At 44.0% G+C, this 72,089-nt stretch overlaps 2 protein-coding genes across 2 annotated transcripts; one reads left to right on the forward strand and one right to left on the reverse strand.

Moving 5' to 3' along the window:
- The first annotated feature begins 370 nt into the window (after window positions 1–370).
- Window positions 371–14,209, forward strand: hhla2b.2 (HERV-H LTR-associating 2b, tandem duplicate 2). Its single transcript, XM_060899713.1, has 5 exons — window positions 371–451; window positions 8,994–9,302; window positions 10,284–10,556; window positions 12,593–12,892; window positions 13,018–14,209. Exons 1-5 carry the CDS (start codon window positions 388–390, stop codon window positions 13,185–13,187), a joined length of 1,116 nt encoding a protein of 371 aa, XP_060755696.1. The 5' UTR covers window positions 371–387; the 3' UTR covers window positions 13,188–14,209.
- An 8,851-nt stretch (window positions 14,210–23,060) lies between these two features.
- LOC132867028 (protein CIP2A homolog) lies at window positions 23,061–42,188 on the reverse strand. The gene is made up of 4 exons (XM_060899714.1): window positions 42,174–42,188; window positions 24,274–24,356; window positions 23,855–23,973; window positions 23,061–23,217 (listed from the first exon to the last, which is right to left on the reverse strand). Exons 2-4 carry the CDS (start codon window positions 24,311–24,313, stop codon window positions 23,065–23,067), a joined length of 312 nt encoding a protein of 103 aa, XP_060755697.1. The 5' UTR covers window positions 24,314–24,356; window positions 42,174–42,188; the 3' UTR covers window positions 23,061–23,064.
- Window positions 42,189–72,089: the final 29,901 nt, after the last annotated feature.

A 72,089-nucleotide genomic window follows, 5' to 3' on the forward strand; every position in this document is an offset into this window, starting at 1 on the left:
GCCCCCGTTGGCCACTGGGCTCAAACCCAGAACCTTCTTGCTGTGAGGCAACAGTGCTAACCACTACACCACCGTGTCAGCCCCAGGTTTGAATAGAGTAGGCTAAGCCACAGAAGGTCATTGCTGTAAAGGCTGGCTGGAAAAGGTGCACAAGAAACCGTGGTGACCACAGCCTTGAGAGGATTGTCAAAGTTGATTCAAGAACTTGGGAGAGAGTCACAAGAAGATAATCAATACATGCCTGGTTAATCAGTACACATACCTGAACTTTGTCTCCGTCTCAGAGTGGAATGCTGTGTCAAACCTGTTAAACAAGGAATCATTCTTTTATCTGACAGAAAAAGAAAGTAACCTCAGACTTTCAGAGGAACCAGTACCACAGAACACATGATGAAGCAGGACATTTGGACTTTCGTGTTGTTTTGGTTAATACCACTGACCACCGGACAAGGTAAGAAGAAACTTAGTTTATTATACTTTATTATGGTGGACTGAACAGCTGTTCAAAAAGTAACCAGCTGTTTCTGTGTCAGGGTCTGAGCAGCAGTTTCAAAGCTCATAAACTGAGATTAGTAATAAATCTAAACTAAAGGAAACACAGACTTGGACATTGTAATTATGTTGATAAACAGCTGTGATGAGAGAAAAAAATGACATCTGTGCTGGAGAATAACTGAATGTCAACAGCTGAACAGAACATCTGGTTGAATTTGGATTAAAATTGCAAGATTACATATGAATTATTTCGATGTTAGAATTTTTTAAAAGAAAATTAATTTAAAATGTTTATTTAAAGAAACAGTTTTGCTAACAAGTTTATACCAGAGTTTAAAAAAAAGACCTTTGAGCTCAGTGAACAGATGATTAAACAGAGGCTCAGATTCAGTAAAAAAAAAAAGTCTGGTTTATTCAGAAATACTGTGAAAAGCTCAGTATGAACGTAAACACCAACAAAGCTGACAACAAACATAGCTGTGATTTTAAATGTTTTAAAGTGTAATTGCCAAGGCCTTACTGTGGTATGTGACTTTGCTGCATAGCTTGAATTTCTGCGTTATACATGCTGGAATGCAGAAATTGCCTACACTTTGACCAGACTCAAACTTCCAGACTTCATGGCACATTTTTCAGACCACATTTGACACCACAGTACAAATAACTAGATGTTTATTATTTAAATAAATGATTTTAAAATCCAACTGTTAATATGTATGTTATATTGCGAATATGTAAGCTAATATGTTGCCAAATAATTGCTAGAATCGAGCAAGTAATTGCTGATATTATTATATTCTTTCATCGGGCCCAAAATTTCTAGTGGCTTCCTGTGGCAAAGTACTGTAGCTCATACACATCACTTCAAACCAAACCCAGATGAGTTCAATGCACAGCATTTTATTCAAACTGCAGTACTAAAAAAGGCACTGGTATTCTGTTTCTGCCAAGTACATTTAAAAAGCTAAACTGATCTCTTCTATCAGTCGTTTTCCGTTTCTGGTTGAGAGTACGCCATGCTTTTTGGCTGCCGCTTCTGACTGGAGCTTTTCATTTTTCTTTTTTTCCTTTTGTTTTTCTTTGTGTTTGCATAGTTTTATGTTTGTTTTTTTTGTTTGCGTGTTTTGTCCACCATTTGTGTCATAGCTCCAGACCCAGTTTTGGGTGTCTGTTTCCTTCAGGCCTTGGTCCACCGTAGATGATGCCTGTGCTCCTCGCTATGGACTGCAGTGAGGTCGTTGCTCTTTTTAACATCATGGCTGTCCAGTGCTTGTTATTCTGCCTGGCTTATCGTGTTCTCGACCCTCGTTATTGTCTCGTTCTCGTTACTTTTTAGTCTAGCCCTTATTACCCTGTCTGCCAATCGACCAACCCCTGCCTGCCCCTCGACTTCAATTTCGTCTAGTGTTTTTTGGATTTGTTTGCCAGTCTGTGTTCCCCGCTTTCCCCTGCACATACATCCGTAAGTGCCTGCATCCTGACACACTGACTCTGCTTCATTAAATATTAGATGGAGTAAAACTGTGTAGGTACAATACAGCCCGTCTCTTTAAGAAACTACATTTCCCATCAGCCCACTTCCGCGTTGACCTGCGTCACGCCGGGGCGGGATCACCAACGTCACATCCTCCATGAAAGCATAAGAAACCCGGAAACTCCTAGCTCCTCCTCTTTTGGCACCGTGATTTCAACACGGACACAAGGAGGATCGCTTGCTCCGCCAAGCACCCGAAATAAGACGTCTTTTTCTTTCTTGCAAGATCCACGAGTTAACGCGATTTCTTTGTTTACCTTTGGCCATGGTAGACTCTAAGATCGCGCGATTTTAAACTCAACTTGAGTTACAACCGGTTTTTCATTTGTTCCTTATAAGTACGTAATACTGCAGCCCAGGCAGTTATTTTAAAGTTAAGAAGCGACTGGATCCTTTTTAACTCAAAAGCTGTGCACAGTATTTAATCAGAGACTTTTCTTTTCATCACGAGCGACCACGCGTCGGACCAAGAAATTCTCTGCGCCTCACGGAAGCGACTCATGTGCTCCACAACGGCGAAACTCCAAAAGTCTCGGAACATCTCTTCATAATCTTGCTAGAGGCAAGATACTGAGTAAGACTTGGCATTTGGGCAAAACCTAGTCTTAGGAATTAGCTTTTATTGAAGTAGTGTGAATTTAAACTCAGGTTTATTTGTTACACTGTAGAAACGCAGCGTGTCGAATTGAATTGATCTGTTTTGTTTTAATCTCTCAATTGTTTTAGTAGATAGGCTGTGCATGCTTCTCTCTATTCCTTACTAACATGCTCAATTCTCTTATTATGCATCTTGACCGCATCAAGATTTCAGTGGATTCAGTATTGTTATAAGCTAGTGAAATTAGCCTACGACTAATCCTTTTGTCCCATTAGCCTCCAGGGCTAAGGGTATTGTCTCAAGGGAACACGTGGCAGTCCTTCCCCCACACTCACATACACACCTTTTGTTTTAACTCCACGAGGTAGGGCCCTTGGGCCTTAGCTAGCCACATGGCTAATTCCTTTGTCTCGTTAGCAAGCTAGGCTAACCTTTTGCTTAAGCCACAAGGCCTACACCATGTGGGGACACACACGAACATACCTAGCTAGCATCCCACACTAGCCTTCTGCTCAGACCATAGGGCCTTTCACACACACAAGCACACATTAGTAACACGTGGTCAACTCCCCCACGTGGCCACACTCACAAACACACCTTAGTTAGCAACAGAGCTAATCTTTTGTTCTACTTAGATAACACCCCTTTGTCTTAGCTAGCAACACAAGGCTAATCTAGGCCTCCACCACGTGGCCACACACACAAACACACCTTTAGCTAGCAACCAGAGCTAAATCCTTTGTGCTCAAACCCCACGTGGTAACACACCCTCCTTAGCTAGCCACATAAAGCAAATTCTTTTGTCTTAGCAACCAAAGCTAATTCTTTTGTGAAGGCCTCTCGCGCACACACACCATATCATATTTGTATATAATTATTCCATCTGCTATTATCCATTTTTATCTTTGTATAATAAATTCCATTATTATTGAAACTGTGTGTTTATTTGTGTTCCGATATTTATGAAGTTACCCAATCTCCAAGAATTCATAGGTGCATATGATTTATGTAATATGATAAGTGATCATAATAATTTGGAATATACCATAATTTAGCTGTTTGGTAATTTATTATTAAGCACAAATTAATGGTATTAATTAATGAGACTGATTCCATGAGTGATTTAATGATATGAGACTGATTCAATGAAAACGATTTAATGAGACTGATTTAATGAGATTGATCACTTAATAATTACCAAATGCACCTACAACTGTTTACTGTAAACAGTGTTTAACACACTGTTCAACAAAGAACTGTAAATAGTCAAGTACTAATCAACAATCATACATTAAAAGTCAAGTCAACTTTATTGTCATGCTCAACATACAGCACAGATGAAATTTCAGTCCTCTCTGACCCACAGTGCAAACAGGCAATGCAATAAATAAAAATAGAATAAATGAAATAAACAATATAAACAGTATAAACACTCTAGATAAGAACTAGACATAGACTAAACACTCATATATAAATTGGAGCAAATAAACAGTCAAGGGCACTTGAGGTACAGCAGGTAAACATGAAATAAGCAGTATAAACAATAAACTAATAGCTGTTAAAGTGAGGTAGTCCAGAATAGTGCAAATGAGCGAGGTAAAGTGAAATGTGCAGTCCCTGAGTTCAGTGTGCGAATGAACATTGTGTGTGTGTTGGGGGAGGGGAACTGTGAGGGTGACATGTCAGATGCTGAAGGGGGGGCAGGGGAGTGTGCGGGCAGAATCTGTGGCAGGGGGCAGAGGGGGGAGGAGGAGCAGAACAGGGAGGGAGTTGAGCCTCCTGACTGCCTGGTGAAAGAAACTGTCCTTGAGCCTGCTGGTTTTGGCCCGGAGACTCCGCAGTCTCCTCCCCGACGGCAGCAGACTGAAGAGGCTGTGAGATGGGTGGGTGGGGTCACCTGCAATCCTGATGGCTTTGCAGGTGAGGCGGGAGTTATAGATATCCATAAGAGAAGGGAGAGAGATACCAATGATCCTCTCAGCTGCTCTCACGATGCGCTGTAGAGTCTTGCAGCAGGACACGGTGCAGGCGCCGTACCACATGGTGATGCAGCTGGTCAGGATGTTCTCGATGGTGCCTCTGTAGAATGTGTGCATGATGGGGGGCTGGGGCTCTTGCTCTCCTCAGTTTGTGGAGGAAGTACAGACGCTGTTGGGCTTTTTTGGCCAGTGATGTGGTGTTGTTGCTCCAGGACAGGTCTTCAGAGATGTGCACACCCAGAAACTTGGTGCTGCTCGCCCTCTCCACTGCAGCACTGTCAATAGTTAGTGGAGCATGCTGGGCGTGCGCTCTCCTGAAGTCCACAACAATCTCCTTCATCTTCTCCATGTTCAGGCGGAGATTGTTGTCCTTGCACCACATGGCCAGGCGGCTCACCTCACTCCTGTAGATTGACTCATCACCATTGTTGATGAGACCCACCACAGTCGTGTCGTCCGCAAACTTAATGAAGAGGTTGGAGCTGGATGTTGGTGTGCAGTCATGGGTCAGCAGAGTGAAGAGGAGGGGGCTCAGCACACATCCTTGGGGGGCCCCCATGTTCAATGTGATGGTGCTGGAGGAGTTGCTGCCGACCCGTACAGCCTGTGGTCTCCCCATCAGGAAGTCCAGCAGCCAGTTGCACAGGGAGGTGTTGAGTCCCAGCTGGTCCAGTTTATGAATGAGCTGCTGAGGAATGATTGTGTTGAATGCTCAGCTGAACTCTATGAACAGCATTCTGACATACGAGTCTTTTGTCTCCAGGTGGGTGAGGGCTAAGTGGAGGGCAGTGGAGATGGTGTCATCGGTCAAATGGTTGGACTGATATGCAAACTGGAAAGTGTACAGGGCAGGGGGGAGGGCAGACTTGATATGCCGCATAACTAGCCGCTCGAAGCACTTCATGAGGATGGGAGTGAGTGCAACAGGGTGGTAGTCATTGAAGCAGAAGGGAGACGGCTTCTTCAGGACCGGGATGATGGTGGTGGCTTTGAGGCACATGGGGACAACAGCCTGGCTCAACGAGATGTTGAAGATGTCTGTAAAGACATCTGTGAGCTCCTCGGCACAGTTTCTCAGGACACGACCAGGAATGTTATCAGGACCCAGGGCTTTCCGTGCATTTATCATCCTGAGAGTTCTCCTCACGCTGTCTGGGGACAGTGTCAACACCTGGTCACTGGGAGGTGGTGAGGTCTTCTGTGCCGTGGAGCTGTTGTCTGCCTCAAAGTGAGCGAAGAAATCATTCAACTGATTCAGTAAAGAGGTGGAGTTGTCACAGGTCTGCAGCGACAGCTTGTAGTCTGTGATGGTCTGAATCCCCTGCCACAGGTTCCTGGTGTCTCTGCTGTCATTGAAGTAGTCAGCAATGTTCCTAGAATACTGTCTCTTGGCCACCCTGATGCTTTGTGACAGGTTGGCCCTAGCTGTCCTCAGGCCCACCTCGTCCCCAGCTCTGAAGGCAGCGTTCCAAGCCCTCAGGAGCCTGTGGACTTCCCCTGTCAGCCATGGCTTCTGATTGGCCCGAATGGAGATGGTTCTGGTGACTGTAACGTCATCCATGCACTTCCTCATGTAGGCAGTGACGGTCTCCATGTACTCCTGGAGATCTGTGGTGTTGTTGGAGGTGGCTGCCTGTCTGAACATGCTCCAGTCAGTGGTGGAAAAACAGTCCTGGAGTGCCTCTGAGGACCCCTCTGGCCACACACGTATCTGCTTTGTAGCTGGTTTGGTGACTTTAAGCAGCGGTCTGTATGCTGGCATTAGCATAACAGTGGAGTGATCTGAGGCCCCAAGGTGGGGGAGGGCTTTGTAGGCATCTTTATGCATGGTGTAAACATTGTCCAGAGTATTGTTTCCACATGTGGGAAAGTTGATATGTCCATAGAGTTTTGGAAACACGCTCTTGGGGTTTGCATGGTTGAAATCCCCAGCCAGGATGAGGAAAGCATCTGGGTGGGTTGTCTGCTGCTCACTGATGTGCTGATAGAGTTCATTCAGTGCTTCACTCCTGTTGTTATTGGAGCCGGGAGGGATGTATATTGCTACCAGCAATATGGCTGTAAATTCCCTCAGCAGGTAGAATGGTCGGCACTTAACAATTATAAACTCCACCAGTTGTGAGCAGTGTTTGCAGACCACAGTAGCATCGCGGCACCAGGCGTCACTGATGTAAACACAGAGTCCTCCGCCGCGAGTCCCCCCCCCCCCCCCCCCCCGACTAGCTAACATGTCGGTAGCATGTTAGCCGGGCTAGCTGAATGGCACAGTCCGGGACGCTGTCATTAAGCCATGTTTCCACAAACACAAGGACACAACACTCACTCACAGACTTAGAAGATGAGCGGAGCAGGCGGACATAATCCAGCTTGTTGTCCAGCGAGCGTAAGTTGGCCAAAGTGATAGCTGCCCGGTGAGGGCTAGCCTAGCCTGGATACCTCCGCGCTTGCCCCTCTTCTGCTTCCGCATGTTCTGCCTGTGGCGCCTCCACTGTGGGCTGGATGCAGGAGTGGGGGTCGGTGGTTGAGCAGGCCTCCGGAGCAAACCATAGTCGCATAGCACTTCCGCGTCCGCTGAATTTATATCTGTGAATATAGTTCTGCGGATGTCGAGCAGAAACTCACAGGAGTATGTGCGCCTTAAGACTGATGGACGCGACAAAGACGAACAGATACACGCTGTTTTAAAACACAAACACGAAAACCTTTTTTTTTTTTTAAAGAATGCATTTTGAAAACCTAACAGAACTGAGAGTAAAATGTAAAGTCATTGGTCACAAAAGGTTTAGAACACTCTTTCCCTTCATCTTTTTATGTCTCTCCTGTCATAAGCACAAACTCACCATCACTCAAATGCATGCAACCCCCCCCCCCCCCCCCACACACACACACACACTAAGCAAAGGAAACACAGAGAAAACTGGTTGCATCCTGTTGCAAATACTGGTTGAGTGATGTGGCAGTAAGACAGGCAAAGAGATCTTGTGTGAGTGAGCTACACACAAATAAGTAAGGGCAACTATGTTCTCACACACATCTGTTCTCACACATACCGTACACACAGAAATTCACAAACGCACAGAGACACAAATGCAGTGTCCTGCAGATGCACAAATACACACACACACACGCGCACGCACACACTTGCCATCATTCACTCCTGGGGGCGGCCCCACAACACCGGCAAAACTTGCCACTACAATTAACCATTTTTACATTTGTAGTGTTGCAGGGTGTGTTTGCACAATTTTTTTTTAAAGTTCTGCAGTGGTACGTCAGAGCCCAACATGCTAACATCAGATAGTTCACTGTTGGTAGATGCCACAGAAATCACTTCAGAGATATCGCACACGTCTTGCCTCGCTTAAATTCAAAGACATCTGACTCACACTGGCTTGAACATTTTGGCTTAATATTATATTTTAGAAAAGAAAGTAGGGGCAATAGTCTGGAAACAGAAATGTTTTTCCATACTTATCCAGACCTGGAAATTACTAAAATCAAATTCCATAATTTTCTATACTGCATAGGAATCCTGTTGTTAGCAGTGTTGTCGTCGACTCACTAAACCTCGAGTCCGAGTCCAGTCTCAAGTCCCCAGTGTTTAAGTCCAAGTCAAGTCCAAGTCACTAAAGAAAATTTCAAGTCGAGTCCACTACTGATCCGAGTCGAGTCCAAGACTCCAACTGTACCATTTGACAGTGGCTGTTTTAGAGTCATTAACATTAGTTTGTTCCTGAACATGATGTATGAACAGGTGAATGTGCTTCTCTTTATCGGGGAGTGTGAAGTATTCTGTCAGAGATGGTTGGGAGACACATGCAAGTGCAGAAAGCGTGTTTATTAATACAAGTGAAGACAGGTAAACAATCCAGAACGGCAGGCAAAATCATAAACAGTGAAACAGGCAATTGTAGACTCGGCAGGATCAAAAACGAGAAACAGGAGATCAAGGATCAGGAACCCAAACAAGGAAATAAGGCTCAGTAATGTGTCAGCAACCCAACTCAATACTTCGCAAAGTAAGTGTGTTTTCACAGTTTTTATATAAAGGTGCGACACTCTTGCACGAAAATTAGTACAAAAATTAATGCACCGTAGATATAAATATCTTATGGCAAATTATTATGGCACGTTACAAAAAATAAAGAAAAAATCAGAGTCCTCGTCTCCAAATTACGAGTCTGAATGCAGTTAATGTCCGAGTCCAAGTAAGAGTAATCAGTGCTCAAGTCCAAGCCGAATCACAAGGACTTCAAATTAGGGCACGAGTCAGACTCGAGCCCGAGTCCTGGACTTGAGTACTACAAGCCTGGTTGTTAGTCACATCCTTTGTGTAGATTAAGACTCCTTATTACACTGTTGATTAATTTGTCTCTAATTCACACAGATGTCACGGTGACCTGTGTCAATTCCAGCGACTGCATGCTGCCCTGTACATCACCTTATCGTGACATCATCCACTGGTACAAAGAGGGCAAAGAGAACTCCGTCCATACCTTCTATGATCGAGCAGATCATCTGGAATACCAGGATAAGGACTTTAAAGGACGTACATCTCTGTTCATAGATCAGATCTCTCAGGGAAATGTCTCACTGCTGCTGCGGACGAGATGGATTGAAGATGAAGGCAGATACAAGTGTTACACCGCAACAAGCACTGAGAACAAGGAACAGTTTGTCTTTCTAAAAGTCAAAGGTGAGAGACGTGGAATAAAGTCATGTGTGTGTGCTGCTGTTATAGTAAAATAATCAACAATGGGCTAAGAGTATTTCCTAGAACAGCACACCCCGAGGTGTTTTATTCCTCTTTTACCAAAGCACTTTGCCAACAATTACAACCTTAATTACTAAAAAATACCATGTTTATCCATCTCATCTCATCTCATTATCTCTAGCTGCTTTATCCTTCTACAGGGTCGCAGGCAAGCTGGAGCCTATCCCAGCTGACTACGGGCGAAAGGCGGGGTACACCCTGGACAAGTCGCCAGGTCATCACAGGGCTGACACATAGACACAGACAACCATTCACACTCACATTCACACCTACGGTCAATTTAGAGCCACCAGTTAACCTAACCTGCATGTCTTTGGACTGTGGGGGAAACCGGAGCACCCGGAGGAAACCCACGCGGACACGGGGAGAACATGCAAACTCCACACAGAAAGGCCCTCGCCGGCCCCGGGGCTCGAACCCAGGACCTTCTTGCTGTGAGGCGACAGCGCTAACCACTACACCACCGTGCCGCCCCATGTTTATCCATTTATAGTTATTTCATGTGATATCCTACAGCAGCTAAACAGTCATCTACAAACATCATTTCCTATTCGTTTATCCTTCTTTCTCCCCTTTTCCAGCTATCCATTCATTCGTACACCCATCATTTATCCTTCATCCTTTCTTTACTACTTTTCTATCAGTTAATTATCATATTTCTTTATTTCTACTTGTTTTCTTTCTTTCCTTCCTTTTCTTTTTCCTTTTTTATGTTTTCATTCCTTGATTTCTTTACCTTTCCTTCCTTCCTTTTTCTTTCTTTCCTTCCTTCCTTCACCATTTCTTTATCCATTCTGTCGTTTATCAGTGCAGTCTCAGGGTTTGCTGTGTGTCAGATATCCTGATAAAATTAGTCAAATAAGATCACAAACACCTTCCAGATCCTTGTTTATCTTTTTTCAGTGCCAGTTAAATCGGTGGATATAAAAACAACAAGTGATGGAATTTCCTGCAGCACAGAAAATGTTTACCCAAAACCCAAAGTCTCCTGGTACAGGGATGGCAAACCAGAAGATAAGTTTCATTCGAATCAACATAACGAGTCGAATCAACATAACAAGCATCTGTTCTCAGTGAGTAGTGTTCTCCCTCAGGCTGTCAAAGAAAACATCACATACGGCTGCTCTATCAGCCTCGGGGATGAGACACAGAGTTACACCGCAAGCCTGAGAAAAGGTGAATACTCTGTCAAACATCTCATACAACATTTCACCAAACACCTCAAACATATATATCTTATCCAATATCTCACCAAACACCTGATACAACATCTCACCAAACATCTCCTACATCTTATCCAACATCTCATCAAACATCTCATACAACACCTCAAACACTTCATACAACATCTCGCCTAACATCTCACCAAATATCTCGAAAGAGCATAAAAAGGAACATAACTGACAAGGATGATAACAGAACAAACGCAAGAACATTGTCATTCCCTACATTTCTGGTCTATCTGAGAAACTCAGGAGGATATTCTACAAACACAACATTCTGGTACATTTCAGACCCAGTAACACCCTGAAGCAGAAACTGGTCCACCCTAAGGACAGAATACCCAGACACAAACAGGACAACGTAGTGTATGCAATTCAGTGCAGTGAGGATTGCATGGATTCGTATATTGGAGAGACAAAACAACCACTATATAGGCGCTTGGCCCAACACAGGAGAGCCAGCTCCTCAGGCCAGGACTTGGCTGTCTACATTCATCTTAACAACAAAGGACACTCATTTCAGGATTGTAACGTACACATTTTAGCCAGAGAGGATCGTTGGTATGAGCGAGGAGTTAAAGAAGCCATTTTTGTCAACCTGGAACGGCCATCGCTGAACAGAGGTGGGGGTCTAAGACATCATTTGTCAACCATCTACAAGGCGGTCTTGGACACACTTCCCAGATGGCTGGGTGTACGCCAGGACCCAGCTGTTTTCGGTGACTCACAGGAGGACAGAGAGAGTCAGATTGCCATTGATCACCCTAACGGGCAATCCTTTGACCACCCTAATGACTCGCCGTTCACACCCAGCCTCCAGTGACCCACACCAACATGATGCCTCAATGACACCTTAGATGAGCTGGTCATCAGAATTCTGATTCTGATCCAGGAGAGGATAAATATCTGATACTCCCTATTAGTCAGACAGAACTAAGGAAGCCTTTTGGACGAGAGGTGAAACGTTTTCAAGAATCTTCAAGCAAGTCCAGTTGCCCATTTCTACCACCCACAGTTTACCATGACCTGGATGATTGAGAATCTTCACAGACACCAAATATCTCACTCAACACTTCCCTAATATCTCATCCAAAACCTCAAAACACCTCATATAACATGTCAAACATCTACCTAATGCCTCACCCAACATCTCATCCAACACTTCCCCCAACATCTCAAACATCTCATACAACATCTCACCCAACACCTCACCAAACCTCTCATCTAACGCTTCTCCTAACATCTCAAACGTCTCATACAACATCTCATACAACGCTTCCACTAACATCTCACCAAGCACTTCACACAACATGTCAAACATCTCACCCAACACTTCACCAAACATCTCATCCAAGACTTCCCTAACATCTCAAACATCTCATCAAACATCTCATACAACATCTCTTCAAACACCTCATACATCTCACCAAACACCTCATACAACACCTCACCCAATGCTTCCCCTAAAATCTCATCAAACACCTCACACGTCAAACATCTCACCCAACACCTCCCCTAACATCTTAAATATCTCACCAAACATCTCATACAACACCTCAAACAACATCTCACCCAACACTTCCCCTAACATCTCATACAACACCTGTCACCTGTCCAACACGTCAAATATCTCATACAGCACCTCACCAAACATCCCATCCGACACTTCCCAACATCTCAAACACCTCACCCAACATTGATATAATAAATAAATATGTAAGAAAGTTTATAAAATAAAATATTCATAACACCTCACCAAACACATCCTCTCACACTTTTTATTCCTTCCTTCCATTTTTTTCCTTTTCTTCCTCCTTCTACATGACTTATTCATTCCCTTCTTTCTTTGTTCTCCATCACCAAGAAAAAACTGAAACAAACAAAAGAGCTGTAACATGATTATAGCAGTAACTATAAACATTTTTTTAATTAAATGAAAAAATGTGAACCAAAAACATGTGCTAAAACAATCATGTTCTGATTCTGCAGAGAACGTTGTCATCTGTCCAGGAAAGGACGCCACTATTCACTGTACTGTTGATGAGGAAAACAATGGAAAGAGCATCATCACCCTGACATTCGGTGAGTTTTCTATCAATCTGAATTACAGCCAAATGTCCCAGCTCCATTACACCACAGAGCAGTGGAGAGGAAAAACATTACAGCTTGCACATGACGGGACCATCACAATCCACAACCTGGAGAACGAGGATGCCGGAATCTATACATGTGTGAGAGTAACTGCACAGTCCAAACAGGTGGTGCTCACCTCAGTGCAAATTAGTTCAGGTGATGCTCTTCTCCATCTCCTTTCACTAAGAATGATAAAGTATGAGAACATAAATATCTGTAAATGAGTGATAATTTCAATTTTAATGAATTCATGACATTAAATGTGGATTATTCTCCAACAGCTAACCGACATACTCTTGTGGTTGTGGTTACTATCGCTGTCATCATCGCCATAACTGTCGTCATCGCAGCTGCTATATGCTGGCAAAAATGTAGAAACCGTGACCCCCAGGAAGTGCAGGAGGAATACAACCAGCCTTTGAAAAAATTAGTAGATGGAAGAAGACAATGACAAAGACTTTGCCACATATACTGTACATTACACTGAAACTCTCTACACACATCTCAGCTTGCTAGGAATTTGGGGTCAGAGTGCAGGGTCAGCTACGCTACAGCACCCCCTGGAGCACAGAGGGTTAAAGGCCTTGTTCAAGTTTTTAACAGTGGCAGCTTTGTGGTGCATTGAACCTGCAACCTTCTGAACAGTAACCCACTGAGACACCACTACTCACTGAATGAACTGGACAAGACCTAATACAATTCCTGGAAATTTATCGGGTCAGATTTTGTGTAACAGAATCTGATACATTACCAGGAAAAGTACACTGACACCTCCTGAGACCAGATTTAATTAACTAACTAGCTATATTATTTGCAGGCGGCGCAGTGGTTAGCACTGTCGCCTCACAGGAAGAAGATTCTGGGTTTGAACCTTGTGGTTGACAGGGGTCTTTCCGTGTGGAGTTCACATGTTCTTCTCGTGGCTGTGTGAGTTTCCTCCAGGTGCTCCAGTTTCCTCCCACAGTCCAAAGATATGCAGATTTGGTAAACTGGCTCCTCTAAATCCCCCAGAGGTGTGAATGTGAGTGTGATGGTTGTTCATTTCGATAGACTGGTGACCTGCCCAGCGTGAACCCAGCCTCTCACTTGAAGTCAGCTGGGATTGGCTTCAGTTTACCCCTCAACCCTGGCTGATAAATGCGATGGATGAAGTTTAGACTATAGAACCTCAAAATACATTTAAATGTAATTAATTAAAGTGTAAAAGTTTACATCTGAATTTACACATACTGACCAAGTATGAGTTGGGTCATATAAACACCAAAGATAAACTCTATTCAGACTGAATCTGTCTAAATTCGGAGATTTTGATTTCTGTATTGCAATCGGCTTTCGCTTGAGGTAATTTTAAATACATTTTAAATACGTTTTTAAGCTCAGCTGTAATGTGCTATAATGAAGAAACTCCTCTGAAGCGGTAGAATGAAGGAGCCATATGTCTCTAATCTGAAAATATCGATCTGATTATTTTATTAAATATTCACAAATTATTTATATATATATATATATATATATATATATATATATATATATATATATATATATATAAAATCACTTTGTCTATTTTGTATTGTGACTGGAAAACTGAGAGACAATCATCTGTTTATTACAAATCTATTTTATATATATTATTTATATTTTCACTTTTTTTGAGACTCTGAATTAACAATAAATTTATGTTTATAAACTCAGTTTTTTTTCCATCTGTTGAATATATATATATTGTTTGATAATCTGCTTTCTAACTCTAATGCACCAACGGTAAAAATAAACTAGAGGCACTGTCCCAAGGGCACAATGGTATCCCATTTCCACACCTGAGGCCTTGGGACAAAGGTCAAGGTCACAGAACTGGGAGAAATGAGGCCACATGTCTGGAATCTGATTACAAAGGGAAAAGGATGTAATACTTCCATTAACTAAGTTCATATCTTTCACCAGTTTCTTGGTGCAGGCCAGTGAAAATTATGCAGATCATTGATCTGACCTGTCAAGGTCACTCCAGGGCAAAACTAATGTTCCCAAATGAAAGCCCATATATGACTTCCTATTCATGGTCAATAGTAACTATGGCCTTATCTCGCTCCGTTGTTGAGATATAGGCCATTGAAAATATGTGACCTAATATTGACCGAGGTCAAAACTATAAATATTCATTAAAACATGTTTTTCTATGGCAAAGGAGCAAGGCTCACTCAAAGACCATGAAAAATAGACAAAACTCTGACTTTTTGCTATAGAGTCACCTAATTGACAAGTTCAAGGTCACATAACTCAGTGAAAACAGGTCAAATTGCTTAACCGATGCGAATTATTTTGAAGCCCCCCCAAATAGGTTCTCCATACCCCATTTGGTGAAAATTCATGAAAAAATGAGGAAGGAGTAGTGATTTAACGCATAAGTGACCTCTGACCTAATTCTGGGGAAGGGTCAAGGTCAGAGGTCAAGTGAATGTATAAAAGTATTAAGGTAGAAGGGCCATGGAAGATGGCATGAAAGTCTAGCTTGTTCTGGTACAGTACCAGGTGGCCCCATTCATAGCCATTCCTGAAAATGTTATGACGTCATAAAATTACATCTTGTGACATCATGCATGATATGGCGATCACAGATGGTTACTACCTATATGCACACCAAGTTTCATCCAGATATCTTGAAAACTGAGTGAGAAATGACCCTTGTCTAACTACTACTACGATGTGTACACTAAACCTAAGCAATTTCAAAGATCCTATTTCCACTTCAGTCGAAATGGGATAATAATAATAATAATAATAATAGCCCTGCAATGACCTGGCGACTTGTCCAGGGTGTACCCCGCTTCTCACCCATAGTCAGCTGGGATAGGCTCCAGCTTGCCTGCGACCCTGTAGGACAGGATAAGCGGCTACAGAAAATGGATGGATGATAATAATAATAATAATAAAATGAATGGGCGGCACGGTGGTGTAGTGGTTAGCGCTGTCGCTTCACAGCAAGAAGGTCTGGGTTTGAGCCCCGTGGCCAGCGAGGGCCTTTCTGTGTTGAGTCTGCATGTTCTCCCCGTGTCCGCGTGGGTTTCCTCCGGGTGCTCCGGTTTCCCCCACAGTCCAAAGACATGCAGGTTAGGTTAACTGGTGACTCTAAATTGAGCGTAGGTGTGAATGTGAGTGTGAATGGTTGTCTGTGTCTATGTGTCAGCCCTGTGATGACCTGGTGACTTGTTCAGGGTGTACCCCGCCTTTCGCCCGTAGTCAGCTGGGATAGGCTCCAGCTTGCCTGCGATCCTGTAGAACAGGATAAAGCGGCTAGAGATAATGAGATGAGATAAAATGAATGAAAATCAGGTTGTTCAGGCTGAGCAGCAGTCTTAAGACTGACACAAGGTTCTATGGTGACAATAAGGAAGGACAGTGCTGAAGAAATAAATGAATAGAACCTCTATGGAATTTCACATGAGTCATCAGCTCATTAAATAAAACAGAAACCGCACCATCGCAGATTACTCAGTCAGTAAAACACAAACACAGCAGCCTTTACCCTTCATACAGTGTGAACACAAACTCTGGACATGATGAGTGAACAATAACACAGCAGGAAATATTTCTCATCTCATCTCATTATCTCTAGCCGCTTTATCCTTCTACAGGGTCGCAGGCAAGCTGGAGCCTATCCCAGCTGACTACGGGTGAAAGGCGGGGTACACCCTGGACAAGTCGTCAGGTCATCACAGGGCTGACACATAGACACAGACAACCATTCACACTCACGGTCAATTTAGAGTCACCAGTTAACCTAACCTGCATATCTTTGGACTGTGGGGGAAACCGGAGCACCCGGAGGAAACCCACGCGGACACGGGGAGAACATGCAAACTCCACACAGAAAGGCCCTTGCCAGCCCCGGGGCTCGAACCCAGGACCTTCTTGCTGTGAGGCGACAGCGCTAACCACTACACCACCGTGCCGCCCAGGAAATATTTATTATAAATAAATAAATTAATAAATAAATCTAGCACACTGAATGTCTTATTGCGGTTCACTGAATTTTCTTTTCTGTGTGTTAAAACTTTTGAACTCAACTGTATCCAGGACTTTTGAGTGATTTACTCACTTTACAGCTCAGGCTGTGCCGGGTCAAACTAAAACCCCCCAAAAAGTTGTTTATTATTTATCGTGAGTAACAGCGCCATCTCCTGGCTGAAAATTCAAATTGCTTTTTTTCCTCATTCAAATCAAATCAGTTGATGTAAACTTATTTAATTGATTAAATCCAAATTGGAAACGAATTGTTCTGCAATTCAGCATCAGATAAAATAACCATTATTAAAAATAATGAAATATTCATTTATTTGTTTAAAATATACAGTGGAGGAAATAATTATTTGATCCCTTGCTGATTTTGTAAGTTTGTCCACTGACAAAGAAATTAACATTATATAATTTTAATGGTAGGTTTATTTTAACTGTGAGAGACAAAACATCAAAGAAAATCCAGAAAATAACTTCATATAAAAGATATAAACTGATTTGCACTTCTTTGAGTGAAATAAGTATTTGAACCCTAGGCACCATTGAATGTGAAGGGGTCGTGTCCCCTTCACATTTCATAATTCTTCGTTTGGACCCCCCCATTTAACATAAAATATTAGTTCACCCAGCGCCGTTTCTATTGCTTCGTGAAAGAATCCATTCCACTTGATCGATAAGAGAATACACAGAGCACTGAAAACCCACTCTGGGTTTTCCGGGCGTTCCCTACAACAGCTCACCGCGCGCGAGTGAAGTGAATCTCAGCGCGAGCACAGAAATGTTGGTGCAGCTGCTGGAAAGTGGAGGAGGTGACGTCATCCCCATTGCAACCTCACAATGTCTAGCTTTTGCTAAAACCTTATTCTTTTGTTATCTGCCCTCAAAATTAACCCTAGGACACGTTAAATTAATATTCAACTAAACAGTGAAATAAGCTTAGCCTAATGGGGTATTCTTGGTTGATGATGAATTGTTTGCAGTATTTGCTCCTCCCCAGACACAGTGGACATAAGGACATTCTTTACAAAGAAGCGGAAAGTCAGTCAAAATTTCCCCACAGGACAGGTTTTTTTGTCCCAATGGAAATGTTAGTGCAGTTAGCTGGCTAGTCAATGTTAGGAGATGTATCAGCTAGCTTAACGTTAGCTATCATTTAATTCAAACCCAGTAGGCCTGCCTTACTGTAATGCCAAGAATGAGGTCAAGTCTGCTCTGATGATATTTATTGATTCCTTGTTTTGTCTGGTCTTTGGCAGTTTTCTGGAAAGTAAGATGGGAAATCAGTGTATGGGGAAGGAATAGTAGAAAGTAATGGAGAGAGATGGATGTTATTCCAGGTGGATTGTGAAGGAAAGGGGGATAAAAGTTATGAAGTGGTAGAAATTGTGGTGGCACCAATATAAGAAGGAGTTATATCTATAAATCTATTTGTTATACTAATCTGTAAATGCTACTGTAGTACCACCATTGCATGTAGGTTGACAAAACTGCACCTGTTCATTGTGTGAAGTTATTTTTTATGTCACCGTTGCTTGACACAGTGTGATTTTGTGTTATGAAGTTTGCATGATGCCATGTCATGCCTGTTCATTGTGTGAGATTATGAATATTCTTATTTTTAAACATACAGTTGAGTGTCACTATTGCTTGGCCCAGTGGCATGTTGTGTTACATCTAAAACTAAATAGAAAACACAAAATAAAAAGTAAAATGCACCCATAAAGTCATTGTTGGTGATAAATTGTGTCACATTCATCTCATTATCTTAGGCGTAGCGGTGGGTTTAAAAACAGGCTGATGAATATATGGACTAGTTGAATGAGGACTTATTGTTGAGTCTCTAAAATAGTCATTGAATTAAGTGACTTTTGTAGGTAAAATTAGGTGTTTAACAACCTGTTAAAAATACACCAGAATGCAGGAAATGGCATCTAATTAATTAAAAATTTTCTGGCGGAGGACCCCCCGCCAGTGTGTCCCCCCCACATTAAAAATGCTTCTGATGCCCCTGCCTCTAGCAAACAAGACTTAGTATTTGGTGGCAAAACCCTTGTTGGCAAGCACAGCGGTCAGACGTTTCTTGTAGTTGATGACCAGGTTTGCGCACATGTCAGGAGAAATTTTGGTCCACTCCTCTTTGCACAGTGGTTCCCAAAGTGGGGGGCGCAGAGCCATTGCAGGGGGGGCGCAGAGCCACTGTGGGGGGGCGCAGGGCGCGGATGGAATGAATTAATAAATCAATCAATAAATTACACTCCGAGCATAACATGGAGAAGTTTTTGGCGGGGGGCGCGGGGCTCCCACGTAAACGCAAATCAGAGGATGAAGCATCGCTAAATGTGTTTCCAAAGCAAGTTCATTCCAAGACAAAGACAAGAAAATATGACGACACATATCTTGTCTTTGGCTTCACCTGTACAACGGTGGGTAATGAGGAGAGACCGCAGTGTGTTGTCGGTCTTAAAGTGCTAGCTTGTGACAGCTTGAAGCCGAACAAGCTAAGACGCCACTTGGAGACAAAACATCCAGAGCACAAAGACAAGCCAGTTGAGTTTTTCAGACAAAAACTCGTAAACTGCCGTGCTCAGCAGTCCCTATTTACTAAAGCTGCATCCATGCCGGCAAATGCTCAACTCACCTCATATAAAGTTGCCTACCGAGTGGCACAGTGTAAAAAGCCGCACACTATGCTTGATGACACTGCAGCCAGCAAACTAAGGGCTATTCCTCTGTCCAACAACACCATCGGCAGGTGCATTTATGACGTGTCAAAGGACATAGAGGAGCAGCTTAACGACAAAGTGCATGACAGCCGCTTTTCTCTTCAGATGGATGAAGCCACTGACAGTAACAAGACTGTTTATTAATTACTTACGTCAGATTCATAGATGATGACATGAGGGAGGAATTGCTTTTCTGCAAAAAAGTTACTGGCAGAGCCACAGCAGAAGAACCGTTTAAAATCATTGACTCTTACTTGAAAGGGGCCAACCTGAAATGGGAGGACTGTGTGGGGATCTGCACTGACGGGGCGTAGGCTATGGCTGGGAAACGGGCAGGGCTGCAAGCGATCATCAAGCGCATCTCCCCCAATGTGCATTGGATGCACTGCATGATACACCACGAAGCACTGGCATCTAAACAGCTGAGTCCCGAGCTGAATGATGTAATGACCGACGTTATTGCCACCGTCAACTACATCAAAACACGACCTGTCTAAGCCCTGATTTTTTCAGCACTGTGCAAGGAAGTGGGCTCCGACCACACAGCTGTTCTGTTTCACAGCGAGTCCCGATGGCTGTCACGTGGGAAGGTGCTGTCCAGGGTCTTTGAACTGCAAGATGAAATCTGCATCTTTTTGAAGGAAGAGGGCAATGATCTTGCCCACAAATTTTACTGTAACAAGTTCCTCATGAAACTTGCATACCTCAGTGACATGTTTCTGAAACTCAATGAAGTGAATTTGCAGTTGCAGGGCACAAATACACACCTCTCACATCTGGCAGATAAAATCACATCATTCACCAGAAAACTTGAGATGTGGCTGAGTGAAGGTTGGAAATGTGGACTCATTTGAGAACCTGAAATCATTCATTGAAGACAACAAACTGCAGAACACAGTGATCCCATGCATGAAAGCACACATCTGTGCCCTTCAGAACCATTTCCAGAAATATTTCCTGATGCAGGATCCCAAAGAATATGACTGGATCCGTGACCCCTTCAGTGCAACACCACCTGCCGACTCCAGCACATCAGAGGAGGAACAGTTCATTGATGTCACCTCTGATTCAACAATGAGGCTGCAGTTTCAGTCAAAGATACTGGCTGCATTTTGGATTGGAGTGGAGAAAGAGTACCCACTGCTAGGTAAGTGAGCCCTGGCCATACTTCTTCCTTTTGCCACATCCTACCTATGTGCGAGAGGTTTTTCTGCTGTGGCCTCAATCAAGACAAAATACAGATCAAAGCTGGACATTGAAAATGAACTCAGAGTGGCAATCTCAAAACTGCAACCCAGATTTGAGAAGATCTGCGGCATGAAGCAGGCCCACACCAGTCACTGAAAAGATGCGAGGATTAAAGGTGTCATTTTTGCACAACAAATCTTTAGGTTTTTGTTTTTTTCTTCTCAGGGAGTTGGTCATGTTTTAAAACCCATTTTTGCAGAGAGGCAATGTTTGAAAACTGCATTGATAATATTGAATATTAAAAAAAGAAACCTGTTACAGGCGGCACGGTGGTGTAGTGGTTAGCGCTGTCGCCTCACAACAAGAAGGTCCGGGTTCGAGCCCTGTGGCCGGCGAGGGCCTTTCTGTGCAGAGTTTGCATGTTCTCCCCGTGTCCACGTGGGTTTCCTCCGGGTGCTCCGGTTTCCCCCACAGTCCAAAGACATGCAGGTTAGGTTAACTGGTGACTCTAAATTGACCATAGGTGTGAGTGTAAATGGTTGTCTGTGTCTATGTGTCAGCCCTGTGATGACCTGGCGACTTGTCCAGGGTGTACCCCGCCTTTCGCCTGTAGTCAGCTGGGATAGGCTCCAGCTTGCCTGCGACCCTGTAGAACAGGATAAAGCGGCTAGAGATAATGAGATGAGATGAGAAACCTGTTAAGGTGCTTGAAAACAGTTATACTTATAATTATATTGCAACCTGTAGTTTATAGCAGTTTACTTTTATTTGTTCAAAAAAGATTGAGGTTTGTATTAATAAACTGCAATGGAGTCTGAAAACAAAATATGTGTATGTATGTCCTGTTTATCTTTTTTTTTCTCTTTTTGTCTGGGGGGGGGCACAAACATTTTCTTATCTACCAAAGGGGGGCCCAGCAGAGAAAGTTTGGGAACCACTGTCTTTGCAGATCATCTCTAAATCATTAAAGTTTTGAGGCTGTCGCTTCGCAACTCGGAGCTTCAGCTCCCTCCATAGGTTTTCTATGGGATTATGGTCCGGAGACTGGTTAGGCCACTCCATGACCTTAATGTGCTTCTTCTTGAGCCACTCCTTTGTTGCCTTTGCTGTATGTTTTGGGTCATTGTCGTGCTGGAAGACCCATCCACGACCCATTTTCAGTGTCCTGGCAGAGGGAAGGTGGTTGTCACTCAGGATTTTACGGTACATGGCCGCGTCCATTCTTCCGTTGATGCAGTGAAGTAGTCCTGTGCCCTTAGCAGAGAAATACCCCAAAGCATAATGTTTCCACCTCCATGCGTGACAGTGGGGATGGTGTTCTTCGGGTCATAGTCAGCATTTTTCTTCCTCCAAACACAGCGAGTTGAGTTAATGCCAAAGAGCTCGATTTTGGTCTCATCTGACCACAGCACCTTCTCCCAATCACTCTCAGAATCATTCAGGTGTTCATTGTCAAACTTCAGACGGGCCTGCACATGTGCCTTCTTGAGTAGGGGGACCTTGCAGGCACTGCAGGATTTTAATCCATTATGGTGTAATCTGTTACCAATGGTTTTCTTGGTGACTGTAGTCCCAGCTGCCTTAAGATCATTAACAAGCTCCTCCTGTGTAGTTCTAGGCTGATCTCTCACCTTTCTCGTGATCATTGATACGCCACGAGGTGAGATTTTGTGCGGGGCCCCAGACCGAGGTCGATTGATGGTCATTTTGTATTTCTTCCATTTTCGAACTATTGCACCAACAGTTGTCTCCTTCTCACCCAGCTTCTTGCTTATGGTTTTGTAGCCCAGTCCAGCCTTGTGCAGCTCTACAATCTTGTCCCTGACATCCTTAGACAGCTCTTTGGTTTTGCCCATTTTGGAGAGGTTGGAGTCTGATTGATTGATTGATTCTGTGGACAGGTGTCTTTTATACAGGTGTCAATTTAAGGTCTGTCTTTAATGCAGGTAATGAGTTGATTAGGAGTGTCTAACTGGTCTGTGGGAGCCAGAACTCTGAATGGTTGGTAGGGGATCAAATACTTATTTCACTCAACGAAATGCAAAATCAATTTATATATTTTATGTGATTTTCTGGATTTTCTTTTTGATATTCTATCTCTCACTGTTAAAATAAACCTACCCTTAAAATTATAGACTGTCTTTGCCAGTGGGCAAACTTACAAAATCAGCAAGAGATCAAATAATTATTTCCTCCACTGTATGTTACGAAAGGAACAACGTGTAGAATGAGAGAGTAAACACATTAAAAAAATAAACAAATAAAAATAATTTACCTGAATCTAGAGTTTAAAAAAAAAAAAAAACTTTATTTCACATTATATTTATCATTTGAGTTCATCATGGCTGGGGTGTGTGTGTGTTAGTGCATGTAAAGCAAACATGTGGAGTGTGAGTAGCGTGTGTGTCACAGAGAAAAGTTGGCTGTGGCGTCGTTCTTCAGTTTGCTGCTGCTCAGGCTGTGGATCATGGCAATCATCTGCGTGTGTGTGTTCAGCTCCTCCTCCTTCTGCTTCAGTCTGGACTCCAGTTGAGATCTTTGCAGCTCCAGAGACGAGGCCTGCAGAGGAGAAACACTTAAGATGATCCATAGATCTCTCAACCTTCCCTGACACACCTGACGAGCTCCTTTAAGCCCGGGATACACTACGACTGTTTAAAACATAAAATCAGTTGTTTATTTTCACAGCAGAATCAACACTGTTTTCAAATTGAGGGAAAAAACTGACTGTGATTTTAATGTCATATTTGGGGGCAAAGCCTCATTAGACTCATTCCAACTTTTTCTCACCTCAGTTCCCAGTTTAGTGAGATTTTACTCAGAAAAGCACGGTTCCCTAATTCTTTCCCTAATTTTGGTTGAAATATTATTATGGCGTCCTTCATAAATATAACTGATGTGAACTTTATATGTACTGTATTTAATGACCGATAAGTTGGAGATATACTGTTAGTTTTTATTTCACTTTAACAAACTAAAAATCACAGGACTTTACTTTTTACAGTGACAGAAAGCCAGTGAGCACACCTTTCAAGCTACAGTCACTTTTTATTTATTTATTTTTTTAATTTCCCACCTCACACCTGTAATCCCTAGTAGGCTACGCCCCTCTGATTGAAGATCTGTGCTCTAGATAAACCTGATTTGATTTTAGAGCCAACCTGCTAGAGAAGGAAGTAATTGTCTTTGCTCTTACCTTGATGCTGGCTTCCTTCCTGGCCTGCTCCGTCTTGGCGAGTTCCTTCCTCAGCGTACTGATGTTCTCCTCCATCTCTCCAGCCTGCTCCTCCTGCCTCCTCAGCTCAGCCTGCAGGTCTGAAACGGATACAAAATACAGATACGAACAGAAGGATTTTACTTTCTTTCAGGCGTGACTGAGCTTCAGATAAACAAACAATGACTATGTACATGAACATGAAGGGCTGCGTGATGTTCATCCTTAGTAACGGCCCGGTCAGGGTTACATCACAGTGGTTTAAACTATCCTACACTGCTGACACTTCTACATCTCAGCGTCATTCTACCAGAAAGAAAAGGAAAACTGTTCTGACCTTCAGCCCACGAGTTTAAATCCGAACACACACACACACTCGGCAAGACACGACATCTCCTCACCCTCTATAGTGTTGTGTTTCACCTGCATGCCTGCTTCCATTTCTGAGATTTTCTCCTCCTTCTGCTGCAGCTCTGATGGCAACCTGAAAAAAATAAGAGTTCGGGTTGGGCAATATGGCCAATAACAAAAATATCACCCCTCCTAGAACTGCCACCTCATTGTGGTGGAGGGGTGTGTGCTTGAATGATCCTAGAAGCTATATTGTCGGGGGCATTACACCCCTGTTAGGGTTTCCCAAGGCAGACAGGTCCTAGGTGACAGGCCAGACCAAGAGCAGTTCACCAAAACCCCTTATGGAAATGAAAAAAATCAAGGACCGTAACGTTGCCCGGTATGGTGCAGCTGGGCCCCCACCCTGGAGCCAGGCCTGGGGTTGGGGCTCGTATGCAAGCACTTGGTGGCCGGGCCTTTGCCCACAGGGCCTGGCCGGGCTCAGCCCGAAGTGGTGGCGTGGGCCCAGCCTCCTGTGGGTTCACCACCCACAGAGGTAGCCGTAGGGGGCTGGTGCAGTGTGGATTGGGCGGCAGTCGAAGGCAGGGGCCTTGACGACTTAATCCCCGAACACAGCAGCTAGCTGTTGGGACATGGAATGTCACTTCGCTGGGGGGGAAAGAGCCTGAGCTTGTGTGGGAGGTTGAGAGGTACCAGCTAAAGATAGTCAGGCTCACCTCCATGCACAGCTTGGGCTCCGGAACCCAGCTCCTTGAGAGGGGCTGGACTCTCCACTTCTCTGGAGTCGCCCATGGTGAGCAGCGGCGGGCTGCTGTGGGCTTGCTTATAGCTACCCAGCTCAGCTGCCATGTGTTCAAGTTTACCCCAGTGAACGAGAGGGTCGCCTCTCTGCACCTTCGGGTTGGGGAGAGGGCTCTTGCTGTTGTTTGTGCCTATGGGCCGAATAGCAGTATAGAGTATCTGGCCTTCTTGGAGTCCCTGGGAGAGGTACTGAGGGGTGCTCAGACTGGGGACTCCATTGTGCTACTGGGGGACTTCAATGCTCACGTGGGCGACGACAGTGACACCTAGAGGGGCGTGATTGGGAAGAATGGCCTCCCCGATCTGAACCCGAGTGGTGCTTTGTTATTGGACTTCTGTGCTAGTCACAGTTTGTCCATAATAAACACTATGTTTGAGCATAGGGGTGTCCATAAGTGCATGTGGCACCAGGACACCTTAGGTTGGAGGTCGATGATTGACTTTGTTGTCATTTCATCTGATCTCCAGCCCTATGTCTTGGACACTCAGGTGAAGAGAGGGGCTGAGCTGTCAACTGATCACCACCTGGTAGTGTGTTGGATCCGCTGGTGGAGGAGGAAGCCGGACAGACCTGGCAGGCCCAAACGTATGGTGAGGGTCTGCTGGGAACATCTGCCCGAGCACTCTGTTGGGGAGGTCTTTAACCCCCACCTCCGGGAGAGCTTCTCCCAGCTTCCGAGGGAGGCGGGGGACATTGAGTCTGAGTGGACCATGTTCTCTGCCTCCATTGTCAATGCGGCTGTTCGGAGCTGTGGCTGCAAGGTCTCCGGTGCCTGTCGTGGTGGCAGTCCCCAAACCCGGTGGTGGACACCAGAAGTAACAGTGTCAGTAACAAGTTTACAGTGCGTGCGGGGAGCTGTTGACCTCGACTGGGGATATTGTTGGGCGGTGGAAGGAATACTTTGAGGATCTCCTCAATCCCACTGTCACGTCTTCCACTGAGGAAGCAGAGGCTGGTGACTCAGAGGTGGACTCATCCATTACACAAGCCGAAGTCACTGAGGTGGTTTGCAAGCTCCTCAGTGGCAAGGCACCAGGCGTGGATGAGATCCGCCCTGAGTATCTCAAGTCTCTGGATGTTGTGGGGCTGTCTTGGCTGACATGCCTCTGGAGTGGCAGACCGGGGTGGTGGTCCCTCTTTTTAAGAAAGGGGACTGGAGAGTGTGCTCCAATTATAGGGGAATCACACTTCTCAGCCTCCCCAGGAAGGTTTACTCCAGGGTACTGGAGAGGAGAATTCGGCCAATAGTCGAACCTCGGATCCAGGAGGAACAATGCGGTTTTTGTTCTGGTCGTGGAACACTGGACCAGCTCTATACCCTTCATAGGGTGCTCGAGGGTTCATGGGAGTTTGCCCAACCAGTCCACATGTGCTTTGTGGATCTGGAGAAGGCATTTGACCATGTCCCTCTTGGTATCCTGTGGGGGTGCTTCGGAAGTATGGGGTTCGGGGCTTTTTGCTAAGGGCTGTCCGGTCCCTGTACGAACAGAGCAGGAGTCTGGTTCGCATTGCCGGCAGTAAGTCAGAACTGTTCCCAGTGCATGTTGGACTCTGGCAGGGCTGCCCTTTGTCACCGCTTCTGTTCATAATTTTTATGGACAGAATTTCTAGGGGGCGGCACGGTGGTGTAGTGGTTAGGGCTGTCGCCTCACAGCAAGAAGGTCTGGGTTCGAGCCCCATGGCTGGCGAGGGCCTTTCTGTGCGGAGTTTGCATGTTCTCCCCGTGTCCGCGTGGGTTTCCTCCGGGTGCTCCGGTTTCCCCCACAGTCCAAAGACATGCAGGTTAGGTTAACTGGTGACTTTAAATTGACCGTAGGTGTGAATGTGAATGGTTGTCTGTGTCTATGTGTCAGCCCTGTGATGACCTGGCGACTTGTCCAGGGTGTACCCTGCCTTTCACCCATAGTCAGCTGGGATAGGCTCCAGCTTGCCTGTGACCCTGTATAAGGATAAAGCGGCTAGAGATGAGATGAGATGAGAATTTCTAGGTGCAGCAAGGGGCTGGAGGGAATCCTATTTGGGAACCACAGGATTTCATCTCTGCTTTTTGCAGATGATGTTGTCCTGTTGGCTTCTTCAAACCAGGACCTTCAGCATGCACTGGGGCGGTTTGCAGTAGTGTGTGAAGCGGCTGGGATGAGAATCAGCGCCTCCAAGTCCGAGGCCATGGTTCTCGACTAGAAAAGGGTGGCTTGCCCTCTTCAGGTTGGTGGAGAAGTCCTGCCTCAAGTGGAGGAGTTTAAGTATCTCGGGATCTTGTTCATGAGTGAGGGCAGGATGGAGCGTGAGATCGACAGGCGGATCGGTGCAGTCTCCACAGTAATGCAGTCGCTTTACTGGTCCGTCGTGGTGAAGAAGGAGCTGAGCCAAAAGGCAAAGCTCTCGATTTACCGGTCGATCTACGTTCCAACTCTCACCTATGGTCATGAGCTTTGGGTAATGACCAAAAGAACAAGATCACGGATACAAGCGGCTGAAATGAGTTTCCTTTGCAGGGTGGCTGGGCTCTCCCTTAGAGATAGGGTGAGAAGCACAGTCACTCGGGAGGAGCTCAGAGTAGAGCCGCTGCTCCTCCACATCAAGAGGAATCAGCTGAGGTGGGTCGGGCATATCTTTTGGATGCCTCCTGGGCGCCTACCTGGGGAGGTGTTCCAGGCATGTCCCCCCGGGAGGAGGCCCCAGGGAAAACCCAGGACACGCTGGAGGGACTATGTCTCTTGGCTGGCCTGGGAATGCCTCAGTGTTCTTCCCGAGGAGCTGGCCGAGGTGTCTGGGGAGAGGGAAGTTTGGGCTTCCATGCTCAGACCGCTGCCTCCGCGACCTGGCCTCGGATAAGCGGAAGAAGATGAGACAAAAATACCATATCACGGTACTGGAAGACATTTCACAAATTCCTTAAATAACTAAAAAGCACATTTTACAACTATAGTAGAGCTGTAACGATACGCCTCTCTCACGATACTTTCTCAACACAATACAATTATTTACGATACGATATTATGCAAAGTGACATGGCACAAAAGGTTGAATGTAAAAAATATTTTTATTTAAAATAAGTCTTAAACAATAGTTAACAATAAAAACATCTCAAAATAAATTTCTACCTGAAGTATAATACTGCTTATTATGCTTAACCATAAAACAAATCATACAATTACTGACTAGACAGTGTGAGACATAAATGAGTTTCTGTTCTAACAGACAGCTGCATTTACTGAAATTCTGAGATAAACCTAACACGCCAATATGGTATCTGCTCAATAAAACTTAAATGGTGCAAAAAAAAAAAATGTATAACTGATATCTCAGTGGTGAAATGAACAAAATAAATATAATGATAATATTTTTCGTGAAAACAGAAAACATTTAAATTAAACAACAACCCTTAAACAACAAAACTATGTTATAGCCAGTGTTGGGCACGTTACTTTCAAAAAGTAATTAGTTATAGTTACTAGCAGAGCCGGCCCGTGGCATGGGCAATATAGGCAAATGCTAAGGGCGCTGCGTCCATCCAGGGGTGCAGAAACGGGGGGAGAAAAATTATGACTTCCACTATTCTGAAAACGAGTCAGCATTATAATGTCTTAGCCTAATTTAATTGTACAGCAAAGCATGTAGTCAGGGTGCGATTTGTCAAAAAAAGCGGGGTGGGGGTTGTTAATCATGAAACAATAAGCACTCAACAGTGGTTCGCCCTGTCTATAGCGTGTCTTCGGGCGCGCAGGTGCGCATCCGCGGCTATTCTCTGTTTTGGCCATGTAATCATAGCCGGCGATTGCTATAGGCGACCTAGGCAATTGCCTAGAGTGCAAAGTGTGCCCAGGGGCGCCAAGGGTGACCAAAACCCCACCAAAAAGGAGGGATGGAGTTATTGAATGGAGATGTTACCAAGTGCATCAGTGGTGTACAGTGTTTTCAACCACTGTGCTGCCGAACTCTAGTACCGCGGAACACTAGTGTGCCGTGAGAGATCACCAAGTGTACCGTGGAAAATTATGGAATGACTGTATATTGTAAATATTGGCAACAGCGTTTTAGTTTCAGTCAACATTTTCTATTGGTGATGTGCCTTGAGATTTTTTCATTGAAAAAAGTGCACCCTGGCTCAAAAAGGTTGAAAAACAAGTGTAGCCTACGCAGTAGTGGTCGGTGATTTCCTTATGCCTACTAAAAATGCACAATGATAGGTTATAAGGGGGCGGGGGGAGCGGTGTTCATCGGGGAATGAGAATGGCTATCCACTGCAAAAAGTAGCCCAGACTACAAGTGCTTAAATGAAGAAATCCAAACTCTCGGGTGCGCAAGGGCGCAAACGAAGGCTACAGGAAGAAACAAATAGAGCCAAGTATAGAGGTAAGTCTGATCTAATCTCTCATATCAACCATTATAGTGGCAAATTAATATTTTAGACGCCTGAATCAATGTCTGCCTAGCTAACTAGATGCAAACAGCAATAGACTTCAATAACAAAGTACCCATAATAGCACTTTTGTTTGAAAATACAGCCCATTGATGTCCTAACAGGGTGCTTAAGTTTGCACAATTTAGAATTGTAGAATTTTTTATTCATTTAATTTGTTAATTCTTCAGAGATGACTTAACTTTTAATAGCAAAAAAGAAACTAAAAATTATTTATTGTTTATTGTCCATCCACTACACTTTGAACAGGGTGCGGAAGAGTTTTTGCCCATTATATGGAGATATGTATTGAATTTGTGTGGTCATTTTACTTTGTGACACTTTATGTTAATAATGATAACAATAATAACAATAATGAAAAAGATAAAAATGACTTCTTGTTTATTGTCCATGCACCGTACATTGTTTAATAGTAATAGAATAGAGTGATTAGATTAAAAAGTGTTATTTAGATGTTATTAGAGGGGTTTTTTTCTTGGGGGGCGCCAAAACTCAATCTCGCCTAGGGCAGCCAAAGACCTAGACCCGGCCCTGGTTACTTTTCCCAAAAATAACTGAGTTAGTAACGGAGTTACTTTGTCATGAAAGTAACTAATTACCAGGGAAAGTAATTATTCCGTTACATTTTGTTACCCCCCCCCCCCCCCCCCAAAAAAAAAAAAAAATCAAATTCAATCAGTGTAATCAAAATAAAAGTGAATGTCAAATGTGTTTAATGACTGAAATGGACACTTAACAGAACCAATTAACGTTATCTACACTATATTAATATTTTTGTGGGACAATGTGAGATAAGACATCTATCAAATTTAATATATATTTTTATTAAAATTATGTTACTAATTACTGGCCACTGACGAGGACGAACGCTTTGTTCCTTGACATAATGTGCATTGCACGTAGACGTTTGCCTTTTACTTCAAGTAATGAAAAGCAATGGCTGTATTTCCAATGTGAAAACGCACTGTTGGGCTGACCGCTCGCCATCGCTGGGTTTTCTGATTGAAAGAGTGCGCAATAGTGCAGTAGGCGTGGCCTACCTACGTATGTTATCCAAATCTACTCTGATTGGTTGACTATGCCGTTGTCTCGCGTCTTCCCCGCCCCACACGAAAGCAGAGGAAAGAAAGGCTGAACGAGCAGTGTTGCCAGATCGAGCAGTTTCCCGCACAATTGGGCGGTTTTGAATTCTACTTTGCGGGCAAAAATGGCTTGGGCTGGTTGACAAAAATTGGGTGGGTTTGACGTTAGTTCGGCGGGTTTTTATCAGATGTTTATAAATATTTCGCACCATAGACCTAGTTTACCCAGTACCCCTTGGGTATTTTAAACAACCAAAATTGAGCATTGGCCTAAATTAATAATTAACAATAAACATTAATCTCATTAAGTATTATTTAAACAAAAAAAAGCCGATGTAACTGTAAGACTAATATGAATGTGTGTAATGTAGTGCAGAAACTGAACTCATAAACTAGTAAATAAGAATGACGCAATCCATTCTCCATTTTCTCTTCTCATGTTACATTCAGCCATGCATCGTAGCCTAACTTTTTTTTTTTAAATTGAAGTATATAAAACAGGTACAATCTAACAAATCCACAAAAATCAGGATAACAGATGAAGAAAATACATGGATGTAGGCAAAAATAAATTAAGCAGAATAACTAGGCCTATAAAATTAATAAAACAAACAGGATAAATAAAAAGGTAAATAAATAAATAAAAGACAAATAAAAAATAAATAACCTCAGCAATGCAGATGTTAGATATGCATCGTAGCCTAACATAGCCTACATAATATTATGCGTGTGCGTCACCTACTGGTGCATGTAGGATTCAGAACACAGCAGATTGCAAAGTTATAATCTGATTCAACCACACGTAGCCTAGTACCAGACAGCAGATTTTTCACCTCCAGCACTGATGGTCTCATGTTGCCATTTAGAAGTTGTTTGCATTGTTATTCGATTTACAAATAGTATACTGGTCTTTAGTTGCATATTTTTACTTTACAAGATAGGCATCAAGTACCTTTTGGCGGGTTTTGAACATATTTTGGGCTGGAAAACGTCAGCAGTATCTGACAACATTGTGAACGAGCATTTTTACAGATGAAAACAGCTTTAATAAAGTAATGCATAGTATTTTATTGTAAGTAACGGGAATGGTGTTATAACGATGTAAAAAGTAATTAGTTAGATTACTCGTTACTAAAAAAAAGTAACGCCGTTTATTTCTAACGCCGTTATTCCCATCACTGGTTATAGCTAACAGCTGAGTAACACAGTTTGCAAATCATTTGCTGTTTGGTGCCTGCATCTTCTCGAAAGCCAAAATACTTCCAAACTTGCGATCTGAATTTTGCTGGGGCCTCTTTAATCTTTATCGCTGATTCAGATTCGTTACTATCAGGAGTATCAGCCATTTTGTAAAAAGCGCCGACTGATTTTCTGTAACAGTCGATCTTATTGGATTAGGGTAAATGATTTAGCCAATAAAAAGAAAGGATAGAAAACTGGTGGGAATATGTCTAAACTTCGAACCGAGCCGAAAAATGTCACTGTTGTATCGTGCTCCGAACCGCAGGTTTAAACCGCGGAGTACCATTACTGCTCTAAACTGTAGTGTGTGAAACACTGTATAATTTTTTTAAGGTTTAGTACAAAATATAAAGTAAAAAGTTTACACATCACGATCGGTCAGAAAAGTGCATCATCACATCATTTATCATGCTCTAGATCAGTGTTTGTCAATCACTGCACTGTGAAGTGCCATCTAGTGGGCCGCAAATTGTTTTTCAAGTTGAAGCAAATTTTTACTTGGAGTCGGGTACAATTGCTGGGTTGCATCCGACGTCATATCCGCCTCATTAAGCTACGGTCACACTACATCTCATGATGCTTTGCGATGGGTTATTGATGAAAATGAGGCATTTTGATTGCGATGTACACGTGAGCTAAAAGTTGTGGTCACACAGTAGGTGAACACTTGACTGTCACGCCCTTGTGCGCTTGAGTCTGGTGCAGCTCGAGCGGCCGCAGCTCATGGACCATGTTGTGCACGCGCCTGGGACTTGGTCATTATGGGAAACACCTGATACTGATTTGAGCGCAATCAGCACGCACAGATACGGAAGCTGTTTTCACAGAGGCTTTATGAAGTATCATCACTGTCATGTTTGTTTCTAGCCATGTTTATAATACTCTACTTTGTTTTGCTTTTGTAAAAATAAATAAATAAAACACTTGGAAGACGCTCTGGACACTTACAGTAATGCTTTTATGTCTGAGGACTGCAGTTGACTTGCTAACTTTAGGACTGCAGTTCTCATGAACAGTTTTGCACTCAAGTTTCCATCAATGGACAGTTTATAACTTTAACAAAACACACTTCATGTTAAAACTATAATGAATTTCCTGGTTTCACAGTTATACTTTGTGACTCCTGTAGGACACAGTTATAGAAGTAAGTTATTTATAATCACGCTATCTGTCATCACCCAGATGAGGATGAGTTCCCTTTTGAGTCTGGTTCCTCTCAAGGGTTCTTCCTCATATCGTCTGAGGGAGTTTTTCTTTGCCACTGTCGCCACAGGTTTGATCATTGGGGATAGATTAGGGATAAAATTAGCTCATGTTTAAAGCCTTTAATTCTCTGTAAAGCTGCTTTGCGACAATGTCTGTTGTTAAAAGCGTTATACAAATAAACTTGACTTAAATATCACACCTGCTAATAAACACTATTCTTGCACTTAGATCCATCTAACGCCGTTTATCTTTTAGTGTCCTAATCTCCAGATCTTTAACCCAGCCATATATAAAAAGTTATACTCCTCCATGCTCTTCCAGGTTTTCATCTGTGTGACTGTGTAGAATGATGTCTGCAGCACCAGGTAGTTTGACATGTCAGGGAACTCAACAGATGGATAATTTTCAAACTCATCTCAGAGCTGTTGTGCGAACATGAATGGCCAGCCCACTACACTAATCCAGCAAGCAGATGCACTGGCTCTGCTCTTCGGGGCTACGGCCAATCCACTGTACGATGGCTCGCTTCAGGTGGGGATACTCCAGCATGTTGGTGGTCGGGAGCTGTTGAGCCATGAGCTGGGCTTTCCCCTGACAGGAGCGGCAGTAGGCGAGCCACCCACTGGGAGGTTGGCCATGAGCTTGCCTCTGCGACAAGCTCGAACAGCTCAAGGAAAATATCAGGGTAGTCCTCCGGCCCCATCTTCATCAGCTGGATGGGCATGCTGGCCACAGGAACAACCGCTGGAGCACCCACAGACTGGATCCAGCTCCGTATCACCTGCTGGTCCTCTGCCTGGGCTTTGAGCAGATCCTGGAAGTACTGGCCCCGATCTACCTTCAGTGTGATGAGGGCATGCTGCTGGCACTAGAGGTCGTCAGTGAGCATTTGGAGGAGCTCTCTGACTGGTTCGGCTCCCATGGCGACATTCCTTCCTCAGTCCCGGTTTCAGCACCAGTGTAACAATTCTTGGACTTGTGGGGGAAACAGAGAAACTGGAAACTGGCTTCAGAACAGGTGAGTTCTTTTATTTGGCACACTTTTCAGTGACAGCTCAAGACAAACATGCACACACGTTGGGTGATGCAGCTCTCTCTCTTGCTCCTAACTGTCTGAAAGACACAGGTCAATAAACAGCCAGTAATTTGACATAGGTGCACCTCATCACATGTTACCTCCTGGTTCAACCTGCCTCCTCACTCTTCACAGCCAACGCTTGACCACACCCCTGTTGCCACACCCTCCTTTTTATTTATTTATTGGTTTATTTTTCTATTCTTTTCCTTCACTTTTTTCTTTTCTCTTCTTGTTTAAGTTTTGTATTTTCTTTTTTCTCTCATTTTTATTTCTTAATTATTTTTCCTTGTACATTTCTTCTCTTCCTGTTCTTTCCTTCATTTTCTCTTTTTGACTTACATTTTGCCTTTCTTTTTCTCCTTCCTTTTCTTATATATATATATATATATATATATATATATATATATATATATATATATGGGTCAAAATTTGCTAATGGGTAATAATGGTGAGACACGTATAAAAAATCATCTCCATCCACTATTTTAAACATAAATTGGATATTTTTTGGTTTAAATAAAATAATATTGCTCTAAGAAATAATGTTGACAACTTCAGATATCACAAGCTATATTTTCCCAATAAAATCATGAATTAATTTTTTGAAGTTGGTGAATTTTAGACACCCGACCGTAACAGTTCTGACTAACCAACTTCGACAAGGTTTGATTGCTATACAACTTATTGTCGGAATTAAATCAACTACACTCCATAAAACAGGTTTACTGAAGTGTTTAAAAAAAACCACATACAATGGGCCTGCACATTTTCTAAACACGAAAAAATCATTTTAAAAAAAGACCCTTATGTACGTTACTGTGTCCGTCAGAAGTCAACATCAACTTGTGAATAAGAATATTCCAACTAAAAACATTAATATAGAACAATATATGTAATCAATCACTTTAATATAAAAGCACCAATTGATTTATAATTAATTCTCGCCTTGGAATCTGCCTGTTTTCAAAATACATCGATGGTAAAATCAAAGGATCGCTGTCTGTCAGAAAATAACGTACACAAGACTGTACCGTATATCTCCGACCGGCATAGCACCGCATGATACACAAACCTCCAGGAAATCCACACTACCACAAGTTTTGATGACATCATCGCTTTCCGAGAAGATGGAGAAACTGGCTGCCTGAGCAGCGTGTGTTCGCAGTCTGTCAAGAAAGCTAACGTGCATAATACGTAACGCACGCAAGTATAGATTTGTTCTTCACTCACTAAAAATGAACCGTAGCGATCGGGGGGCTGAAATACTTCATAATGGATGTAAACAAAAATTGACGCCAGTGCAACTGAAAGAATTTGCCGGGAGGGTGAATGATCATGTGGAATGTGCTGGTCCCTGACGGAAGCAGGAAGTCGCACGTTACAATCTGACGGAAATTTCTTATGCACGTTATATTTTGCCGTCCTCCAATTGAAGATAAATAAAATTTGTTTTGGGTGTACTTGTCACCATGTCAGACAGGTCAGACAGGTCTCCTTCTGGAGTCAGAGAGCTTTAAGTGGACTTGTTGGAAAAAGGAAGAGATTGATGGCCCAGAAATATGTTTCCATGGCTGTAATCCAAATTTTAAGTCTCATTTATTACTTTATGGTGCATGCATATTACTATCAGACAGTTCCGGCTGTGTGCAATACTCATGTTGTAGTCTTCATTTATGAATTTTACTATATAATTTTAGTCTTAGATTTCTCCTGTTACTTAAATATTCATATTCCCCTTTCCCTAGTCAGATCTTATAGTGCAATTAGAGTACATTTCAATGAATTCATCTTTGGTAATTTATGTCCGTCAAAAGTAACATGCATAAGTATACTAACCCACGTGTTTTAATATTGTATTGTTCCACAGAGTCCTGTTTCCAATTCTTAATGTTAATAGTAAGTTACTACTGTTATGTTATGAGGATTTCTTCACAATGAATTCTTGTGTTATGTCGGTTCATAAGTGATAACAGAAAAGTTATCACCTTGGCTCTTGGTCGTGAATCTTTTCACCTGTTTCTTGAATAATTATATTCTCATTTTCTGGAAAGATCTTTGATATTTTCCATTAAGTATTGTAAAAACCTGATTACTTCATTCTTATATGCATGGAGTTTTGTAAAATAAGGAGAAAAAAAACTAAAAATACTTCATTTTTTTCCGTCAAAAAATAACATGTATAAGCGTAGATTTGATAACTTCACAGATGATTTTTTTGAAAATCCAGTGTGATTACTATCTTTTCAATTGTTAATATGTTTAATAAAATAAAAGTTTAATATGATGTAGTTTAATTTTTCAATAAAAGAATATGAATTTTGACATGATTTGTTACATATTATTACCCATTAGCAGATTTTCATCCATATACATCTTTACTGTCCTCAGAGGATGATGGTGAAGATGGTCAGTAAGTGTTTGAAATCCCTCTCACTCTTCCTTCTACTGCGCGTCCACAACACAGTGAGATACACCCCCTTTTTTCTTCTCCTCCTCGTGCTAATTAGTAATAATTAACTGTAGTGTGTCTCAGTTTGTGGTGAATGCCTGTTCCCTTCATGCTTCCAATACTGAGTGAATTGCTGTGTGTCTGACCATATATTAGCATTTACACTCTGGTAATAAAAGGTCACCTGTGGAAACTAGATTCTTGTGTTTTAATTGACACATCATTCTGGTAGCACCAATCTTGAACCAGCCAATTCTCCAATACACATGGTCCTTCGAGCCAGATAGGCTGCTGGAATGGAGGCTGAAGATAACCCTGGGAAACTGAAGCATTCATCAAGGCAAGTGAGGCCTCCTGTGTGGCATCGAGATTATGAAATGGAACATCCCCACTCTTCCACCACCTGTGGTCAAGGTCAGTTACAGAAAGGAGTGAATCCTGAGGCCCCAGTGGAAGATGGAAACACGGATGTCAAGTCTTTGACCAAAGAGGTGGGAAAAATGAAAGGCATGCTTATGCACTTGGGAGAAATGATGAAGTGTATGCAGGAGAGAACTGAGTGTTCTTCCTTCATTACCAGTTCAGAACAAAGCTCCCATGCTGCATCACCAGAGAGAGAGAGGCTGGAGAGAGGGATCTGTCGGTGGACTTTAGTGCATCCTTTATGCAGGAGCTGGGAGAATGTCTGCACCAACATCAAGAAAAGAGACAGAGCCCGTCTCTTCTGTCACCACCAAGGTTGGAGTAGACAAAGTACTCTTCCACCTCCCCCTGTCCCTATGCTTCCCACACCTTTTTTCTCTCACTTTTATTTCTTATTTTTTCCTTATACATTTCTTCTCTTCCTGTTCTTTCCTTCATTTTCTCTTTTTTAAATTTACATTTTGCCTTTCTTTTTCTCATTCCTTTTCTCTTCTCTCCTCTGCTCGAGCCAGTAGACAGCCACCAGACATAGGCCCTAATGTCCATCCTTGCCCTGAACCACCAGCTCCTCTTTGGGAGAACTTCTAACTCTCAGGGGCTCTGCATGCTCTTGCGACAAGGCTTTCGCAGATAGCTTTTCTCAGACAGTTGTAATTTATTGTTGAGCGGGGAGTAATAGGCGTGCGCGATGTTATTCACCGCCACAATGCAAGGGGGCGCGAAGTTGCGAAATCGCTAGGAGTAGTTGGTGGGTGTGGTTAGTGGAGTGTTTATCCTCCGGTTACTTATAATGACTAGAACTGGAGTCGTATAGATGTACGTACTTCCTCACTTCCTCGATCAACCGCTCTTCGTGCTGCTCCATCTTCGCTCGTGTTTTTAAAAATGGCGGTTGTGAAACTAAACCGGGAAAGTAAGGAAGCGGAAGTGCGTGTACAGCGGATGTAGAGTGGACCAATCAGAGCCCTCTTGTCTGCGACGCTGTCTGCGGTGGTCACAATTTTTGGGAGGTGCGCGCAGAGCGTCTGCGAAGGGGGGGCTTCGCAGACGCTATCTGCGACGCCATCTGCAAGGACTGGGTTGTCAGCATAAATTGGCCTTCAAGCCTCTCAGAATCCCATTCCCCAGTACCAGAATCTGCCACAAGGTGTCCTCCAAGAGTTATCTCCAGTCAATCAATTAGTTAATCCAGGTCTCTATCCCAGTGACCAGCAGTTAGGGAGGAGTGATGCCCCCCTACATTATAATCAAATGCCAGGCAATGCTTTCTTCTTTCCAGGTCCATCATGTCCTCCATGGATGCTGTCGCTGCCACTGCCAACTTACCAAGCCATTTTTCCAAATGGTGGATTATTCAGGCCTCCTTATTTCCCTTATCCTGCCTTAAATCTGCCATATGCCTCACCTGTCCATCCAGAGTACGCTGCTCTAGTGGCTGCTGCATCACAACCTCCTCAGGTTCCCCTGGGCCTTCCCTGGCTTCACAGGTTAGGGCAGCCCCCTCTAATGGTCCTAGAGGCATATCTGCTAGTAGTTCACTCCTTTTGCCTCAGGCACCAGCCATACTTAACCCTGGTAGACTGTTAGAAGAATATGTAGCCAGTCACCCTAGAAATGCCCAGCATCGTCTTGCTGCTGACTTCATTCCCACAGCTTCAGTATCCCAGTCTCAGCAGGTGAATGTTAATCAGGTGCATTATCCTAATAGGTCCCATGTTGCTGCTGCTGACTCCCATATGTCTGCCCAGTCATTAGTACCTGTGCCTTACTCAGTGTTCCCCTCTACTCAGCCTTCAAGGTCATCTTATAAAAGACCCTCAGTTCCATTCTTTAGAAAGGAAGATCCACATGAATTTGCAATGTTAAACATCTCATCTCATTATCTCAAGCCGCTTTATCCTTCTACAGGGTCGCAGGCAAGCTGGAGCCTATCCCAGCTGACTACGGGCGAAAGGCGGGGTACACCCTGGACACGTCGCCAGGTCATCACAGGGCTGACACATAGACACAGACAACCATTCACACTCACATTCACACCTATGGTCAATTTAGAGTCACCAGTTAACCTAACCTGCATGTCTTTGGACTGTGGGGGAAACCGGAGCACCCGGAGGAAACCCACGCGGACACGGGGAGAACATGCAAACTCCACACAGAAAGGCCCTCGCCAGCCACGGGGCTCGAACCCAGGACCTTCTTGCTGTGAGGCGACAGTGCTAACCACTACACCACCGTGCCACCCAATGTTAAACATGGTACTGGAAAATTTACTGCCACCTGAGGAAAATGAGCAATATAAATATCACATTCCACTTGACCATTTGAAACTGGATTCAGCCCACTATCTAGCCCTGGCCTATGCTCATCACCCCCAGCCTTACACCACTGCTCTAAAAGCCCTCCAGAAGAAATATGGCCAACCTCACCATCTGGTCTTGAGAGAAATTGCATGTATTTAAAGCTTGCCAACTATTCATTCTGGAGATTCCCAGGGTTTCAGTTAGTTTGCCGTATGCATCAGAGCTTTGGTCGGCATGCTTCAATCCTGGGGCCATGACAGAGGTGCGAAGGAGCTGGCATGTGCATCCCATGTCCATCAGCTGCTCAGTAACCTCCCAGCTGACCAGGTTGCAGTTTTGCTAGACATGCCCAAACCATAAGACCAGATGCCCCTTATAATTTGATAGATTTTGCAAACTGGTTAGAGGAGGAAGCAAAATGCCAGAGTTTAGCTGTTCAAGTGAGTGAACCGTCAAAGAGTGCAGAGAAGCCACAGACCAGCGATGGACGAACAGCACCATTTTATTTTGTGTCCATGTTAGAGCGACAGGGGGCACTACAGGTGTCAAGTGACAAAGGGTGAAAAAATGGACAACTTCATTGTACTTAAAGTGGAAGGTGAGATACTGTTTCCAAATCCTGAAGCCTTCTCTCATACCACAGTAACATTTCAATGATTTCACATTTTTATTTATTAAAGAATCACTTTTTATCCATTAATAGCTGCATTTACGCTTGTGAAACAAGTTCTCACTTCCATTACAGCAGCTATAAAGAGTCTCTCTCTCTCTCTCTCTCTCTCTCAGCATCTTGTCCTTTTACCAATAAACTGCAAAGTTACAGCTTTACCGAAGCACTGACACTGGAGACTCCTTCCATCCATAAAGACTTAAATAAACATCTCCTTACAAAAAGGAGTCCCTGTAAATGAGTGGTTACTATAGAAACACGTTAGAACAAGTGCATGAATACATAAACCTGTGATTCATAGCTACACAACTTCTAGAAACTTAACCAACACCTTCTGACCAATCAGAATCCAGAATTCAACAGCGCTGTGCAATTAAAATGTGTAAACTTCTCACATTCATGTGAACATCAAAGCATGTTAATTATATCCTTATACCACTTGTTTTGCAGCCCCTATCTGCTCAGTGAATCTCGATCACTCGTCTGAGTGATTTACGAGGAGTTCAAGTGCTCCACGTACAATGTTTACCCCGCTCCTCACATCTCCTGGTCCACTGACCCACCCATGCCGATGGAGAATCTCAAATACACAACAAGAAAGGTGGCTGATAAGCAGGGGCTGTACATCATGGACAGTAAACTGAAGAGGCTGGGCCAGCATAGCAACCTCACCTACATCTGTACCGTCAACTCATCCTCTTCAGATCAGACGATGGACTGTATTGCTGACCGAGACAGGTCTGATCATTGTTTATAATGAAGAACCATTTATTCTAACTTGCATAGACTGTTTATTATTGAAGATTATCCACATTTAAAAAATTAAAAAGCATAAATGTCAGTAAACCTGTTGAGAATGAACAAACTACAAACATGGACACCTTGAACTACAGTTCCCAAGAACCACAGCGCCCCGTCACCAGCCTATTGAAATCAGCTGTCACTCATCTCCCTAATTACCTGTCTCCCTGTTTAAGCTTCCTTCTCTCACACACCATTGTGAAATATTGTTCTGTTCTTTCAGTTCATACCAAGTTTTGTATTTTCTGACCTTTGCTGGTTAGCTCGTTTTCACTCTTTGTTTTCCCTCTACTACATTGTTTGCTGATCGCCTGACCCTCACTAGTTTTTCTGACTCCAATTTCAGTCTTACGTTTTGGCTTTGTTTATAGTTTGCTCCCTGCATCCATAAGTGCCTGCATTCTGACAGGATACTTTGTTGAACATGGATGTAGCGCAAGAAGTGAATCAGAATGGTCTGAACGCGCAGGGGTGTTTTACTAGGAGAACATCAGCAGATGCTTGCAGACCTCAACACTCGAATGGCACAACTCAAACTGTGATGTTGCAGGCCCGTCTAACACACCCTGAGTCTCCTCCTAGCCCAGCACTGCAGATCGCCATACCAGAAAAATTTGCTGGAGATGCTATCGCATGTAAAGGTTTTCTACTTCAGTGCTCCATGTAATTTGCTACCATTCCCAATCTGTCTGACGAGCACAAAATCACTAAATTTGTATCCTTTCTCACTGGTAAAGCACTACAATGGGTAACTGCCGTTTGGGACAAGGGCGGTGAGCAGACCACGTCATATGAGCAATTCCTTACCCTATTCAAGAGAGTATTTGACCATGCACCTGAGGGGACTGAGGTCGGTGAAAGTCTGCTTGCCAGTTCTCAAGGTTCTAGAAGTGTTGCAGAGTATGCTCTGGACTTCAGAACATTAGCAGCTGCCAGTGGATGGAACAATCCTGCCCTGAAAGCATTTTTTTTTGCCAAGATCTGCACCCTGAGATTGTTAGTGAACTATCATCACTCAGTGCTTTCAAAAACAAAACAAAACCCTGGTTATTTGGTTTTTGCACAAGAGCAAGACGAGCTCTGGAAATCACAGAAATCATTTTGATTAACAGTGAGGGTAAATCCTTAGATCCCTATTCATGCTAACTACATAGGGTATAACATAATGGTGTTATGGACTCTACATAGTGAATTAGGTGTCCAAACACTATTTGAGATTCAATCAGGGTAAAAAAAAAAATATATATCACGTGCAGAATGCATACATTCCTTCTCATTTCAGCAAAAGGTTCAGGAAATACTTTGAACTAGTCTTTAGGTGTTTGTTCAAACAGCCCTAATTTACATATTTCTGAGTACACTTTTAGTTCAAAACCTCACACTCACATTGAAGCTGTATTCATTCTCCACCTGGAAATAAATTCAGCTGAAGGTCAGGACATCACCATCCCCTGCAGAACTTTACACTGACCTGGTCCTTAACCAGAGCAAATACGTCCACCATCATCTAACTTTTTATGACAGAGACACAGCTGATATCCAACTGCTGGAATGGCAGGGCGTGGCTTGAACCCCAGCATGTACAGGAAGGCGACGGATCCCTGCAACTGCTCAGCATGCAGAGCCTGGAACACATCAGAATGAACACCTGTAACATCTCAACACTCCAGAGGAATCACGTTGGACAAATCAGTCAACATTTCTTCAGCCCTTTATGAAGGTGCAGGATATCGGAAGTCTATCAGATTTTCAGCTCCAACTCTGAGCTTCTGGAAAATCTCATCTCATTATCTCTAGCCGCTTTATCCTGTTCTACAGGGTCGCAGGCAAGTTGGAGCCTATCCCAGCTGACTACGGGTGAAAGGCGGGGTACACCCTGGACAAGTCGCCAGGACATCACAGGGCTGACACATACACACAGGCAACCATTCACACTCACTCACACCGACCGTCAATTTAGAGTCACCAGATAACCTAGCCTGCATGTTTTTGGACTGTGGGGGAAACCGGAGCACCCGGAGGAAACCCATGCGGACACGGGGAGAACATGAAAACTCCCCACAGAAAGGCCCTCATCGGCCACAGGGCTCGAACCCGGACCTTCTTGCTGTGAGGCGACAGCGCCAACCACTACACCACCGTGCCGCCCTTCTGGAAAATAAAGATGTAAAATATAGTCAGTAATTAGTACAGTGCCTTGCAAAAGTATTCATACCCCTTGAACTTCTTCACATTTTTCCACCTTACAACCATGAACTTAAAGGTTTTTTTATTGAGATTTTATGTGTGATAGACCAACACAGAGTTGTGTTGTCACTTCACATAATTGTGAAGTGAAACAAAAATGATAAATGGTCTTCAAAATTTTAAACAAATAAAAATCTGAAAAATGTGATGTGCATTAGTATTCAGCCCCCCTGCGTCAATACTTTGTAGAGCCACCTTTTGCTGCAATTACAGCTGCAAGTCTTTTGTGGTATGTCTCTACCAGCTTTGCACATCTAGACACTGAAATTTTTGCCCATTCTTCTTTGCAAAATAGCTCAAGCTCAGCCAGATTGGATGGAGAGCGTCTGTGAACAGCAATTTTCAAGTCTTGCCACAGATGCTCAATGGGATTTAGGTCTGGACTTTGACTGGGCCATTCTAACACATGAATATTCTTTGATCGAAACCATTCCATTGTAGCTCTGGCTGTATGTTTAGGGTCATTGTCTTGCTGGAAGGTGAATCTCCTTCCCAGTCTCAAGTCTTTTGCAGCCTCCAATAGGTTTTCTTCCAGGATTGCCCTGTATTTAGCTCCATCCATCTTCCCATCAACTCTGACCAGCTTCCCTGTCCCTGCTGAAGAAAAGCATCCCCATAGCATGATGCTGCCACCACCATGTTTCACAGTGGGGATGGTATGTGCAGGGTGATGAGCAGTGTTAATTTTCTGTCACACATAGCGCTTTGCATTTAGGCCAAAAAGTTCAACTTTGGTCTCATCTGACCAAAGCACCTTCTTCCACGTTTGCTATGTCCCCTACATGGCTTCTTATGCCTGTCTTTCAACAATGGCTTTCTTCTTGCCACTCTTCCAAAAAGGCCAGATTTGTGGAGTGTACAACTTATAGTTGTCCTGTGCACAGATTCTCCCACCTGAGCTGTGGATTTCTGCAGCTCCTCCAGAGTGATCATGGGCCACTTGGCTGCTTCTCTGACCAGTGCTCTCCTTGCTCGCTCTGTCAGTTTAGGTGGACGGCCATGGCTTGGTAAGTTTGCAGTTGTGCCATACTTTTTCCATTTTTGAATGATGGATTGAACAGTGCTTCTTGAGATGTTCAGAGCTTGGGATATTTTTTTATAACCTAACCCTGCTTTAAACTTCTCCAGAGCTTTATCCCTGACCTGTCTGGTGAGTTCTTTGGTCTTCATGATGCTGTTTGTTCTTCAGTGTTCTTTAACAAACCACTGAGGCCTTCACAGAACAAGTGTATTTATGCTGAGAGTAAATTACACACAGTAGGACTCTATTAACTAATTAGATGACTTCTGAAGGCAATTGATTGCACTGGATTGTATTTAGAGGTATCAGAGTACAGGGGGCTGAATACTAATGCACACCACATTTTTCAGATTTTTATTTGTTTAAAATTTTGAAGACCATTTATCATTTTCGTTTCATTTCACAATTATGTGCTACTCGGTGTTGGTCTATCACAAACTCTCAATAAAAAACTTTTAAGTTCGTGGTTGTAAGGTGGAAAAATGTGAAAAAGTTCAAGGGGTATGAATACTTTTGCAAGGCACTGGAGAAGTAAGTTTTCTGATTACACAGTAACTCTGGATGGCCTTTCTGTTTCTTCATGTGCAGCAGTAAAAGACCTCGGCGTGATTATTTATCCCAGTCTTTCATTCGAAGCTCACATTGAGAACATTACCCGGACAGCTTTCTTTCATCTCAGAAATATTGCTAAGATAAGAAATTTAATGTCACTACGTGATCCGGAAAAACTAGTTCATGCTTTCGTTACCTCCAGGTTGGATTATTGTAATGCCTTACTGTCTGGATGTTCCAATAAGTGCATAAACAAGCTCCAGTTAGTTCAAAATGCAGCAGCAAGAGTCCTTACTAGAACTAGAAAATATGACCACATCACGCCTGTCTTATCCACACTGCTTTGGCTCCCAATCAAATTTCGTATTGATTATAAAGTACTACTATTGACCTTTAAAGCACTGAATGGTCTCGCACCACAGTACCTGAGTGAACTTCTGCTCCTCTATGACCCACCACGCCTACTTAGATCAAAAGGTGCAGGCTATCTGCTGGTACCTTGTATAATGAAAGCTACATCAGTGGGCAGAGCCTTTTCTTACAAAGCCCCACAGTTATGGAACAGCCTTCCAAGTAGTGTTCAGGAATCAGACACAGTCTCAGTGTTTAAGTCGAGGCTGAAAACATATCTGTTTAGTCAAGCCTTTTGTTAATGGTGTTTATGAGGTAAAAGTGTAGATCTGGAGGGTCCTCAGACATAGTGTGTTTTGGTAAACTGGGATGTATGGATGCTGTCAGTCCCCCACTTGCTTGCTCACTCGAGTTTGTTGATGGTGTAGTGGCTGCTGCTTTATGTCCCAGGGCTCCCTCATGCCTGTGTTACCTTCTGGCTCTCCCCTTTTCGTTATGCTGTCATAGTTAGTTGCCAGAGTCCCTGCTTGTACTCAGTGCAATATGTATACTGTTCCTACTTATTCAACAACCTGTGTTTTCTCCCCCTCCCCCCAAATCTGTCCCTCTGATACCCCTTTTCCACCAAATCAGTTCCAGGGCTGGTTCACAACTCATTCAACTTGCGAGCCAGCTGAGAACCAGTTTCCTTTTCCATAGCTCACGGTGCTAAGGGAAGCCACGTCATTACGTCGCTGTATACGTCAGTTACGTTGCTACATTTGCATAAACCTTGGCGCGAATATCGAAGCAAAAACAACACGGAAGAAGCAGCAGCAGCAACAACAACAACAATAATAATAAATGACTTCGCGTTTGTAAAGCTGCGGCTTCTCGTCGATTAAAAATGCCGATCTTTCGCGGTCTTGCGATTGTTGTTGGTCTTAACAACTCCGCCCCCCTCTGACATAAACGGTTCTTTCCTCTGGCCCAGCAGAGAGTTGGTGCTAGCCTGGAACCGGTTTTTCTGGCCCCAGAGCCAGTTCTTTGTCAGTGGAAACAGAAAACCCGGTTCCAAACTAAGCAGTGGCCCTGAACCAGCCCTGGAACTGCTTTGGTGGAAAAGGGGCATGAGTTACATGTTGGTCCTGGGATCGAGATGCTGAACTCTTCTGCTCCTCGGACCTGCTTGATCCATCCTGGTGCCCTGTGTCTGGTTGGAGTCTCATCGCATCGCTCCTGTGGAGGATGGCCCCATGAGGACAGTTGAAAGTCACACCTGGAGGATGCTCTGGACTCTTACAATAATGCTTTTATGGCTGAGGACTACAGTTGACTTGCTAACTTTAGGACTGCAGTTGTCATGAACAGTTTTGCACTCAAGTTTCCATCAATGAAGAGTTTATAACATCAACAAAACTGACTTCATGTTAAAACTGTTAATGTTATAGTCATGCTGTGTGTTGTTGCCCAAATGAGGATGGGTTCCCTTTTGAGTCTGGTTCCTCTCGAGGTTTCTGCCTCATGTCGTCTATGGGACTTTTTCCTTGCCACCTTCGCCACAGGCTTGCTCATTGGGGATAGATTAGGGATAAAATTAGCTCATGTTTTAAGTCGTTCAAATTCTGTAAAGCTGCTTTGCGACAATGTTTATTGTGAAAAGCACTATACAAATAAACTTGACTTGACTATAACAGACCCTTTAAATATAATTGAGCTCCATCACTCAAGGTTTTCCTGATATGATCCTGTGTGCGCGCGCGCCTGTGCTGTAGGTTTAAAGGAGCCGATAGAATTAATTTATAAATAAAAATCGATAAGTGGAAAATTATTATACTATTACTGAGATGAAAACAGCCAAACATCCCAAACCTTATATACTAATGCATCTTAAATATCATGAAAAAGTTATTTTTTTGTAATTTAATTAAAAAATGTAAACTTTCATATATTCTATATTCATTACATGTAAAGTGAACTATTGTAAGCCTTTTTTGTTTTAATTTTGATGACTAGGGCTTATAGCTCATGAAAATCAGAAATCAGTATCTTAAATTATTAGAAAATCTCATTTTAAGTCGTCACCGCCGAACCCGATCCAGGCTTGAGGTGACCCATGTTTGGTTGACTTGGCCAGAATTGCAGCATGGGTGGCTGCACTGAGCTCTATGTAAAATATCTGGAGAGCTCATAGCCCATTCGCCACTGGAAATATGAGTGAAGCCATCTGGCCGCCATCTTACCACTCACATCATGTGTATTTGGTTTATATGTTAAACCATCATATCCAATCAAATTTGTCCCAATAAAAGTATTTCCTGACTTTTCCCCCTTTCATTACCTCCTCTTATTTTCTCACTTTTACCCCATTCCTTACATATCTTTATAGCACTCCCCTTCACTGTTATTGTTTTTTTTCTTTTCCAGTTCAGTCTCTTATCTTTTTTTTTTTTTGAATGGCTCCTTTACTACGATAATTATTTTAAGGAGATAATTTCAATCTTTCTCTTTTGTATATTTCTTCTCTCTTTTTTATTATTATAAAAAAAATTTTTTATTATTATTATTATCCATCCATTACCTGTAACCACTTATAATGTGTAGGGTTGCAGACAAGCTGGGAGGAGAGGCGGGGTACACCCTGGACAAGTCACCAGATCATCGCAGGGCTGACACATAGAGACAAACAACCATTCACAGTCAAGTCAACTTTATTGCCAAATATGCTATACATGCTCGACATACAGCACAGATGAAATTTCAGTCCTCTCTGACCCACGGTGCAAACAGGCAATGCAATAAATAAAAATAGAATAACTGAAACAATATAAAACACTCTAGATAAGATAAGAAATAGACAGACTAAACACTTACAGGTATATTGTGTGTATATATATATATATATATATATATATATATATATATATATATATTAGTGCTGTCAAAGTTAACGCGATAACACGTTAACGCGATCTCAATTTAACACGATTAAAAAAAATAGTGCCGTTAACGCAAATTCTAATTTGGCCCTGCGAGTCACCCATAGTTCCTGTTGAGGCTTGTCGCGCGCTGCTTCAATAAGAGTACGTGTGAGTGATGGAGAAAGGCATAGACATATAAACATTCTCGCTGCCATATTGGATGGGGCAAAGTGGAGATTCTTCAACAGTCTCTGGTATAGCGTCTAGACAGTAGCCGAGAATAAAGATGCCTCATTCATGTGCTGCGTTTAACTGTACCAACAGGTTTACCGTCCAAATGAGATCACATGGGAATATAGCTGCAAGCAGCAATGCGGGGCCAAGCAGTGTGACCCAGCCTAAGTTGCCATGGCAACAGAAAGAACTGACCAGGCAGACAGTTAGTCTAAAGTTACTATGTACCAAGTTTGGGAGAAATTGGTCAAAAATTGAGGGAGGAGAAGGATTTTAATAGATTTTCACAAATTTCAAAATGGTGGAAAATCTACCTGGTGGAATATGATGCCATAGGGCGTGTTGGATTCGTTTTGACGGAAGGATTCCAGACATAGTGGAATTTTGTTTCTACCCAAAATGCATCATGAGATATGAGCCAAAAATCATTTTTCCTAGTTATAGCGCCCCCTAGCGGCCTATTTGGTCCAAATCTTTTGTTTTCCTTTGGGGTGGCGTGGGGCATAATGCCACCAAGTTTCGTTAAGATACGCCAAAGGACGGCCGAGATATGAGCACACTTCCTGATTGGCGTCTGCGCATCCAATTTTGATTGGATGCCACGGCCAAACGCATACGAAATTCTAAAAACCGGGTAAGTTTCTTGTGCAGCTTAGTCCATCTTTGCCATGTACCAAGTTTGGGAAAAATTGGTCAAAAATTGAGGGAGGAGAAGCATTTTAATTGATTTTCACAAAATTCAAAATGGCGGAAAATCTACCAGGTGGAATATGACGAGACAGGGACCGTTGGATTCGGTTTCAAGGAAGGATTCCAGCGATACTAAGATTTTGACGATCAGACCTACGGTTCAAAAGTAACAAGCAGAAATGTACCTGGGACTTTGACCCGTTGGTGGCGCTAGAGAGTTTGATGTGGTGAGTTGAAATTTGGTGATAAGAACCTTGAGACAGCCTAGAATCAGTGTGCCAAATTTGAATACCTCTCGTCTAAAGGTTCTATGGGTTGCCATAGAATTTCAATGATTTTAACAAAATTCAAAATGGCGGAAAATCCTCAAGGCAGAATATGACGTCATAGGTCGCGATGGATTCGTCTTGACCCAAGGATTCCAGAGATAGTGGATTTTTGATTCTAGCCCAAATGCATCATGAGATATGAGCCAAAAGACATTTTTCCTAGTTATAGCGCCCCCTAGCAGCCAATTTCTTCCAATTTTTTTGGGTTCCTTCATGGAGGGGTGGGGCATACTCTCACCAAGTTTCGTTAAGATAGGCCAAAGGGCGGCCGAAATATGAGCTCACTTCCTGTTTGGCGTCTTCGCAGCCAATTTTGATTGGCTGCCACGGCCAAACGCTTACGAAATTCTAAAAACCGGGTAAGTTTCTTGTGCAGCTTAGTCCAAAGTTGCCATCTACCAAGTTTGGGAGAAATTGATCCAAAATTGAGGGAGGAGAAGCATTTTAATTGATTTTCACAAAATTCAAAATGGCGGGAAAACTATATGGGCGGAAAATGACGTCATGGGGTGCTTTGGATTCGTCTTGACCCAAGGATTCCAGGGATACCAAGTTTTTGAAAATCGGACCAACGGTTCAAAAGTTACAACCAGAAATGTACCTGCAACTTTGACCTGCTGGTGGCGCTAGAGGGTTGGGGGTGGGGACCTAAAAATTGTTGTGGGGAATGCTGAGACTGTCTAGAATGTGTGTGCCAAATTTGAGCATTTTCCTATGTGTGGTTCTATGGGCTGCCATTGACTTCCCATAGGAGAAGAAAGTTGAATAATAATAATAATAATAATAAATATAGCTGCAAGCAGCAATGCGGGGCCAAGCAGCGTGACCCAGCCTAAGTTGCCATGGCAACAGAAAGAACTGACCAGGCAGACAGTTAGTCTAAAGTTACTATGTACCAAGTTTGGGAGAAATTGGTCAAAAATTGAGGGAGGAGAAGGATTTTAATAGATTTTCACAAATTTCAAAACGGTGGAAAATCTACCTGGTGGAATATGATGCCATAGGGCGTGTTGGATTCGTTTTGACGGAAGGATTCCAGACATAGTGGAATTTTGTTTCTACCCAAAATGCATCATGAGATATGAGCCAAAAATCATTTTTCCTAGTTATAGCGCCCCCTAGCGGCCTATTTGGTCCAAATCTTTTGTTTTCCTTTGGGGTGGCGTGGGGCATAAAGCCCCCAAGTTTCGTTAAGATACGCCAAAGGACGGCCGAGATATGAGCACACTTCCTGATTGGCGTCTGCGCATCCAATTTTCATTGGATGCCACGGCCAAACGCATACGAAATTCTAAAAACCGGGTAAGTTTCTTGTGCAGCTTAGTCCATCTTTGCCATCTACCAAGTTTGGGAAAAATTGGTCAAAAATTGAGGGAGGAGAAGCATTTTAATTGATTTTCACAAAATTCAAAATGGCGGAAAATCTACCAGGTGGAATATGACGAGACAGGGAGCGTTGGATTCGGTTTCAAGGAAGGATTCCAGCGATACTAAGATTTTGACGATCAGACCTATGGTTCAAAAGTAACAAGCAGAAATGTACCTGGGACTTTGACCCGTTGGTGGCGCTAGAGCGTTTGATGTGGTGAGTTGAAATTTGGTGACAAGAACCTTGAGACAGCCTAGAATCAGTGTGCCAAATTTGAATACCTCTCGTCTAAAGGTTCTATGGGTTGCCATAGAATTTCATTGATTTTAACAAAATTCAAAATGGCGGAAAATCCTCAAGGCAGATTATGACGTCATAGGTCGCGATGGATTCGTCTTGACCCAAGGATTCCAGAGATAGTGGAATTTTATTTCTAGCCCAAACGCTTCATGAGATATGAGCCAAAAGACATTTTTCCTAGTTATAGCGCCCCCTAGCAGCCAATTTCTTCCCATTTTTTTGTATTCCTTCATGGAGGGGTGGCGCATACTCTCACCAAGGTTCGTTAAGATAGGCCAAAGGACGGCCGAAATATGAGCACACTTCCTGTTTGGCGTCTTCGCAGCCAATTTTGATTGGCGGCCACGGCCAAACGCTTACGAAATTCTAAAAACCAGGTAAGTTTCTTGTGCAGCTTAGTCCAAAGTTGCCATCTACCAAGTTTGGGAGAAATTGATCCAAAATTGAGGGAGGAGAAGCATTTTAATTGATTTTCACAAAATTCAAAATGGCGGGAAAACTATATGGGCGGAAAATGACGTCATGGGGTGCTTTGGATTCGTCTTGACCCAAGGATTCCAGGGATACCAAGTTTTTGAAAATCGGACCAACGGTTCAAAAGTTACAACCAGAAATGTACCTGCAACTTTGACCTGCTGGTGGCGCTAGAGGGTTGGGGGTGGGGACCTAAAAATTGTTGTGGGGAATGCTGAGACTGTCTAGAATGTGTGTGCCAAATTTGAGCATTTTCCTATGTGTGGTTCTATGGGCTGCCATTGACTTCCCATAGGAGAAGAAAGTTGAATAATAAATATAGCTGCAAGCAGCAATGCGGGGCCAAGCAGTGTGACCCAGCCAAAGTTGCCATGGCAACAGAAAGAACTGACCAGGCAGATGGTCATAGGCACGCACAGGAAGTGTTTACAAGCAGAAATGTACCTCCAACCAGATGGTTAGAGGCATGCACGGCTTCACCGTCAAATTCGATTGACTGTGATGGCTGAAATTACTTCAAGTGTACTAGGTGTGTGTGTGTGTGTGTGTGTGTGTGTGTGTGCAAAAAGACTGCTGAGATATGAGCTCAATGATATATGAGCTAAAACACATTTTGGAAAGTTATAGCGCCCCCTAATGGCCAATGTGCACCAATTGTGGTATGGGCCCCTTTGGAGGGGTATCGCACAATCCCACCAAGTTTAGTTTAGAAAGGTCAAAGGGCTGCCGAGATATGAGCACACTTCCTGTTTCGCATCTGCACCGCCAAGTTTGATTGGGAGCCACGGCCAAACGCTTATGAAATTCGAAAAACCGGGTAAGTTTTTTGTGCAGCTTAGTCCAAAGTTGCCATCTACCAAGTTTGGAAGGAATTGGTCAAAAATTGAGGGAGGAGAAGCATTTTAATTGATTTTCACATAATTCAAAATGGCGGAAAATATACAAGGCGGAATATGACGGCATAGGATGCGTTGGATTCGTTTTGACCCAAGGATTCCAGCGATACACAGATTTTGACGATCAGACATACGGTTCAAAAGTAACAAGCAGAAATGTACATGCAACTTTGGCCTGTTGTTGGCGCTAGAGAGTTTGAGGTGGTGAGTTGAAATTTGCTGACAAGAACCTTGAGACAGCCTAGAATCAGTGTGCCAAATTTGAAAACCTGTCGTCAGACGGTTCTATGGGTTTCCATAGAATTTCATTGATTTTAACAAAATTCAAAATGGCGGAAAATCCTCAAGGCAGAATATGACGTCATAGGGTGCGATAGATTCGTCTTGACCCAAGGATTCCATAGGCAGTGGAATTTTGTTTCTAGCCAAAACGCATCATGAGATATGAGCCAAAAGACATTTTTCCTAGTTATAGCGCCCCCTAGCAGCCAATTTGTTCCAAATTCTTTGGGGTCCTTCATGGAGGGGTGGGGCATAAACCCACCAAGTTTCGTTAAGATACGCCAAAGGCCGGCCGAAATATGAGCACACTTCCTGTTTGGCATCTGCGCCTCCAAATTTGATTGGCTGCCACGGCCAAACGCTTATGAAATTCTAAAAACCGGGTAAGTTTCTTGTGGAGCTTAGTCCAAAGTTGCCATCTACCAAGTTTGGGAGAAATTGGTCCAAAATTGAGGGAGGAGAAGCATTTTAATTGATTTTCACAAAATTCAAAATGGCGGGAAAACTATATGGGCGGAAAATGACGTCATGGGGTGCATTGGATTCGTCTTGACCCAAGGATTCCAGGGATACCAAGTTTTTGAAAATCGGACCAACGGTTCAAAAGTTACAAGCAGAAATGTACCTGCAACTTTGACCTGCTGGTGGCGCTAGAGGGTTGGGGGTGGGGACCTAAAAATTGTTGTGGGGAATGCTGAGACTGTCTAGAATGTGTGTGCCAAATTTGAGCATTTTCCTATGTGTGGTTCTATGGGCTGCCATTGACATCCCATAGGAGAAGAAAGTTGAATAATAATAATAATAATAATAAATATAGCTGCAAGCAGCAATGCGGGGCCAAGCAGTGTGACCCAGCCTAAGTTGCCATGGCAACAGAAAGAACTGACCAGGCAGACAGTTAGTCTAAAGTTACTATGTACCAAGTTTGGGAGAAATTGGTCAAAAATTGAGGGAGGAGAAGGATTTTAATAGATTTTCACAAATTTCAAAATTTTGGAAAATCTACCTGGTGGAATATGACGCCATAGGGCGTGTTGGATTCGTTTTGACGGAAGGATTCCAGAGATAGTGGAATTTTGTTTCTGCCCAAAACGCATCATGAGATATGAGCCAAAAATCATTTTTCCTAGTTATAGCGCCCCCTAGCGGCCTATTTGGTCCAAATGTTTTGTTTTCCTTTGGGGTGGCGTGGGGCATAAAGCCACCAAGTTTCGTTAAGATACGCCAAAGGACGGCCGAGATATGAGCACACTTCCTGATTGGCGTCTGCGCATCCAATTTTGATTGGATGCCACGGCCAAACGCATAAGAAATTCTAAAAACCGGGTAAGTTTCTTGTGCAGCTTCGTCCATCCTTGCCATGTACCAAGTTTGGGAAAAATTGGTCAAAAATTGAGGGAGGAGAAGCATTTTAATTGATTTTCACAAAATTCAAAATGGCGGAAAATCTACCAGGTGGAATATGACGAGACAGGGACCGTTGGATTCGGACTGAAGGAAGGATTCCAGCGATACTAAGCTTTTGACGATCAGACCTATGGTTCAAAAGTAACAAGCAGAAATGTACCTGCGACTTTGACCCGTTGGTGGCGCTAGAGAGTTTGATGTGGTGAGTTGAAATTTGGTGACAAGAACCTTGAGACAGCCTAGAATCAGTGTGCCAAATTTGAATACCTCTCGTCTGACGGTTCTATGGGTTGCCATAGAATTTCATTGATTTTAACAAAATTCAAAATGGCGGAAAATCCTCAAGGCAGAATATGACGTCATAGGGTGCGATAGATTCGTCTTGAACCAAGGATTCCAGAGATAGTGGAATTTTGTTTCTGCCCCAAACGCATCATGAGATATGAGCCAAAAGACATTTTTCCTAGTTATAGCGCCCCCTAGCAGCCAATTTGTGCCAATTTTTTTGTGTTCCTTCCGGGAGGGGTGGGGCATAATCTCACCAAGTTTCGTTAAGATACGCCAAAGGGCGGCTGAAATATGAGCACACTTCCTGTTTGGCATCTGCGCAGCCAAATTTGATTGGCTGCCACGGCCAAACGCTTATGAAATTCTAAAATCCGGGTAAGTTTCTTGTGCAGCTTAGTCCACATTTGCCATCTACCAAGTTTGGGAGAAATTGCTCAAGAATTGAGGGAGGAGAAGCATTTTAAGTGATTTTCACAAAATTCAAAATGGCGGGAAAACTATATGGGCGGAAAATGACGTCATGGGGTGCTTTGGATTCGTCTTGACCCAAGGATTCCAGGGATACCAAGTTTTTGAAAATCGGACCAACGGTTCAAAAGTTACAAGCAGAAATGTACCTGCAACTTTGACCTGCTGGTGGCGCTAGAGGGTTGGGGGTGGGGACCTAAAAATTGTTGTGGGGAATGCTGAGACTGTCTAGAATGCGTGTGCCAAATTTGAGCATTTTCCTATGTGTGGCTCTATGGGCTGCCATTGACTTCCCATAGGAGAAGAAAGTTGAATAATAATAATAATAATAATAATAAGAAAACCGACAAACACATTAGGGGCCTTCGCCAGCTTCGCTGCTTGGCCCCTAATAATAATAATAAATATAGCTGCAAGCAGCAATGCGGGGCCAAGCAGCGTGACCCAGCCTAAGTTGCCATGGCAACAGAAAGAACTGACCAGGCAGACGATCAGAGGCACGCACAGGAAGTGTTTACAAGCAGAAATGTACCTCCAGCCAGATGGGTAGAGGCATGCACGGTGTCACCGTCAAAATCGATTGACTGTGATGCCTGAAATTACTTCAAGTGTACTAGGTGTGTGTGTGTGCTAAGAGACTGCTGAGATATGAGCTCAATGATATATGATCCTAAATACATTTTGGAAAGTTATAGCGCCCCCTAATGGCCAATGTGCACCAAATGTGGTATGGGACCTTTTGGAGGGGTGGGGCATAATCCCACCAAGTTTGGTTAAGAAAGGTCAAAGGGCTGCCGAGATATGACCACACTTCCTGTTTCACATCTGCACGGCCAAATTTGATTGGCCGCCACGGCCAAACGCTTATGAAATTCGAAAAACCGGGTAAGTTTTATGTGCAGCTTAGTCCAAAGTTGCCATCGACCAAGCTTGGAAGGAATTGGTCAAAGATTGAGGGAGGAGAAGCATTTTAATTGATTTTCACAAAATTCAAAATGGCGGAAAATATACCAGGCGGAATATGACGCCATAGGGTGCGTTGGATTCGGGTTGACCCAAGGATCCCAAAGATGCTTAGATTTTGACGATCAGAAGTACGGTTCAAAAGTAACAAGCAGAAATGTACCTGCAACTTTGACCTGTTGGTGGCGCTAGACAGTTTGAGATGATGAGTTGAAATTTGCTGACAAGAACCTTGAGGCAGCCTAGAATCAGTGTGCCAAATTTGAAAACCTCTAGTCAGACAGTTCTATGGGTTGCCATAGAATTTCATTGATTTTAACAAAATTCAAAATGGCGGAAAATCCTCAAGGCAGAATATGACGTCATAGGGTGCGATAGATTCGTCTTGACCCAAGGATTCCAGAGATAGTGGAATTTTGTTTCTACCCCAAACGCATCATGAGATATGAGCCAAAAGTCATTTTTCCTAGTTATAGCGCCCCCTAGCAGCCAATTTGTTCCAATTTTTTTGGGTTCCTTCATGCAGGGGTGGGGCATAATCTCACCAAGTTTCGTTAAGATACGCCAAAGGGCGGCCGAAATATAAGCACACTTCCTGTTTGGCGTCTGCGCAGCCAATTTTGATTGGCCGCCACGGCCAAACGCTTATGAAATTCGAAAAACCGGGTAAGTTTTATGTGCAGCTTAGTCCAAAGTTGCCATCGACCAAGCTTGGAAGGAATTGGTCAAAGATTGAGGGAGGAGAAGCATTTTAATTGATTTTCACAAAATTCAAAATGGCGGAAAATATACCAGGCGGAATATGACGCCATAGGGTGCGTTGGATTCGGGTTGACCCAAGGATCCCAAAGATGCTTAGATTTTGACGATCAGAAGTACGGTTCAAAAGTAACAAGCAGAAATGTACCTGCAACTTTGACCTGTTGGTGGCGCTAGACAGTTTGAGATGATGAGTTGAAATTTGCTGACAAGAACCTTGAGGCAGCCTAGAATCAGTGTGCCAAATTTGAAAACCTCTAGTCAGACAGTTCTATGGGTTGCCATAGAATTTCATTGATTTTAACAAAATTCAAAATGGCGGAAAATCCTCAAGGCAGAATATGACGTCATAGGGTGCGATAGATTCGTCTTGACCCAAGGATTCCAGAGATAGTGGAATTTTGTTTCTACCCCAAACGCATCATGAGATATGAGCCAAAAGTCATTTTTCCTAGTTATAGCGCCCCCTAGCAGCCAATTTGTTCCAATTTTTTTGGGTTCCTTCATGCAGGGGTGGGGCATAATCTCACCAAGTTTCGTTAAGATACGCCAAAGGGCGGCCGAAATATGAGCACACTTCCTGTTTGGCGTCTGCGCAGCCAATTTTGATTGGCTGCCACGGCCAAACGCTTACGAAATTCTAAAATCCGGGTAAGTTTCTTGTGCAGCTTAGTCCACAGTTGCCACCTACCAAGTTTGGGAGAAATTTGTCAAAAATTGAGGGAGGAGAAGCATTTTAAGTGATTTTCACAAAATTCAAAATGGCGGGAAAACTATATGGGCGGAAAATGACGTCATGGGGTGCTTTGGATTCGTCTTGACCCAAGGATTCCAGGGATACCAAGTTTTTGAAAATCGGACCAACGGTTCAAAAGTTACAAGCAGAAGTGTACCTGCAACTTTGACCTGCTGGTGGCGCTAGAGGGTTGGGGGTCGGGACCTAAAAATTGTTATGGGGAATGCTGAGACTGTCTAAAATGTGTGTGCCAAATTTGAGCATTTTCCTATGTGTGGCTCTATGGGCTGCCATTGACTTCCCATAGGAGAAGAAAGATGAATAATAAATATAGCTGCAAGCAGCAATGCGGGGCCAAGCAGCGTGACCCAGCCTAAGTTGCCAAGGCAACAGAAAGAACTGACCAGGCAGACGGTCAGAGGCACGCACGGGAAGTGTTTACAAGCAGAAATGTACCTCCAACCAGATGGGTAGAGGCATGCACGGCTTCACCGTCAAAATCGATTGACTGTGATGGCTGAAATTACTTCAAGTGTACTAGGTGTGTGTGTGTGTGTGTGTGTGTGTGTGTGTGTGTGTGCAAAAAGACTGCTGAGATATGAGCTCAATGATATATGAGCCAAAATACATTTTGGAAAGTTATAGCGCCCCCTAATGGCCAATGTGCACCAAATGAGGTACGGGACCTTTTGGAGGGGTGGGGCATAATCCCACCAAGTTTGGTTAAGCAAGGTCAAAGGGCTACCGAGATATGAGCACACTTCCTGTGTCACATCTGCACGGCCAAATTTGATTGGCCGCCACAGCCAAACGCTTACGAAATTCGAAAAACCGGGTAAGTTTTATGTGCAGCTTAGTCCAAAGTTGCCATATACCAAGGTTAGAAGGAATTGGTCAAAAATTGAAGGAGGAGAAGCATTTTAATTGATTTTCACAAAATTCAAAATGGCGGAAAATATACAAGGGGGAATATGACGTCATAGGGTGCGTTGGATTCGTGTTGACCCACGGATCCCAGGGATACTTAGATTTTGACGATCAGAAGTACGGATCAAAAGTAACAAGCAGAAATGTACCTGTAACTTTGACCTGTTGGTGGCGCTAGAGAGTTTGAGGTGGTGAGCTGAAATTTGCTGACAAGACCCTTGAGACAGCCTAGAATCAGTGTGCCAAATTTGAAAACCTCTAGTCAGACGGTTCTATGGGTTGCCATAGAATTTCATTGATTTTAACAAAATTCAAAATGGCGGAAAATCCTCAAGGCAGAATATGACGTCATAGGTGGCGATTGATTCGTCTTGACCCAAGGATTCCAGAGATAGTGGAATTTTGTTTCTAGCCCAAACGCATCATGAGATATGAGCCAAAAGACAATTTTCCTAGTTATAGCGCCCCCTAGCAGCCAATTTGTTCCAAATTTTTTGGGGTCCTTCATGGAGGGGTGGGGCATAATCCCACCAAGTTTAGTTAAGATAAGCCAAAGGGCGGCCGAGACATGAGCACACTTCCTGTTTCACATCTGCGCGGCCAAATTTGATTGGCCGCCACAGCCAAACGCTTACGAAATTCGTAAAACCGGGTAAGTTTTATGTGCAGCTTAGTCCAAAGTTGCCATATACCAAGTTTAGAAGGAATTGGTCAAAAATTGAAGGAGGAGAAGCATTTTAATTGATTTTCACAAAATTCAAAATGGCGGAAAATATACAAGGGGGAATATGACGTCATAGGGTGCGTTGGATTCGTGTTGACCCACGGATCCCATGGATACTTAGATTTTGACGATCAGAAGTACGGATCAAAAGTAACAAGCAGAAATGTACCTGTAACTTTGACCTGTTGGTGGCGCTAGAGAGTTTGAGGTGGTGAGCTGAAATTTGCTGACAAGACCCTTGAGACAGCCTATAATCAGTGTCCCAAATTTGAAAACCTCTAGTCAGACGGTTCTATGGGTTGCCATAGAATTTCATTGATTTTAACAAAATTCAAAATGGCGGAAAATCCTCAAGGCAGAATATGACGTCATAGGGTGCGATAGATTCGACTTGACGCAAGGATTCCAGAGGCAGTGGAATTTTGTTTCTACCCAAAAGGCATCATGAGATATGAGCCAAAAGTCATTTTTCCTAGTTATAGCGCCCCCTAGCAGCCAATTTGTTCCAAATTTTTTGTGGCCCTTTGTGGATGGGTGGGGCATAATGCCACCAAGTTTCGTTAAGATAGGCCAAAGGGCGGCTGAAATATCAGCACACTTCCTGTTTGGCGTCTGCGCAGCCAAATTTGATTGGCTGCCACGGCCAAACGCTTATGAAATTCTAAAATCCGGGTAAGTTTCTAGTGCAGCTTAGTCGACAGTTGCCATCTTCCAAGTTTGGGAGAAATTGCTCAAAAATTGTGGGAGGAGAAGCATTTTAATTGATTTTCACAAAATTCAAAATGGCGGGAAAACTATATGGGCGGAAAATGACGTCATGGGGTGCTTTGGATTCGTCTTGACCCAAGGATTCCAGGGATACCAAGTTTTTGAAAATCGGACCAACGGTTCAAAAGTTACAAGCAGAAATGTACCTGCAACTTTGACCTGCTGGTGGCGCTAGAGGGTTGGGGGTGGGGACCTAAAAATTGTTGTGGGGAATGCTGAGACTGTCTAGAATGTGTGTGCCAAATTTGAGCATTTTCCTATGTGTGGTTCTATGGGCTTCCATTGACATCCCATAGGAGAAGAAAGTTGAATAATAATAATAATAATAATAATAATAAGAAAACCGACAAACTCATTAGGGGCCTTCGCCAGCTTCGCTGCTTGGCCCCTAATAATAATAATAAAATATAGCTGCAAGCAGCAATGCGGGGCCAAGCAGCGTGACCCAACCTAAGTTGCCATGGCAACAGAAAGAACTGACCAGGCAGACGATCAGAGGCACGCACAGGAAGTGTTTACAAGCAGAAATGTACCTCCAACCAGATGGGTAGAGGCATGCACGGCGTCACCATCAAAATCGATTGACTGTGATGCCTGAAATTACTTCAAGTGTACTAGGTGTGTGTGTGTGCTAAGAGACTGCTGAGATATGAGCTCAATGATATATGATCCTAAATACATTTTGGAAAGTTATAGCGCCCCCTAATGGCCAATGTGCACCAAATGTGGTATGGGACCTTTTGGAGGGGTGGGGCATAATCCCACCAAGTTTGGTTAAGAAAGGTCAAAGGGCTGCCGAGATATGACCACACTTCCTGTTTCACATCTGCACGGCCAAATTTGATTGGCCGCCACGGCCAAACGCTTATGAAAGTCGAAAAACCGGGTAAGTTTTATGTGCAGCTTAGTCCAAAGTTGCCATGTACCAAGCTTGGAAGGAATTGGTCAAAGATTGAGGGAGGAGAAGCATTTTAATTGATTTTCACAAAATTCAAAATGGCGGAAAATATACCAGGCGGAATATGACGCCATAGGGTGCGTTGGATTCGTGTTGACCCAAGGATCCCATAGATACTTAGATTTTGACGATCAGAAGTACAGTTCAAAAGTAACAAGCAGAAATGTACCTGCAACTTTGACCTGTTGGTGGCGCTAGACAGTTTGAGATGATGAGTTGAAATTTGCTGACAAGAACCTTGAGGCAGCCTAGAATCAGTGTGCCAAATTTGAAAACCTCTACTCAGACAGTTCTATGGGTTGCCATAGAATTTCATTGATTTTAACAAAATTCAAAATGGCGGAAAATCCTCAAGGCAGAATATGACGTCATAGGGTGCGATAGATTCGTCTTGACCCAAGGATTCCAGAGATAGTGGAATTTTGTTTCTACCCCAAACGCATCATGAGATATGAGCCAAAAGTCATTTTTCCTAGTTATAGCGCCCCCTAGCAGCCAATTTGTTCCAATTTTTTTGTGTTCCTTCATGCAGGGGTGGGGCATAATCTCACCAAGTTTCGTTAAGATACGCCAAAGGGCGGCCGAAATATGAGCACACTTCCTGTTTGGCGTCTGCGCAGCCAAATTTGATTGGCTGCCACGGCCAAACGCTTATGAAATTCTAAAATCCGGGTAAGTTTCTTGTGCAGCTTAGTCCCCAGTTGCCATCTACCAAGTTTGGGAGAAATTTGTCAAAAATTGAGGGAGGAGAAGCATTTTAAGTGATTTTCACAAAATTCAAAATGGCGGGAAAACTATATGGGCGGAAAATGACGTCATGGGGTGCTTTGGATTCGTCTTGACCTAAGGATTCCAGCGATACCAAGTTTTTGAAAATCGGACCAACGGTTCAAAAGTTACAAGCAGAAATGTACCTGCAACTTTGACCTGCTGGTGGCGCCAGAGGGTTGGGGGTCGGGACCTAAAAATTGTTATGGGGAATGCTGAGACTGTCTCAAATGTGTGTGCCAAATTTGAGCATTTTCCTATGTGTGGCTCTATGGGCTGCCATTGACTTCCCATAGGAGAAGAAAGATGAATAATAATAATAATAATAATAAATATAGCTGCAAGCAGCAATGCGGGGCCAAGCAGGGTGACCCAGCCTAAGTTGCCATGGCAACAGAAAGAACTGACCAGGCAGACGATCAGAGGCACGCACAGGAAGTGTTTACAAGCAGAAATGTACCTCCAACCAGATGGGTAGAGGCATGCACGGCTTCACCGTCAAAATCGATTGACTGTGATGCCTGAAATTACTTCAAGTGTACTAGGTGTGTGTGTGTGTGTGTGTGTGTGCTAAGAGACTGCTGAGATATGAGCTCAATGATATATGATCCTAAATACATTTTGGAAAGTTATAGCGCCCCCTAATGGCCAATGTGCACCAAATGTAGAATGGGACCTTTTGGAGGGGTGGGGCATAATCCCACCAAGTTTGGTTAAGAAAGGTCAAAGGGCTGCCGAGATATGACCACACTTCCTGTTTCACATCTGCACGTCCAAATTTGATTGGCCGCCACGGCCAAACGCTTATGAAATTCGAAAAACCGGGTAAGTTTTATGTGCAGCTTAGTCCAAAGTTGCCATGTACCAAGCTTGGAAGGAATTGGTCAAAGATTGAGGGAGGAGAAGCATTTTAATTGATTTTCACAAAATTCAAAATGGCGGAAAATATACCAGGCGGAATATGACGCCATAGGGTGCGTTGGATTCGTGTTGACCCAAGGATCCCACAGATACTTAGCTTTTGACGATCAGAAGTACGGTTCAAAAGTAACAAGCAGAAATGTACCTGCAAATTTGACCTGTTGGTGGCGCTAGAGAGTTTGAGGTGGTGAGTTGAAATTTGCTGACAAGAACCTTGAGGCAGCCTAGAATCAGTGTGCCAAATTTGAAAACCTCTAGTCAGACAGTTCTATGAGTTGCCATAGAATTTCATTGATTTTAACAAAATTCAAAATGGCGGAAAATCCTCAAGGCAGAATATGACGTCATAGGGTGCGATAGATTCGTCTTGACCCAAGGATTCCAGAGATAGTGGAATTTTGTTTCTACCCCAAACGCATCATGAGATATGAGCCAAAAGTCATTTTTCCTAGTTATAGCGCCCCCTGGCAGCCAATTTGTTCCAATTTTTTTCTGTTCCTTCATGCAGGGGTGCCGCATAATCTCACCAAGTTTCGTTAAGATACGCCAAAGGGCGGCCGAAATATCACCACACTTCCTGTTTGACGTCTGCGCAGCCAAATTTGATTGGCTGCCACGGCCAAACGCTTATGAAATTCTAAAATCCGGGTAAGTTTCTTGTGCAGCTTAGTCCACAGTTGCCATCTACCAAGTTTGGAAGGAATTGGTCAAAAATTGAGGGAGGAGAAGCATTTTAATTGATTTTCACATAATTCAAAATGGCGGAAAATATACAAGGCGGAATATGACGGCATAGGATGCGTTGGATTCGTTTTGACCCAAGGATTCCAGCGATACACAGATTTTGACGATCAGACATACGGTTCAAAAGTAACAAGCAGAAATGTACATGCAACTTTGGCCTGTTGTTGGCGCTAGAGAGTTTGAGGTGGTGAGTTGAAATTTGCAGACAAGAACCTTGAGCCAGCCTAGAATCAGTGTGCCAAATTTGAAAACCTGTCGTCAGACGGTTCTATGGGTTGCCATAGAATTTCATTGATTTTAACAAAATTCAAAATGGCGGAAAATCCTCAAGGCAGAATATGACGTCATAGGGTGCGATAGATTCGTCTTGACCCAAGGATTCCATAGGCACTGGAATTTTGTTTCTAGCCAAAACGCATCATGAGATATGAGCCAAAAGACATTTTTCCTAGTTATAGCGCCCCCTAGCAGCCAATTTGTTCCAAATTCTTTGGGGTCCTTCATGGAGGGGTGGGGCATAAACCCACCAAGTTTCGTTAAGATAGGCCAAAGGCCGGCCGAAATATGATTACACTACCTGTTTGGCGTCTGCGCCTCCAATTTTGATTGGCTGCCACGGCCAAACGCTTATGAAATTCTAAAAACCGGGTAAGTTTCTTGTGGAGCTTAGTCCAAAGTTGCCATCTACCAAGTTTGGGAGAAATTGGTCCAAAATTGAGGGAGGAGAAGCATTTTAATTGATTTTCACAAAATTCAAAATGGCGGGAAAACTATATGGGCGGAAAATGACGTCATGGGGTGCTTTGGATTCGTCTTGACCCAAGGATTCCAGGGATACCAAGTTTTTGAAAATCGGACCAACGGTTCAAAAGTTACAAGCAGAAATGTACCTGCAACTTTGACCTGCTGGTGGCGCTAGAGGGTTGGGGGTGGGGACCTAAAAGTTGTTGTGGGGAATGCTGAGACTGTCTAGAATGTGTGTGCCAAATTTGAGCATTTTCCTATGTGTGGTTCTATGGGCTGCCATTGACATCCCATAGGAGAAGAAAGTTGAATAATAATAAATAATAATAATAATAATAAGAAAACCGACAAACTCATTAGGGGCCTTCGCCAGCTTCGCTGCTTGGCCCCTAATAATAAGAAAACCGACAAACTCATTAGGGGCCTTCGCCAGCTTCGCTGCTTGGCCCCTAATAATAATAATAATAATAAGAAAACCGACAAACTCATTAGGGGCCTTCGCCAGCTTCGCTGCTTGGCCCCTAATAATAACTATAAGAAAACCGACAAACTCATTAGGGGCCTTCGCCAGCTTCGCTGCTTGGCCCCTAATAAATAACTATAAGAAAACCGACAAACTCATTAGGGGCCTTCGCCAGCTTCGCTGCTTGGCCCCTAATTATCTTTCACAGGTGAGACTAGAAAAATACTTTTCAAGACTGTTCCTTCAGTCTTCAGTTTCCCAGCTCATCTCCACCGGGTAGGTGTATAGTTATAAGCAGTGAGAATTAGAGAATACAGTGCCACACTATGATGAACGTTTTTGAACGTATGATGAATGTTTTTATTTTTGTTATCTGTTTTTTTCTTCTTTTATGGCAAATATTTCTCTTCAAAAGAAACTAATGAAGAGTAAAATAAAACTTTTTTTATTTTCACAGTGATATGCACTTTATTTTTCATCCCTTGGTTTTCTCATCTAATATGGAAGTTATGGATGTCAGTGGCTGTGACAAGACGTGTTATGCTCTGCAATAAAAAAAAAAAAAAAACACATTTGGTACAAAGCAAGCCCATTCACTTTTTTATGCTGATAAGAGAATTACAATGGTTTTTCATGTGACAAAAATGTGTGATTAAATTGCGATTAATCGCGAGTTAACTATGACAGTCGCGACATTAATCGCGATTAAATATTTTAATCGCTTGACAGCACTAATATACATGTGTGTGTATTTTTTATATATATATATATATATATATATATATAAAAATAAATAATACACACACACAGTGATATCACAAGAGGTTGACTGGCTCTCAGCGGGGCCCTTTAATTAGTGCAAGGACACAAAGGTTAGAATAAATCAAGATTTTTAATGTTATGCCAAGAGATTATACAGAAAAGGTATCTCAACTTCCAATGTTCAAACGAGGATGGATTCCCAAAAGTCAAACTCAAACAAATGTCTCTGGCTTTAGAATAACAAAATTATAGGCAGGCTTCCTTCAATCCAAGATCCTTTTCACAGAACAAACAAAATCTTCTGCCTTACTTTGAGTCCAGTCAACAATCCCTGTAGTCTTCAGCCCGGTGGCAGTCCAGTAGCAGGCGTTCATAACCCAGGTAAATATTTCAGTGACAAATCCCTCAGGTAAGAATTCCAGACAAGCATTTCAATGAATACTCCGCCCAGCAGGATCCACTCAGCAAAGAGAGTCCATGCACCTCTCTCCTCCATCTTCACACAGAGTTTTGAGCTCTCACAAAGCCCTCTTGCTCATTAGGCCCTCATTGACCACAGGTGCATTGCCGTGTTGGGTGCTGGGGAGTGAAGTTCTCAACTCCACCACCAGATGGAGTTATAGCTGCTTGTTGTTGGAGCCATCTATGCGGAATATAGCGCCCCTCCAAGACGCAGCCTCCCGGGATGTCACACATCCCCCCCCTCGGGACCGACGTCCTCGTCGGGCTGAAGGTCACGAAGAGAGCATCTTGCCGGGACAGGGCGTCCGCATTGCCATGGCGCCTGCCAGCCCTGTGGACAACAGAGAAGTTAAACGCTTACAAGCTTAAAAACCATCTGGTAACCCTACTGTTTGTCTCCTTGTTCTTGGCCATCCACTGCAGAGGGGCGTGGTCAGAGATCACCATGAAACGCTGGCCCAGGAGGTAATATCATAGGGATTCCAGGGCCCAGGTAATGGCGAGACACTCCTTTTCAACCGTTGAATAGTTCTTCTCTCTTGGGAGTAGTTTTCTGCTTAGGTATAGGATCGGATGTTCCTCACCTTCATGCACTTGAGCGAGTACAGCCCCCAGCCCCACCTCTGAAGCGTCTGTCTGAACCAGGAACTCCCTCTTGAAGTCTGGTGCCACCAGAACCGGACTGGAACAGAGGGCCTGCTTCAGGTTGAAGGCTGCCTCCGCCGCAGGATTCCACTTCACCATTCTTGAGTGCCGTTTGGTTGTCAGATCTGTCAGGGGTGCAGCAATGGAGGCAAAATTGGCAATAAAACGCCGGTAGTAGCTGGCTAGGCCCAAAAACGACCTGACCTGCTTCTTTGTGAGGGGTCGTGGCCAGTCCTGTATGGCCCGCAGCTTCGCTTCCTGTGGCTTGACCAGTTCCCGGCCAACAGTTTACCCCAGGTAATTGGTTTCACTGAAGGCCAGCCTGCATTTTTTCGGGTTTGCCATCAGACCTGCATCTCTGAGGGAATCAAGCACAGCTTGTACATGGGGTAAATGACTGTCCCAATCCAGACTTTGAATGACAACATCATCTAAAAATGCAGCTGCATACCTCTTGTGGGGAGCAAGGACCCGATCCATTAAGTGCTGGAACGTGGCCGGCGCTCCATGCACACCAAATGGCAGCCATGTGTATTGGTAGAGACCTTCTGGTGTGCCAAAGGCTGTCTTCTCCTTTGATGCTGGGGTCAGGGGCACCTGCCAGTAGCCTTTTGTAAGGTCCAGAGTGGTGAGGAACCGGGCATGTCCTAAGGAGTCTACCAAGTCATCGACACGGGGCATAGGGTATGAATCAAACTCTGACACCTCATTCAATTTGCGATAATCATTGCAGAATCTCACCGACCCGTCTGGTTTGGGAACGAGGATGATGGGGCTTGCCCAGGCACTTTTGGACTCTTCGATGACTCCCAGCTCTAGCATCTTTCTCACCTCCTCCTGGATAGCCACCTTGCAAGCCTCCGGCACACGATAGGGACGCTGGGTCACCATTCGGCCAGGGACAGTGTGGATCTGGTGTTGGACCACCTCTGTGTGCCCGGGGAGTGAGGAGATGATGTCTCGGTTGTAGTCCACCAGCTCTAGGGTCATCTGCCGTTGATGTGGGGATAGGCCTGGCCCCACCTGAACCGCCTCTCTGGCGGGTTCTTTGGACTCTGTCAGGGGCAAACAGCTGAACAACGCCTCCCTAGCATGCCATTTTTTCAAGAGGTTAATGTGATATATCTGCTCAGGTTTTCTTTTATTGGGCTGTCTCACCTTATAATTCACCTCTCCTACCCGCTCGATGACCTCATATGGTCCTTGCCAGGAACTTACATTCCACGGTCGGCACCAGGACCAGCACTCTGTCCCCCGGCTTAAACTCTCTCAGCTGGGCAGGTTGGTTGTAGGAGGCCTGCTGTTGCTGTTGAGCAGTCTCCATGTGTTCACGCACTATCGGGTAGACGACCCTCATTCTCTCCTTCCTGGCCCTGACATGCTCGATCAGGGTCCGCTGTCTGCAGGGTTGCTCCTCCCAAGCCTCCTTGGCAATGTCCAGCAGCCCTCTGGGTCTGTAAGAAAGCAAAAGTTCAAAAGGCGAAAAGCCAGTAGAAGATTGGGGTACTTCTCTCACTGCAAACAGCAGGTATGGCAGTAACTGGTCCCAGTTCCGCCCATCCTCTTCAACCGCCTTCCTCAGCATTGACTTCAGAGTCCTGTTAAAACGTTCGACCAATCCATCTGTCTGGGGGTGGTAGACAGATGTTCACAACTGTTTGATCTTCAACAGGGCACACAGTTCTTTCATCACCCTGGACATGAATGGGCTGCCTTGGTCCGTCAATATCTCCTTTGGAATTCCAAGACTGGTGGAGAGAAGGAACAGCTCCTTGGCTATTTGTTTGGAGGTCGCCTTCCTCAGGGGGATGGCCTCAGGGTACCGGGTCACATAATCCAGGATGACCAGGATGTACTGATGCCCCCTGGAGCTTTTTGGCAAAGGACCAACTATATCCAGTCCAATCCTCTCAAAAGGAGTTTCGATAATTGGTAAGGGGATGAGCGGGTTACGGTATGGGGGCTTAGGCGCCACCTTCTGGCATTCTGGGCAACTACGACAGTAATTCTCTGTTTCCTTGTGCACTCCAGGCCAGAAGAAACACTGTAAGATCCTCTCTTTTGTCTTCTCTACACCTAGGTGGGCCCCCAGTGGACGTGTGTGTGCCAGATTGAGCACAGTCACCCGGTGGGGCTGTGGTACAAGGAGCTGTTCATGCACTTCGTCATTTTTCTTCACCACCTGATACAGTAGGCCACGTATCATTGCGAAATGGGGTTACGTAGGGCTTGCTCTACCCCCTAACAGTACACCCTCTAGCACCTGCACATTTCTTAAGGCATTTGCAAGCGTGGGATCCTGCAACTGGGCAGTACCATACTGGCCTGTGAGAGGGGGAAGCTCCTCGATGCCTGGGGCATCTTCCTCGTTGGAGCTCGGAGAGCTTTCTGGGGCCACATTCTTTTCTCCAGTGTCCGGGCCAGTCTCTGTGTCGGCCTGGGTGCCTGTCATCCCTGCAAGGGCAAACGCGGGGATGAGTGGCTGTACAGGTTGCACTTGTATGTTTGCAGGACGAGTCTTACCCCTCTGACTATGGGGTACCCAGGCTGGCCTCTGCTGGGTCTCTCTCCACAGCAGGTGGAAGGCTGGGCAATCTCACCCAATCAGAACAGGAACAGGGAGGGAATCAACCACTCCCACCCTCATGTGTATCGTCCCCCTGGTGGTGGTCACTTTTAGTTCAGTGGTGGGGTACTCTTTGGTGTCTCCATGGACGCAGGAAACTGGGAGAACTTTGTCAGTGGTCAGACACGATGGATCCACCAGGTCCTTATGCACCAAGGTGACCCAACTACCCGAATCTAACAATGCTTTGACATCATGGCAATTCACCGTCACTGGGCAGGTGGGGGGGGGTCGATCTGGGGGCCCGTCTGCAGCCCCGACGAGTGATGCAAACAGCTGGGCGAATGGTGAACCCTGCAGTGGGCATAGGCTTGTCCACTGGTTTCCCATACTGCCAAGACATGTGTTCCATACCCCCACACCAGAAGCATTGTTGGGTGTCACCATCACGGGGAATTCTAACTGGACCCGGCTGGCTTCTGGCTCCCCCTGGAGCATAGCCAGGTCCTGCTGTGGCTGGGCTGGACCCCTTGGGGTTTTTGGGGCGGCCTCCCCCTGTCGGCAGTGGGGGCGGCCTCCCCCTGTCGGCAGTGGGGGCGGCCTCCCCCTGTCGGCAGTGGGGGCGGCCTCCCCCTGTCGGCAGTGGGGGCGGCCTCCCCCTGTCGGCAGTGGGGGCGGCCTCCCCCTGTCGGCAGTGGGGGCGGCCTCCCCCTGTCGGCAGTGGGGGCGGCCTCCCCCTGTCGGCAGTGGGGGCGGCCTCCCCCTGTCGGCAGTGGGGGCGGCCTCCCCCTGTCGGCAGTGGGGGCGGCCTCCCCCTGTCGGCAGTGGGGGCGGCCTCCCCCTGTCGGCAGTGGGGGCGCAGTCCTGGGGTCCTTCCTGGAAGCATGGAGCATTTCTGTTGTGGCCTGGTACTTTTCCACAGCTTCAACAGTCAGTTCAGCTGTGGCTAGGGCTTGTTGGCTGATGAAGCGCTTCACCTCATATGGCAGGGCTCGAATGTAGTGATCCATGACCATAGCCTCCACTACTGCAGCCGCTGTGGTTTTTTCAGGTTCCAGCCATATCCTCGCGATTCTGGAAAGTTCATGCATCTGCGCACGGGGAGCCTGGTCTGCTTGAAAGGTCCAGCTGTGGAAGCGTTGAGCCATACCGAACTTGGTGAGCCCATGTCTGCTGAGGATCTCAGTCTTCAGAGCATCATAGTTCGTAGTCTAGTCAGAGGGTAGGTCTCGGACAGCGTTCAATAATTCTCCCATTAAGAATGGGGCTAACAGTCCAACCCACTGTGCCTTGGGCCATCCTTCCCTAGTGGCCGTGGCTTCAAAGGTGTGCAAGTATGCCTCAACATCATCTGTGGCCCCCATTTTGGAGATAAAGTTACTTGCCTTTATTGGGCCAACATTCCGAACAGCCATCCTCTTCTGTAGCTACAACTGCTCTGCCTTCAGTTGGTTGGCTTTCCTTTGTTCCTCCAGGAGGGTCGCACTTGCCTGAATTTGGGCTTGCTGGCCTGCAACAAGGGCCTTCAAAATTTCCTCCATCTTGTTAGGGGGAGGGGCTATGGCTAACTGTGAGAATTGAGTAATTGAATGTTCAGTGTCCTCCTCGTACCTGCACTATTATTGATGATTGAAGTGCCCACATTCTCCACCATACAGTGGGGCAAAAAAGTATTTAGTCAGTCACCAATTGTACAAGTTCTCCCACTTAAAAAGATGAGAGAGGCCTGTAATTTTCATCATAGGTATACCTCAACTATGAGAGACAAAATGAGAAAAAAAATCCAGAAAATCACATTGTCTGATTTTTAAAGAATTTATTTGCAAATTATGGTGGAAAATAAGTATTTGGTCAATAACAAAAGTTCATCTCAATACTTTGTTATATACCCTTTGTTGGCAATGACAGAGGTCAAACGTTTTCTGTAAGTCTTCACAAGGTTTTCACACACTGTTACTGGTATTTTGGCCCATTCCTCCATGCAGATCTCCTCTAGAGCAGTGATGTTTTGGGGCTGTTGCTGGGCAACACGGACTTTCAACTCCCTCCAAAGATTTTCTATGGGGTTGAAATCTGGAGACTGGCTAGGTCACTCCAGGACCTTGAAATACTTCTTATGAAGCCACTCCTTCGTTGCCCGGGCAGTGTGTTTGGGATCATTGTCATGCTGAAAGACCCAGCCATGTTTCATCTTCAGTGCCCTTGCTGATGGAAGGAGGTTTTCACTCAAAATCTCATGATACATGGCCCCATTCATTCTTTCATTTACACGGATCAGTTGTCCTGGTCCCTTTGCAGAAAAACAGCCCCAAAGCCTGATGTTTCCACCCCCATGCTTCACATTAGGTATGGTGTTCTTTGGATGCAACTCAGCATTCTTTCTCCTCCAAACACGACAAGTTGAGTTTTTACCAAAAAGTTCTATTTTGGTTTCATCTGACCATATGACATTCTCCCAATCCTCTTCTGGATCATCCAAATGCTCTCTAGCAAACTTCAGACGGGCCTGGACATGTACTGGCTTAAGCAGGGGGACACGTCTAGCACTGCAGGATTTGAGTAGCTGGCGGCATAGTGTGTTACTGATGGTAGCCTTTGTTACTTTGGTCCCAGCTCTCTGCAGGTCATTCACTAGGTCCCCCCGTGTGGTTCTGGGATTTTTGCTCACTGTTCTTGTGATCATTTTGACCCCATGGGGTGAGATCTTGCGTGGAGCCCCAGATCGAGGGAGATTATCAGTGGTCTTGTATGTCTTCCATTTTCTAATAATTGCTCCCACAGTTGATTTCTTCACACCAAGCTGCTTACCTATTGCAGATTCAGTCTTCCCAGCCTGGTGCAGGTCTACAATTTTGTTTCTGGTGTCCTTTGACAGCTCTTTGGTCTTGGCCATAGTGGAGTTTGGAGTGTGACTGTTTGAGGTTGTGGACAGGTGTCTTTTATACTGATAACGAGTTCAAACAGGTGCCATTAATACAGGTAACGAGTGGAAGACAGAGGAGCCTCTTAAAGAAGAAGTTACAAGTCTGTGAGAGCCAGAAATCTTGCTTGTTTGTTGGTGACCAAATACTTATTTTACCGAGGAATTTACCAATTAATTCATTAAAAATCCTACAATGTGATTTCCTGGATTCTTTCCCCCCATTCTGTCTCTCATAGTTGAAGTGTACCTATGATGAAAATTACAGGCCTCTCTCATCTTTTTAAGTGGGAGAACTTGCACAATTGGTGGCTGACTAAATACTTTTTTGCCCCACTGTATGTGATATCACGAGAGGTTGACTGGCTCTCAGCGGGACCCTTCAATTAGTGCAAGGACACAAAGGTTAGAATAAATCAAGATTTTTAATGTTATGCCAAGAGATTAAACAGAAAAGGTATCTCAACTTCCAATGTTCAAATGAGGATGGATTCCCAAAAGTTAAACTCAATGTCTCTGGCTTTAGAATAACAAAATTATAGGCAGGCTTCCTTCAGTCCAAGATCCTTTTCACAGAACAAACAAAATCTTCTGCCTTACTTTGAGTCCAGTCAACAATCCCTGTAGTCTTCAGCCCGGTGGCAGTCCAGTAGCAGGCGTTCATAACCCAGGTAAGTATTTCAGTGACAAATCCCTCAGGTAAGAATTCCAGATAAGCATTTCAATGAATACTCCGCCCAGCAGGATCC

The sequence above is a fragment of the Neoarius graeffei genome, chromosome 19 (assembly GCF_027579695.1).
Source record: "Neoarius graeffei isolate fNeoGra1 chromosome 19, fNeoGra1.pri, whole genome shotgun sequence".
In the NCBI taxonomy this organism is placed as follows: Eukaryota; Metazoa; Chordata; class Actinopteri; order Siluriformes; family Ariidae; genus Neoarius; species Neoarius graeffei.

What these genes read in the sequence shown, in the direction of transcription:
- hhla2b.2 (XM_060899713.1), top strand. Translation starts at nt 388, where the DNA reads ATGATGAAGCAGGACATTTGGACTTTCGTGTTGTTTTGGTTAATACCA. An exon ending in TGTCTTTCTAAAAGTCAAAG is followed by an intron (nt 9,303 to 10,283) that starts GTGAGAGACGTG and finishes ATCTTTTTTCAG; the next exon opens with TGCCAGTTAAATCGGTGGAT. An exon ending in CACCGCAAGCCTGAGAAAAG is followed by an intron (nt 10,557 to 12,592) that starts GTGAATACTCTG and finishes CTGATTCTGCAG; the next exon opens with AGAACGTTGTCATCTGTCCA.
- LOC132867028 (XM_060899714.1), bottom strand. Translation starts at nt 24,313, where the DNA reads ATGGAAGCAGGCATGCAGGTGAAACACAACACTATAGAGG. An exon ending in GAAACACAACACTATAGAGG is followed by an intron (nt 23,974 to 24,273) that starts GTGAGGAGATGT and finishes TATCCGTTTCAG; the next exon opens with ACCTGCAGGCTGAGCTGAGG. An exon ending in GGAAGGAAGCCAGCATCAAG is followed by an intron (nt 23,218 to 23,854) that starts GTAAGAGCAAAG and finishes TCTCCTCTGCAG; the next exon opens with GCCTCGTCTCTGGAGCTGCA.